The sequence below is a fragment of the Eleutherodactylus coqui genome, chromosome 2 (assembly GCF_035609145.1).
Source record: "Eleutherodactylus coqui strain aEleCoq1 chromosome 2, aEleCoq1.hap1, whole genome shotgun sequence".
NCBI lineage: Eukaryota > Metazoa > Chordata > Amphibia > Anura > Eleutherodactylidae > Eleutherodactylus > Eleutherodactylus coqui.
In genome coordinates this window covers 9,765,355-9,837,178 of record NC_089838.1, presented here as the reverse complement: position 1 = coordinate 9,837,178, position 71,824 = coordinate 9,765,355, and the positions used below count along the sequence as shown (strand labels likewise).

At 48.9% G+C, this 71,824-nt stretch overlaps 1 protein-coding gene and 2 pseudogenes across 1 annotated transcript; all 3 read right to left on the bottom strand.

Moving 5' to 3' along the window:
- Positions 1–11,569: 11,569 nt before the first annotated feature.
- Positions 11,570–13,780, bottom strand: LOC136610147 (E3 ubiquitin/ISG15 ligase TRIM25-like; annotated as a pseudogene).
- Positions 13,781–37,289: 23,509 nt separating this feature from the next.
- On the bottom strand, positions 37,290–42,826 carry LOC136611068 (E3 ubiquitin/ISG15 ligase TRIM25-like). The gene has a single exon (XM_066590314.1). The coding sequence runs from the start codon at positions 42,805–42,807 to the stop codon at positions 41,101–41,103; it is 1,707 nt and encodes a 568-aa protein (XP_066446411.1). The 5' UTR covers positions 42,808–42,826; the 3' UTR covers positions 37,290–41,100.
- A 13,115-nt stretch (positions 42,827–55,941) lies between these two features.
- On the bottom strand, positions 55,942–71,088 carry LOC136609896 (E3 ubiquitin/ISG15 ligase TRIM25-like; annotated as a pseudogene).
- Between the last annotated feature and the right edge of the window lie 736 nt (positions 71,089–71,824).

Here is a 71,824-nt window from a genome sequence, read left to right as displayed (position 1 = left end):
TTTTTTCTAATAAAGGGAGAATCAGCTGATTACACAGAATGCTGTGTGACCGAGTCTATGATCCTTCAAGCAGCTCGAACTGAACCCCGTTGGATTCGGAGCACAAGAATATAGCTGTAGCATTCCATCGCACTAACAGCGCACGCATATAATACGCGCAAAAGCTGTCAATGAAAGGACATTGCTCTCACTGTTCCGCTCACGCTTGCCTATATTTTATTGCGTATGTTATGTGCGTAATAAAGAGCGCAGCATGTTCTATTTTACCGCATATAATGCACATAACAGCCCTATTGTTCTCTATGGGTGCGTTCACAACACAGCGCTTACGCAATTACATTACATATGTATGGCGGTTTTATGTCGCCAGGAGACGGAAAGTGAAAAAAAGAAGAAACCAGCCAGCCGGCGCAGGACAGCGTGAGTAAAAAACGTGTACATGTGCAGGCATAACCGTGTAAGAACATGACAATACGCAGCGATACGCAGTCCCCTACTCCGGGAAAATGGTCAAGTGGGCCTGGCTTTGGTTATAATCACCTGCAGCCCCACCTCATTCATCCCATTGGCTGTCTGATCTACCAATCAGTTTGTCTTTCAGTCCTGTCTCTGGTCAGTTTCTATTATGGTTTCTCCCAGTTGTTGCTTCTCCCAATATTGTTATTGAATCATTAAATAGACATAATGCAGCATGAAGAGGCTCGGAGAAGGAGGCAGTGAAGGTGTGTAAGTGTCTGATGGGGTCACACAGCGCATAAAAGGACAGCCGGCCGGCCCCATAATCCAGACAGATCCTGAATCTATCACTGGATATAATGTGAGGTAACAGGATCTCTTTACTGTCATGTCTCACTGAATACTGACTATAAGACCTCCACAAACACCAGGACTTGTTATTACATCCAATGTATGACTGCTGCCCCCTCCTGTCTATACTGGGGTAACACATCCCCACCATCCACCCCCCTGATCTACTGCACTCCACATCCCAGTAATGTCGTCCTGAGGAGAATCCCCTCCTGCTCATCACCTGATGATACTTGAATCTCTCTTCTGTTTCTGGATGGTTCTGGTTCTGTACTGTGCAGGTTGCCGTTTTCAGGTCATCTGATATATGGATATTATCACCAGCAGTGTTTACATCCAGTAATATGTCTGCAGGACCCTCCACATAGATCCCCCTCCTTATATCTGTTACTATGTCACATAATGTGTGTAATGTGTCTGAGATCACCGCCACATCCGGACCATCTACATCATGAAGCGGTTCACCATGTCCCCGCGTGTCCCCATCACCTCCATCATGTCCTCCTGTGTCTTCATCACCTCCATCATGTCCCCCTGTGTCCTCAGGATCACACAAGTCCCCAGTGTCTGGTTCCTGTAAGACAGTCAGTGGATCAGTCATGTTACACAGCTCCTCCATGTGTCTCATCTTCCTGGACAGCTTGTCCTTCTGTATTTCCAGATGTTCTCCGGCCAGACTGCAGGTCACACAGATACAAGCGGCGTCCTCAGTGCAGTAATATTCCAGGATCTTCTTATGGACAGAACATTTCCTGCTCCCCAGGTTGGCTCTGGGCTCACATAAGACGTGTTCTGCTGACTTGCTGTGAACTTTCAGGTGTTTCTTGCACAGAGAAGCTTCACACATCAGACAGAATTTAGCAGCCGGTACAGGAGAGTCCACACAGTAAGTGCAGAAGATCTCGGCTTCCGTCTGTGTCGGAGGAGTAATCAGGAAGTTCTCCATGATGTTACACAGAGCTAAGCATCTCATCAGTGCCGGCCGCTCCTGAGACTCATCTCTGCATTCAGGACAGGAATAAACTCCATCCTCGTCCTGTGTATCCAGCACACGATGAATACAGACCCGGCAGAAGTTGTGTCCACATCTCAGCATTACAGGATCTGTATAAGTGCTCAGACAGATGGAGCAGAGCAGCTCGTCTCTCACAGCAGCAGACGCCATGGCTGACAAAGGAAGAGAGAAATGAAACTACTACTTCCTGACCGTCATAGACCCATGGGCGGGTTTTTTTCTGTTGACTACAGGGCGGGGCTGCACGGCACAAGATCAGTCACTATTAACCCGTTAATGGACAGTTGTCATAATGATACCTTGTTTCCCTGAAAATAAGACCCTGTATTATATTAACTTTTGTCACAAAACAGGCACTGGGTCTTATTTTCGGGGGATGTCTAATTATACTTACCTACCAGGCTCAGTCCAGGTCTTTCCCGCTGCTCTCTGGACCTACAACATGCTGAGCCGTGGCATTGATTGGCCAATTCATAAATCCCCCCTCCACAACACGATGGCTATGATTGATTCATCGAGCGCTGCGTTTATTGGCTGAACAGCAGTCGATGAACCAATCACAGCCATCGCATTAGTTCATCGAGCGCTGCATGGATTGGCTGAGCATTGCTCGAGAACCAATAGGAGCCATCGCTTCCTGGAGGTGGGATTTATGTATCCCATAACCAAGAAATGATCTTCTGTGTGTGAACGAGAACTGCAGGACGCACAGCTGAGCTATAGGCGGCAGCAGGAGGACCTGGATCGATCTTGCTAGGTAAGTATTCCATTTTTTTTAATGTAATGCAGCTGGGGTTTATTTTCAGGATATATTTCAAGTCTTCCCAAAAAATCTGGGTAGGGCTTATTTTCTTTCAAAATATGTTTATTGAATTTTCAAGTCAGCAACAAAACATTGAATTAAAAGTGTGTAGTTATTTGAACATGCGGGGGAGCATTTTCTAATGCTGTGGGCAGATGCGGGTAAGGCCCTCCCCAGGGGGATGCACCCGCGCCACAAAATTCACAGCTGTAGAGTTTCCATTCTCCCCGAAAGACTGAATACTGTGCATTGCAGACCTATTTTCTATCTAGAACAGTAGGAAAAACAGGGTACAACAAACGGAACATTAGGGGTAGAAGAAGGAGGGGGGGGGGGGAGAGTAGGCGAAGAATGGCAAGGAAAGGGGGTGGGGGGATTTGGCTATCTCCTCATCTCGTGAGGCAGCTGTTGTTAATGGGATGGGGGATATTGTGGGGCCAGCTGGGGAAGAGGCCGTGTCAGTACACAGGCGGGTTTTTCATTGTTATCTATAGGGACCCGTCAACCAGCCATTTGGGAAAGAATGGGGAGCCTTTAAAATCTATCCAGGGCGTCCAGACGTCCCGTGTGTCAGCTATTGAAGGGTTTGGTGTGGCCTCGCTATTCCGAAAATCCTCCATATACTTGATGTTTTCAACTGCTTCCACCCATGTAGTCCTCGGAATCCCTCCCCCTCGCCTTCAATGTTAGGAGATGATGTGGTGCATGGCCATGATAAAATAACTTAGTAGGCTTTTTTTGGTCCTAGAAATAGGGCCTGGGAGCATAGAAAGGAGGGCAATTTCGGGGTTCAGGGACACCGAGGACCTACAGGTCTTTTCATAGACCTTGGCGATGTCTCCCCAAAGGGGCGCAATTAGCGGGCATGACCACCAGATGTGTAGCATGTCTCCTACCTCAGAGCCGCATCTCCAGCATTCATTTGGGACTTCCGGAAAGATTCTGTGGAGTCTGTCCGGAGTTCTGTACCACTGTGTGATGATTTTGTAGTTGAGTTCCTGGGCTCTTGTTGAAATGGACAATTTGTGGGTTAGCTGGTATGATTTGCTCCAGAGCTCTCCGGGAATCTGCCTGCCCAGCGCTTCCTCCCATCTCGTCTCCCATGGCAAACGTGACGTTCCCAACCTCGCTTCGACCAGCAATCCGTACAGCAGAGATATTGCGTGAGGGGCGAGTCAGGACTGACGCAGAGCCTCTCGAATGGGGTAAGCTCTGAGCTCAGTGGTCCGGGGTCGCCAAACGCTCTTAGGTAGTCCCTCACCTGGAAGTATTGCATCCAGGCGCCCGGTTTTGCTCTGCGGGCTCCTACTAATTCGCATAGTGGGCGCATACCGCTTGGTCCTCAGACCACCCGGGCTCGTGGCTTTGATATGTCTGGTAGGATAGATAATTCTGTTGCTGTTAGAGTGGCTGGGAGTTGGGGGTTTCCGGAGAGAGGTGTTAATGGGCCCGGTACATTTATTAGCTTTCTACTCTTGACTACTCAGCTCCAAGCTCCCAGAAGGGTTAAGGCGAGGGGGAAGGCCCCCTGCCCTCTCCAGTCCACCCTTACCGGGACTCAAAATGCGCCTCTCAGGTTTAGGTTATTCTGGTGGGTTTCTAATGTCACCCATGTTTTCTTGTCCGGGTAGTGGTATAGGTCTAAGATGCATTTCCCTATTGCTGCCTTGTGGTAGAGTTCAAGGTCTGGCAAGTCTACCCCACCCGCTGACCTCGGTCGGGTAAGGGTCCTGTAGCTAATTCTCGGTGAGGAGTTTCTCCATACGAATCTCATCAGCGCCTTCTGTAGAAGGGTGAAGAAACTCTTAGGGATATCTAGTGGTACAGTCTGAAAGACGTAGAGGATTCTGGGCAGGATATTCATTTTAAGGGAGTTGATCCGACCGAACCATGAAAGTTGGAGGTTGGATCATCTTGTCAATTCTGATTCGAATATGGAGAGTAGGGGTTTGAAGTTAAGGTCGAAGCTGTCGCCCGGGTTTGCTGGGATATTTATACCTAAATATTTTAAGGAGTCCTTTCTCCATATAAAGGGGAGGGTCTTGCTTAACAAGTTGGCCTCCGTTGTTGGTATAGAAACGTTGAGTATTTCGGATTTTTGGGGGTTTATCTTGAAATTGTTGAGTCTCCCATAGCTAGTTAATCCCTCTAAGATTGCCGGGAGGGACGTGTTGGGGTTCGTGACATAGAGCAGTAGGTCGTCTGCAAAGATAGAATTTTTTTGTTCTCCTCCTCTGCCCGGCAACCCCCGGATGTCGGGGTTTCCCCTCAGGGCTGCTGCCAGCGGTTCCATCGCTAGGATATATAATAGCGAGGAGCGCGGGCAGCCCTGTCTAGTCCCATTCCGTATCTGGAAGGGCTCTGATAGGAGGCCATTCACTCTAATATGCACAGAGGGGTTGCTATACAGGGCCATGATCCAAGAAAGGGCTCTCGAGCCTAGACCTACCTCCCTCATCATCTGCTCTAGGAAAGACCATCTCACCCTGTCCAAGGCCTTCTCGGCGTCGACTGCGAGAAGGCATAGGGGAGTGTGTGTGCTACGAGCTTTGTTGATCAGTGATATTGTTTTGATCGTATTTTCTCTGGCCTCCCTCCCCGGGACAAACCCAACTTGGTCGATGTGGATAAGAGATGGGATAAGGGGGTTTAGTCTGTTGGCCAGCATTTTTGAGAATATTTTCAGGTCGCTATTGATGAGGGAGATAGATCTATAGCTTTTGCATCAGAGAGGGTCCCCTCCGGGCTTCAGGATCACCGCTATGTTGGCCTGCAGTGCCTGGGGAGGAAATGGGCATCCCTTAGTGACGGCGTTAAAGGCGGCCAGCATAGGCTCTGATAACTGATCACCGAGCAATTTATAGAACCTTGGTGTGAACCCATCTGGGCCGGGACTTTTCCCCAGTTTCAGGTCCCGCAAAACCTGGGAGAATTCCGAGGGCGATAAATCGTTCTCTAGGGCTTCAGAGTCAGCTCCCGAGATGGTGTTGTGTATATATTGTTGCAGCTACTGGGCTGTGAGCTCACTCTGGATAGGTTCTTCTGGCTTCTCCCGGCAGGGTATATTATAGAGTTTGGAATAGTAAGCCCTAAAGGCTTCTAGGATCTCGTTTGGAGCGTGAACCTCAGCCCCAGATTGGTCGCAGATGGACATGATGTTCGTTTGTGAGGTTTGGGGGCGTAGTGCCCTAGCCAGCCACCTTCCGCTCTTATTGCCGTACTCGTAGTACCCCGCTCAGAATCTATCCCTTATATTCAGGGTTTTCTGGTCAAGTATGGCCAGAATCTCGTGTCTAATGTTGGTGATTTCCATTAGTAGGGCCTCTGATCTCTGAGCCTTGTTGGCTGTCTCACGTGACTCCAGATCCTGGAACAGCTGTTTAAGCCTACATGTACGTTCCTTTTTAAGTCTGGAGCCATGTGAGATGAACACTCCTCTCAGGATGCATTTTAATGCCTCCCATTTGAGTGGCGCTGGGGTTGTGTCGGCTGTGTGGGCCTCCAGGAAGGTGGTTATCGTCTTAGTTATCTCAGCCATGCAGGTGGGGTCTTTAAGTAAATTGTCGTTTAATTTCCAGTTAAATCCTCTATAGTCCTGCTTTATCGGGTTGAGCTCTCCTAGTACTGGGGCATGGTCGGACCATAGGAAGTTCCCCATACTACATTTAGGGTCCTCATCTAACAACTTGTGGGAGATGAAAATATAGTCGATTCTGCTGTACGCATTGTGTGGTCTTGAGTGGCAGCTATAGTCCTTGACGTCCGGATGGAGTGATCTTCACAGGTCGACCAAGTGTAGACTCACCAGTAATTTCTTGAGTTTGTGTATGGCCGAGAACGAGATCGAGGAGCGCCCCAAGGAAGCGTCCAGGTATGGGTCCATAACCATGTTGAAGTCGCCGACGACGATGATGGTCGTGTTGCCAGCGAACTCTGATAGTTTCCGGAGAGCTCTGGAGCCAAATAGGACCTGGCCCTTGTTAGGGAAATAAAAGTTAACCAGGGTATATGTTTCATTTAACAGCTTAAGTTTCAGGAATAGATATCTCCCCTCCTCCTCTTTTTCTGCCGCTAAAATCTGTGGTTTAAGAGATTTGTGGAAGGCTATGGAGACTCCTCCAGCTTTGCGGTTGGGGTGGGGAGCATGAAACCAATACGGGTAGTATCTATTCTGGCATGCAGGTATGCTTGAGGTAGTGTAATGGGTTTCTTGGAAGAAGGCAATCATGATTTTCTTTTTGTGGAGGCTATATAAAATCTGATTCCTTTTTCCAGGGCTGTTAAGGCCCCTCGCATTATATGAGCTTATTGTCACGGTTGCCATTGCTTGCCTCCTTGGGGACATGGCCTGTAATGGTTAGGTGGTAGCCTCGTGGTTGTTTGGTGCAGGACCTTTGGGAGTGAATGTTTAAGAGAGGGGAGAAGCCAGGGAAGGGAGGGAAAAGGAGGGAGGGAGGAAACAAATTGAACAGTAAACATATTGAGATGAGGTCTTAGGCCAGGGAAGACCCCGCCCCCAGGCAATGGTTGCACGCAGCTGGTAGGGCTGCAGAAAGAGTTTTTAACTAAGTTGCAGCAACTCGTGCTGCTGGCCTAGAGTGGGGGAAGTTAAGCCCAGACACCAAGCTTCGGTTCCCCCCACACCCCGGCGTCCAACGTTGAATCCACATGGGGGTGTGTTTCAGGACATCCACAGACTTTAACAAGGTGTTCTCCGACTATAGCCTACAAGCCCAGGCAGCAGGAGTAAGGGGGCAAGAAAGGGGGTGTCTTGCTTCTTCAAGCTAGCGCTTCCGGTTTGAGCTAACCAAATGCCACTCTTCTCTCGGAGGTAGCGGGTCTGGCGCGTCAACTTTAGGCCATTTGGGGATAGCAATCATCGGAAGTTCGAGTTTGGCCAGGAATCTCGGAAGGTCGCCTAGGCCCCTGAATGTAGCTGAACGCCCATCTCTTCCGGCATGCAGCTGGAAGGGAAATCCCCAGCGATAAGGGATGTTTCTTTCTTTTAACGCCGTCAGGATGGGCTTCAGGGCTCTACAGAGCTGGAGGGTTCTCCTTGATAGGTCCGGCAACACTAGCAGGTTAATGTCCTTGTAAGTTAGGGGACCTGTTTCCCGGATTCTTCTGAGTAGCTCTTCTTTTTCTCTGTAGAAGTGAATTCTGCAGATGACATCTCAGGGTCTTGCTGGGTCAGTGCTTTTAGGCCCCAAGGCTCTGTGAATCCTGTCGATCTCTATTGGGTTATCTTCGGGTCTGTTGAGGATGTCGCCGATGCTCTTTAATGCCCAGTTCTCCAGTTGAGCTGGTTCTACCTCCTCTCTTAAGCCTCTAATACGGATGTTATTTCTTATGTTGCGGTTCTCCATATCGTCGAGGTGGGTTAGGATGTTGGTGATTTGCAAGGAGTGGTCTTGCAAGATTCTGTGGTGTTCGGTGAGTTGTGACTGCAGCTGGATTTGCGCCTCTTCTGATTCGGCAACTCTGTGGCCAATATGTTTTATGTCGGCTTGCAGAGCTTTATTGGCTTGCATTTGTGAGCTAGTCGCCATTTTCAGTAGGGCATCCACTTCATTTCTTGTGCGGATGCTTTTTAGGTGGGCTTTCCAGTCCCATTCATTGTCGCTGGCAGCGTCGTCGTCATCCGTGTCTGTCTGCAGGGTGGGTTTAGGGTGTACCCGATGCCTGGTTCCATCATTTACTGGTGATGCGGAGGCTGAAGGGGGGAGCTTCCCGGGTCTCCATAGGGCTGCTTGTCTGGGACGCCGCGTTCTGGGGGGGGGGTTGCAGGGCTTGCTCTTATTGAGGTCAGGGATGTGCTGGTTCTACCCTCCCCCCTATGGGAGCCTGGGCTCCTACTCACTCTGCTCTGTGTGTCTCTGGTCAGCGTTTGCATTCCCTGGGACCGGCGTGCTGCGGAAGAGCTTCTTTTCTCCCCCTTTCCGGGGTCTCTGCATGCTGGAGGGTCTGGGGAATCAGCCTCTATGGGCCCGGGCTGCTGACCCCTTCTTTGGGATGGCGCCGGACATAGTGGGCGGAGCCTGCCACGGAAGGCTCTTGGCCTGTCTGGGCTGCCTCTGGGGCTGTGGGGAAGCAGTCTTCTGCACTTTGGTGTCTGGGGGGCTTATGTGACTGCTCAGCGCCACTGGTGAGTACCTGGGAGCGGTCTGTGTGGATCCGGCTGCGAGCGGTGGTGTGGCTCCCCCCCCTTCTCTGGGCGGCGGCGCCATCTTGGATTCCTCCGTGCAGGGCGGCCGTCTCGCCAGGTGAGCCAAATATGCGTCCAGCGGTCCCGTGTCTTCGTTTTCGGGAGTCCCCCGGTCTCCCTGCTTCTTTATACGGCCCATGGGATCTTTGCTGCATCCGTGGAAGCGATGTGAGTGTCTTTTTAGCCGGGGTCCAGCGGGAGCTCTGTGCAGGCAAGTCCTACTGCTCCATGTCCTAGGCCTAGGTAGGGCTTATTTTCAGAGTAGGCCTTATTTTTGGGAAAACGAGGTAGATCCTTTCTGCTGTATATTTGGGGCCTACATTGTGGTCACATATAAAGCGTTGGGTTGTTACTTGCAGTAAATTCCTCTGTTATTCCTCTTTTTTAAAAAGAAATTCAATAGAAATCTACTGAAAATAAAGAGTTTACAGCAGAGATAAGAGAAGAGATTCACCAAGATCCAAATTCATGAAGAAATCAGACATCTGAGAGGTTCATGAATTAAAGGGGTTGTCCGTATGGGCCTTACAATGCACTTTGAATCATACTTTGTGCATTGAATATGAGCCATACAAAAGCTATATACTTACCTACAGGAGTGCCCCCCCCCATGTTGATGATCTCACCGTCCCTAGATCCAACTAATTCCTGCAGCCGGCTCCTCCCCTCATCGGGCATGTGCAGTAGAGATTGTAAGCCTGTGGACGAGCCTGGTACAGTTTGCAAATGCACAGTAGCTGCTGTCAGGCTGTGATCGTGCTTCTTTCCTGGACAGCCGCGGTGAGGATCAGAAGCGTCCAGCGGGGACTATCAAGCAGCAGATGGTAACTGATACTGGGAGGGAGGGGGGAAGGTGTGCTGACAGTGTATTTGCCGGAGGGGGGGGGGGAAGAGTGCTGTCGTTGTACTTATCGCACCATGGGGGAGGGTACTGTCAATGTACTTGTCGGGGGGGGGGGGGGGAAGTCTGTCAGTGTACTTGTCGTGCCAGGGGGGGGAGGGAGGTAAGGGGTGCTTTTGGTGATCTTGTCGGGTGAGTTGGGGGTGCTGTCAGTCTACTTGTGGGGGGGAAGGGGTGCTGTCAGTGTACTTATCGCACCATGGGGGAGGGTACTATCAATATACTTGTCGGGGGGGGGGGAGTCTGTCAGTGTACTTGTCGTGCCAGGGGGGGGAGGGAGGTAAGGGGTGCTGTTGGTGAACTTGTCGGGTGAGTTGGGGGTGCTGTCAGTCTACTTGTGGGGGGGAAGGGGTGCTGTCAGGTCAGAGTACTTGTGGATGGGGGCTGCTGTTACTGTACTTGTGGGGAGGTTGATGGGAGTGTTGCTAGTGTACTTGTTGCACCGTGTGGGGTGCTGTCAGTGTACTTGTCAGGGGGGGAGCTGTTAGTGTACTTGTCAGGGGGGGAGTTATTAGTGTACTTGTCAGAGGGGGGGCTGTTAGTGTACTTGTCGGGGGGGGGGCTGTCATGGCACTTGTGGCGCTGGGGGGGTTGGGGCTGCTGTCAGTGTACTTATCCTGGAAGGGCTAGGTTGAGGGTGCTACCGTAATTGTCAGGGGGTGGGGAGGGATGGGGGTGCTGTCATTGTACTTGTCGTGCAGGGAAAGGGGTGTCATTATCACGACTGGGGGCAGTGTCAAGGGGAGGGGAGGGTGGCGGCTGGTGTCACTATTACCACTGGGGAAACTATTGGGGGTTACTAGTACTGCTGGGACAGAAAACCCCTCCAAAAAACTAGTAGTCCCGTGCTCCTTATAGGGATGAAGTGTAAAATATATATATGTAGATATTTTCAATTTTCTATATAAGCACTTACTTCTTTTGGAGGTCCCCTCCTAGGAGACCCCACTTTGTCGAAAGATGAGCCTTAAGAAGTCTCCACCGGTGGGATATCAGAGCCACAGATCCTCAAGATGGCAGTCACTGTGTCATCTGGAGGAGCCGAAGCGGTGAGGAAGATGCGACTACGGCTGATGGTTGGAGTCTCCTCTGTTCTCTTGTGTAATCATGGTGACTCTTGGTTTCCCTGCAGCTGGATGGAGTCCTGCCTCAATGAGGAGATGTGGCCCCATATGGAGCTGGAGGAGAGTCTGCACAACGGTGTCACCCTTGCCAAGCTGGGGCATTTCTTTGCCCCAGAGATTGTACGAGGACCACTGAGGAAAATCTTGTCACAAATCCAACGTTGTTTTATGTTGCTTTGAGGATATGGATGTTCCACGATTGAACCGGCTGCACAGAGTCCGACCTGAACCCGACCAAACTGGAACGTCAGTGTCCATCTTCTTTAAGAGAATTCGCCAAACATCTTTCTCGTCTGTGTCATAGCTAATGGGGGCACTATTTCTACTGCGGCAATTGTAGAGGGTAACTGCCCCAGCAGTGATAGTGATTCCCAATATTTATCACTGCTGGGGCAATTATTGAGGGTTCCTACCACTGCTGGGGCAATTACTGGGGGTCACTATTTCTGCTGTGACTATAATTGTGGGGGGCACTATCACTGCTGTGGCACTATTACTGCTGTAGCTATAATTGTTGGGGCACTGATGCTGCTGAGGCTACTATTGTGGGGGGCACTATTACTGCTGTGACTATAATTGTGGGGGGCACTATCACTGCTGTGGCACTATTACTGCTGTAGCTATAATTGTTGGGGCACTGATGCTGCTGAGGCTACTATTGTGGGGGGCACTATTACTGCTGGGGATACTATTGTGGGGCACTATTGCTTGATTACGCAGAATGCTGTGTGACCGAGTCTATGATCCTTCAAGCAGCTCGAACTGAACCCCGTTGGATTCGGAGCACAAGAATATAGCTGTAGCATTCCATCGCACTAACAGCGCACGCATATAATACGCGCAAAAGGTGTCAATGAAAGGACATTGCTCTCACTGTTCCGCTCACGCTTGCCTGTATTTTATTGCGTATGTTATGTGCGTAATAAAGAGCGCAGCATGTTCTATTTTACCGCATATAATGCACATAACAGCCCTATTGTTCTCTATGGGTGCGTTCACAACACAGAGCTTACACAATTACATTACATATGTATGGCGGTTTTATGTTGCCAGGAGACAGGAGAAGGAAAGTGAAAAAAAGAAGAAACCAGCCAGCCGGCGCAGGACAGCGTGAGTAAAACACGTGTACATGTGCAGGCATAACCGTGTAAGAACATGACAATACGCAGGGATACGCAGTCCCCTACTCCGGGAAAATGGTCAAGTGGGCCTGGCTTTGGTTATAATCACCTGCAGCCCCACCTCATTCATCCCATTGGCTGTCTGATCTACCAATCAGGTTGTCTTTCAGTCCTGTCTCTGGTCAGTTTCTATTATGGTTTCTCCCAGTTGTTGCTTCTCCCAATGTTGTAATTGAACCATCATATACACGTAATACAGCATGAAGCGGCTCGGTGAAGGAGGCAGTGAAGGTGTGTAAGTGTCTGATGGGGTCACACAGCTCATAAAAGGACAGCCGCCCGGCCCCATAATCCAGACAGATCCTGAATCTATCACTGGATATAATGTGAGGTAACAGGATCTCTTTACTATCATGTATCACTGAATACTGATTATTATACTTCCTCAAACACCAGGACTTGTTATCATTTCCAATGAATGACTGCTGCCCCCTCCTGTCTATACTGGGGTAACACATCCCCACCCTCCACCCCCATGATCTACTTATCTCCACATCCCAGTAATGTCCTCCTGAGGAGAATCCCCTCCTGCTCATCACCTGATAATACAGGAATCTCTCTGTTGTTTCTGGACGGTTCTGGTTCTGTTGTGTCCCGGTTGCAGTTTTCCGGTTGTCTGATATATGGATATTATTAGCAGCTGTGTTTACATCCAGTAATATATCTGCAGGATCCCCCACATAGATCCCCCTCCTTATACCTCTTATTATGTCACATAATGTGTGTAATGTGTCTGAGATCACAGCCACATCCGGACCATCTACATCTTGGAGCGGTTCACCATGTCCCCCCATGTCCCCATCACCTCCATCATGTCCCCCTGTGTCCTCAGGATCACACAAGTCCCCGGTGTCTGGTTCCTGTAAGACAGTCAGTGGATCAGTCATGTTACACAGCTCCTCCATGTGTCTCATCTTCCTGGACAGCTCGTCCTTCTGTATTTCCAGCTTCTTCATCAGAGCTGAGACTAAGAGTGACTCTTCCTTCTCCTGCCTGGAGATCTCGCTCAGGGCCCTCTTCTCCAGGTCGTCCAGCCGTCTCTTGATGTCTCTACACAGGGCAGTCACTCTCTCTGCTTCTCCAGATGCTTTTTCTTGAGCTTTCCTCCTGCGCTCCTCCAGACTCCGGACTCTTTCCTCAGTCTCCTCCCTCCTTGTGATCAGTTTCTGGAGAACATTTCTCAGTCTCTCCTTCTTCTTCTCAGAGGCCTCATCCAGCATCTCCACCCGATGACCCCGATGTTCTCCAGCCAAACTGCAGGATACACAGATACAGATGGCGTCCTTAGTACAGAAGTATTTTAAAAGTTCCTAATGGACAGAACATTTCCTGCTCCCCAGGTTGGCGCTGGGCTCACATAAGACGTGTTCTGCTGACTTGCTGTGAACTCTCAGGTGTTTCTCGCACAGAGAAGCTTCACAGTGCAGACAGGATTTATCAGCCGGTACAGGAGAGTCCACACAGTAAGTGCAGAAGATCTCGGCTTCCGTCTGTGTCGGAGGAGTAATCAGGAAGTTCTCCACGATGTTACACAGAGCTAAGCATCTCATCAGTGCCGGCCGCTCCTGAGACTCCTCTCTGCATTCAGGACAGGAATAAACTCCAGCCTCGTCCTGTGTATCCAGCACACGATGAATACAGACCCGGCAGAAGTTGTGTCCACATCTCAGCATTACAGGATCTGTATAAGTGCTCAGACAGATGGAGCAGAGCAGCTCGTCTCTCACAGCAGCAGACGCCATGGCTGACAGAGGAAGAGAGAAACGAAACTACTACTTCCTGACCGTCATAGACCTATGAGCAAGTTTTTTTCTGTTGACTGCAGGGCAGGGCTGCACGGCACAAGATCACTATTAACCTGTTAATGGACAGTTGTCAAAATGATACCATGTTTCCCTGAAAATAAGACCCTGTCTTATATTAATTTTTGTCACAAAACAGGCACTGGGTCTTATTTTCGGGGGATGTCTTATTATACTTACCTACCAGGGTCAGTCCAGGTCCCTCCCGCTGCTCTCTGGACCTACGACACACTGAGCCATGGCATTGTTTGGCCAATTTATGAATCCTGCCTCCACAACGCGATGGCTGTGATTGGTTTATCGAGCGCTGCGTTTATTGGCTGAGCAGCAGTCGATGAACCAATCACAGCCATCGCATTAGTTCATCGAGCGCTGCATGGATTGGCTGAGCAGTGCTCAAGAACCAATAGGAGCCATCGCTTCCTGGAGGTGGGATTTATGAATCCCATAACCAAGAAGTGATCTTCTGTGTGTGAACGAGAACTGCAGGATGCACAGCGGAGCTCCATGTGGCAGCAGGAGCACCTGGAACAATCCTGCTAGGTAAGTATTCAATTTTTTAAAAATGTAATGCAGCTAGGGCTTATTTTCAGGGTGGGCCTTATTTTCAGGAAAACGAGGTAGATTCTTTCTGCTGTATATTTAGGGCCTACATTGTGGTCACATATAAAGTGTTGGGTTGTTACTTGCAGTAAATTCCTCTGATATTCCTCTCTTTTAAAAAGAAATTCAATAGAAATCTACTGAAAATAAAGAATTTACAGCAGAGATAAGAGAAGAGATTCACCAAGATCCAAATTCATGAAGAAATCAGACATCTGAGAGGTTCATGAATTATCTTGTTTGTAGAATGCAGCAGGTTTATGTCTATTGGATGGCTGAAGCCATGAAAGGGTTAATGTCTGGAAAGTGTATCATTTTGTCTGGTGTGGTATAAAAGTATAGTCATGTGATGCGTGGTAAGGCTGCCCCTGTCTAGCTTTCTGTTTGGGCAGTCATGGTCAGTCTGTCGGTCTGCTGCGGCTGTTGCTGTTGTCCAGGCCAGAGAGAAAAAGAGAGCGAGTCGATGTAGGACTCAGTCTGCCTGAGTAAGAGAACCGGATGATTAGAAAATGGAAGACTCCATGAGAGAGGGGGTCCGTTGTTCCCGCCTGGGCCTAGCCTTGTAGTGGAACTCCCGTTAGCTTCTATCTCTAGAAAGAAGCGAATGTACCCGGACTGGAAGAAACGAGTAGAAACCGCATGAGTCTGGAGAGGGAGAGAGGAACAAGCGAGAGAAATATAAGTGACTGGCAGGAGACAGAGAGAGAGTTGCCGGGAGAGACAGAACTGACAGATCATTGGGACTGTGGTTGAGTAATGCCCGAGGGTCCTCCCTGATCCAGCACTGTTCTCACAGAGTGTTTACTAGTTAAGTCTGTTGTATTGTTGTTTGTCTAAAAATACTTAAGTCAACGAGCAGAACTGAATGTTACTGGTTCCTGTTCAGAAAAGTGTAGCTTGTGCGTGGACTACTTTATTTCCCGGAATTGACATCGGTGGGATCCACCAAAAAGCATGGAATGTTGGCATCACGAGTGACAAGTTAGATTACAGGTAACCTTGGTTACTATCCCTGTGATCTCCCCCTAGTAGCAACAGGTCAGGTTCTGAGCTACTCTTAGGGAGGAGACGGTAGCCTTGCCCCTTGACAAGATTAAGACTCTAGCCCGCTGTTTCCTCAGCTGAGGGCCTGCTCCTCGGATGCTGCACATACTTTGCAAACTTCTCCAGATGCAGTGCAATGCCATGGCAGGCAGCAGATGGCGTACGCTATTGCTTTATGGACACCGATTGTGCCCTGGTTTCAGCTGAACTGCGGCTGGGGGTATATTCTGAGCGAGTCCTGGTGGATTATCTTCCGCCCATACCCCTGATATTTTCATTATTTGGTTCAGGGTGGGGCCTGAGTGATCTGGCTCATGAATGACAGGAACTGTGAGTGAGAAGATGCGGGCAGGAATTGGAACATCTTCTCCAAGTTGTAAAGTCATCTGTCCATCCGGTTGAAAGGACACTTGTGCCTGTAGTTTTGTCAACACATCCTGTTCCCACAGTGGTTTTGGACAGTCTGGTAGAAACAAAAACTAATGAGTGTCTCCCGAGGTGCATTGCGGTGGTACAATAATACTTATGTCAGGGAGTTATGTGTGTTTAACCCCTTAACGACCAAGGACATGCGAGTACGTCCTGGAGCGTTGAGTATGTCTGAAGAGAGGTCACAGGGCAACCTCTCTTCATACAGCGCGGGCGATTGCGGCTATCAACCGTTTAAATGCCGCTGTCAATTCTGACAGCAGCATTTAAATCCCCATACCCCCACCCCTCCGCGCGGTGAGATCGGGGGAGCCATGCATGGCTGCCTTAGCAGACTGCCTATCATTACATCATACTGCAGGAGCCATCAAAGCATCGCATGTTGTCGTCCCCAGGGGGGCTTGAAAGAAAAGTGAAAATAAGAGCAATAAAGTTTTATTAATTGTGCAAAAAAAAAGTTATAAAAAAGTTTAAATTTCCCCCCCCCCTCCTTTTGCCATATCTATAATTAAAAAATCTAAATCATAAAATAAAAATACATATTTGGTATCGCCGCGTCCGTAAAAGTCCGATCAAAGTAATGCATTATTTTCCCCACACGGTGAACGTCGTCCAAGTGCCAGCGCATCCTCCACCATGTGTGGCACGCTGGGGTACACCTGCCTGCGGACCACCGACCTTTCTAGCCTGAGTGACAGCCACACGCAAAGAGACAGCTCAGGAGCGGTGCATTTCTTTATCTGGCTCCTGCCAGCCTTTATTTACAGTACAAGCAATGTAAACAGAGTCCATATACACACCCCACCTGGTGTTGAGGTTAGGGTAGTCAGGTCACCCCTATCAACCTCTGGCCTTTGCTAGGCCACCAGCCTGCAGCACCTCAGCTCTGCTGCACTGGTCCTTTCTGCCTCTCTCAGCCAACATCTCCCTGGGTGTAGCAGGAATGTACCCTTATATCCAACTTCCTGACCACACCTATGGGCGTTTTCCCTTTTCTCAGGCACCAGAATGCCTGTCTGTTGCCCCCTACAGGCCGTTCTCTGTAGTGCACCTCTACAGTGCAAAGATACTGTACAAAGTTTAGATAAGATATATATTTCCATCTGTTCACTTTATTCTGGATGCACATTGGGGAAATTGTAGGGTTTTTCAACCATTTAGGAGACGTACAAATTTAACATTGATTATTAATAGAGATGAGTGAGTATACTCGCTAAGGCACATTACTCGAGCGAGTAGTGCCTTAGCCAAGTATCTCCCCGCTCGTCTCTAAAGATTCAAGCTCTACCAACCATTCCCGTGGTGACAAGTGTATGTATGCACTTCTGTATGGGCCTTACAATGCACTTTGTAATATACTTTGTGCATTGAATATGAGCCATACAGAAGTTATATACTTACCTACAGGAGTGCCCCCCCCCCCCCCATGTTGATGCTCTCGTCGTCCCTAAGCCTGTGGACAAGCCCGGTACAGTTTGCAAATGCATAGTAGCTGCTGTCAGGCCGTGATTGTGCTTTCCCGTGGGGACTATCAAGCAGCAGATGGTAACTGTTACTTGGAGAGAGGGGGGAAGGTGTGCTGACAGTGTACTTGTCATGGGGGGGAGTGCTGTCGATGTACTTGTCGGGGGGTGGGTCTGTAAGTGTACCTGTCGTGACGGGGGGGAGGGAAGGGGTACTGGTAGTGAACTTGTCGGGTGAGTTGGGGGTGCTGTCAGGTCAGAGTACTTGTGGATTGGGGCTGCTGTTACTGTACTTGTGGGGGGTGGATGGGAGTGCTGCTAGTGTACTTGTCGCACCGTGGGGGGTACTGTCAGTGTACTTGTCAGAGGGTGGGGGGGCTGTTAGTGTACTTTTCAGGGAGGGGAGCTGTTAGTGTACTTGTCAGAGGGTGCGGGGGCTGTTATTGTACTTGTCAGAGGGTGGGGGGGCTGTTAGTGTACTTGTCAGGGGGGGCTGTCATGGCACTTGTGGAGCTGGGGGGGTTGCGGGTGCTGTCAGTGTACTTGTTGGGGGGTGCTGTCAGTGTACTTATCTGGGAGTGACTAGGTGGGGGTGCTAGCGTAATTGTCAGGGGGTGGGGAGGGACGGGGGTGCTGTCATTGTACTTGTCGCGCCGTGAAGTAGGGTGCTGTCAGTGTACTTGTCGTGGGTGGGAGGGGTGTCACTATCACTACAGGGGGCAGTGTCAAGGTGGGGGAGGGTGGCGGCTGGTGTCCCTATTACCACTGAGGCAACTATTGGGGGTTACTAGTACTGCTGGGACAGAAAAAAAAAAAAAAAACTAGTAGTCCCGCGCTCCTTATAGGGATGAAGTGTAATATATATATAAGTAGATATTTTCAATTTTCTATACAAGCACTTACTTCTTTTGGAGGTCTCCTCCTAGGAGACCCCACTTTGTCGAAAAATGAGCCTTAAGAAGTCTCCACCGGTGGGATATCAAAGCCACAGATCCTCAAGATGGCAGACACTGTGTCATCTGGAGGAGACGAAGCGGTGAGGAAGATGCGACTACGGCTGATGGTTGGAGTCTCCTCTGTTCTCTTGTGTAATCATGGTGACTCTTGGTTTCCCTGCAGCTGGATGGAGTCCTGCCTCAATGAGGAGCTGTGGCCCCATACGGAGCTGGAGGAGAGTCTGCACAACGGTGCCACCCTTGTAAGGCTCGAGGGACAGTTAGGAGGGAAAGCCTCATGGGATCTGGGAGCTTTATGTACATGATGGATGGATGATATGTCACCTTCTATGGAGGAGGTTTTCTGGTTAACCAAGATATGTTACAAAGGTCATTACTGGGTCAGATGAGATGGCAGAGAGTGAGTTCTGCCCAGTGATGGACTGGTTGGCAGCAGCAAATGATTGGCTGTAGAAAAATGGCGGGAAATGCCTGTGATTGTCAGGCAGAATCTGGTGGCCTGACAGTGGCTGGTGATTGGGCCAGAGGAACAAGCTGAGAGGAGCAGCAGTGAGATATGGAGGTGCAGGGATGTGGGCCATCATCATCTGGAAAGGAAGCAGCATCCAGGTGTCGGCTCCCTGTTCCTGTCAGCTCCCCTCACAATTCCTGTCAGCTCCCGTCACAATTCCTGTCACAGCTTCAGATCCTCTATGAAGATGGAGGACTTTCTGCAGCGGCTGATCGTCAGCGAGGATTAAGTGGACAGTTAGGAATAGCTGAGGTGATGTCTGGAATCCCCTGTGCTGCAGCTTAGGACTTGTCAGCAGTGCCGGCCAGGAGGAGCTGCAGAGGACATTGTGTGAACACTTGTATCAGATGAGGACTTGTCAGTAGAATACCACCAGCGAAGCGAACGCAGGGGCTGCCTTTACCTTCATCCGATCGTGACTGAAACCTGGCAGCGGGAACAGTGCCCAGCAGATGCCAACACCAGCAGGAACAGTGCCCAGCAGATGCCAACACCAGCAGGAACAGTGCCCAGCAGATGCCAACACCAGCAGGAACAGTGCCCAGCAGATGCCAACACCAGCAGGAACAGTGCCCAGCAGATGCCAACACCAGCAGGAACAGTGCCCAGCAGATGCCAACATCAGCAGGAACAGTGCCAGCAGATGCCAACATCAGCAGGAACAGTGCCACCAGATGCCAACACCAAGTCCTGTACTGCTGTGCGTGCAGGGTACGGGTGAAGCTCTACAAGATGGCGACGGCCCCTCTGCCAAGTCCTGTGCTGCTGTAATGACAGGGTACAGGTGAAGCTCTACAAGTGGTGAGACCCCCGGTAACCAGGTGGTACCCCTGGTTACTGGCAACTGTGTATAGAAGGATTTAGCTTGTGTACCAGTTGGGGGCGATTTCGCACGGCGGTTTTTGTGTTCGGTCTTTTGGCGGGCCGGAGCCAGGAGCGGGTCCATTATGGGGAAGACATGCAAATCTTTCCATTGTACTTTCTGCTCCTGGCTTTGGCTCACAGGGTGCTGGGCATCGGGGCCGTCGTGTGAGCGCCCCCTAAGGTAGATTGGTCAGTTTTAAATGTATTAGTGTTAACTAGAGATGAGCGAGCGTACTCGGATAAGCACTACTCGCTCGAGTAATTGGCTTTATCCGAGTATCGCTGTGCTCGGGTCTAAAGATTCGGGTGCCGGCACGGAGCGGGGAGCTGCAGGGGAGAGCGGGGAGGAACGGAGGTAAGATCTTTCTCTCCTTCTCTCCCGCCCGCTCTCCCCTGCTCCCCGCTGCGACTCACCTGTCAGCCGCAGCGGCACCCGAATCTTTAGCCCCGAGCACAGCGATACTCGGATAAAGCCAATTACTCGAGCGAGTAGTGATTATCCGAGTACGCTCGCTCATCTCTAGTGTTAACCCTTACTAGGCTGTAAAGAAAGGGCGAGTCAGGAAATGAGGGGGAAGGTATGTCTGCTTAACAGTTGTGTTTTATTAATGGTATCATCTCTGAGCTGAGGTAACTGAGCTCTGAGGTAACTGAGCTCTGAGGTAACTAAGCTCTGAGGCAACAAAGCTCTGAGGTAACTGAGCTCTGAGGTGACTGAGCGCTGAGGTAACTGAGCTCTGAGGTAGCTGGGTGCTGCGCTGAAGTAACTAAGCTCTGAGGTAACTAAGCTCTGAGGTAACTAAGCTCTGAGGTAACTGAGCGCTGAGGTAACTGAGCGCTGAGGTAACTGAGCTCTGAGGTAGCTGGGTGCTGCGCTGAGGTAACTAAGCTTTGAGGTAACTAAGCTCTGAGGTAACTGAGCTCTGAGGTAACTGAGCTCTGAGGTAACTGAGCTCTGAGGTAACTGAGCTCTGAGGTAACTAAGCTCTGAGGTAGCTGGGTGCTGAGGTAACTAAGCTCTGAGGCAACTAAGCTCTGAGGTAACTAAGCTCTGAGGTAGCGGGGTGCTGAGGTAACAGCTCTGAGGTGACTGAGCACTGCGCTGAGGTAACTGAGCTCTGAGGTAACTGAGCTCTGAGGTAACTGAGCTCTGAGGTAACTGAGCTCTGAGGTAACTGAGCGCTGAGGTAGCTGGGTGCTGCGCTGAGGTAACTGAGCTCTGAGGTGACTGTTCTGAGGTAACTGTCCACTGTCAGCTCTGAGGTAACCACTGCTTGGTATCTGTCAGCTGTGAGGTAACCACTGTATGCAGACTGTCGGCTGTGGGGTAACCACTGCTTGGTATCTGTCAGCTGCGAGATAACTGACCACTGTATGCAGGCAGTCAGCTGTGAGGTAACCACTGTATGCAGACTGTTGGCTGTGGGGTAATCGGAGGAACAGAGAGGGTTAATAATGGTTACCGGGAGGTTGGTGTTTCCTCAGTGTAACTAGTTAGGTGGTCTTAGACATCCTTGGGGCGCCTCTCTACCCGGATGTGTGGTTACATTTTTGGGATCTAGGTAATAGAGCGGTGTGGGTACGGAGGTAAGAGCTGTGGGTACTGAGGTAATAGAGCGGTGTGGGTACGGAGGTAAGAGCTGTGGGTACTGAGGTAAAAGCTGTGGGTACGGAGGTAAGAGCTGTGGGTACTGAGGTAAGAGCTGTGGGTACTGAGGTAATGGAGCGGTGTGGGTACTGAGGTAAGAGCTGTGGGTACTGAGGTAAGAGCTGTGGGTACGGAGGTAAGAGCTGTGGGTACTGAGGTAAGAGCTGTGGGTACTGAGGTAAGAGCTGTGGGTACTGAGGTAAGAGCTGTGGGTACTGAGGTAAGAGCTGTGGGTACTGAGGTAAGAGCTGTGGGTACGGAGGTAAGAGCTGTGGGTACTGAGGTAATGGAGCGGTGTGGGTACTGAGGTAAGAGCTGTGGGTACGGAGGTAAGAGCTGTGGGTACTGAGGTAAGAGCTGTGGGTACTGAGGTAAGAGCTGTGGGTACTGAGGTAAGAGCTGTGGGTACTGAGGTAATGGAGCGGTGTGGGTACTGAGGTAAGAGCTGTGAGTACTGAGGTAAGAGCTGTGAGTACTGAGGTAAGAGCTGTGGGTACGGAGGTAAGAGCTGTGGGTACGGAGGTAAGAGCTGTGGGTACTGAGGTAAGAGCTGTGGGTACTGAGGTAATGGAGCGGTGTGGGTACTGAGGTAAGAGCTGTGGGTACTGAGGTAAGAGCTGTGGGTACTGAGGTAATGGAGCGGTGTGGGTACTGAGGTAAGAGCTGTGGGTACTGAGGTAATGGAGCGGTGTGGGTACTGAGGTAAGAGCTGTGGGTACTGAGGTAAGAGCTGTGGGTACTGAGGTAATGGAGCGGTGTGGGTACTGAGGTAAGAGCTGTGGGTACTGAGGTAAGAGCTGTGGGTACTGAGGTAAGAGCTGTGGGTACTGAGGTAATGGAGCGGTGTGGGTACTGAGGTAAGAGCTGTGGGTACTGAGGTAAGAGCTGTGGGTACGGAGGTAAGAGCTGTGGGTACTGAGGTAAGAGCTGTGGGTACGGAGGTAAGAGCTGTGGGTACGGAGGTAAGAGCTGTGGGTACTGAGGTAATGGAGCAGTGTGGGTACTGAGGTAAGAGCTGTGGGTACTGAGGTAAGAGCTGTGGGTGCTGAGGTAAGAGCTGTGGGTGCTGAGGTAAGAGCTGTGGGTACTGAGGTAAGAGCTGTGGGTGCTGAGGTAAGAGCTGTGGGTACTGAGGTAATGGAGCGGTGTGGGTACTGAGGTAAGAGCTGTGGGTACGGAGGTAAGAGCTGTGGGTACGGAGGTAAGAGCTGTGGGTACTGAGGTAAGAGCTGTGGGTACTGAGGTAAGAGCTGTGGGTGCTGAGGTAAGAGCTGTGGGTGCTGAGGTAAGAGCTGTGGGTACTGAGGTAAGAGCTGTGGGTACTGAGGTAAGAGCTGTGGGTACGGAGGTAAGAGCTGTAGGTACTGAGGTAAGAGCTGTGGGTGCTGAGGTAAGAGCTGTGGGTACTGAGGTAATGGAGCGGTGTGGGTACTGAGGTAAGAGCTGTGGGTACGGAGGTAAGAGCTGTGGGTACTGAGGTAAGAGCTGTGGGTACTGAGGTAAGAGCTGTGGGTACGGAGGTAAGAGCTGTAGGTACTGAGGTAAGAGCTGTGGGTGCTGAGGTAAGAGCTGTGGGTACTGAGGTAATGGAGCGGTGTGGGTACTGAGGTAAGAGCTGTGGGTACTGAGGTAAGAGCTGTGGGTACTGCCATGAGGGCTCATATTGTGCCGCTCTCATCCATTTATGGTTGTTTTAGTCAGAAATCAGTACAAATTCCTTGCATCCAGGAAATAGAGAGTTTCCTGCAATAGGGCAAGATGCCAGTGAGGCCACCATATTGGAAGCAGGCCCGGCTCATTAAAGAAGGCCCCTGGTACGGCTTATATGTGCATGAGTTAAAGGGCTTCAGCTGTGAAGGGGTTAATAAGTTAATTTCAGTTATTTATGATCCTGAGGTAGTTAAATTGCCAATCACATAGCTGAGGGCAGAGTTGCCGGTCATTTTGATCCCCCCCTTTTTTCAATTTGAAGTTGTCCCCTTTAAGGGTGATACCAGAGAATGAGTCCGTCTCCTCTCAGTGATTTATCATCTATCCTACCCAAGCAGTTGTCTCTGAATGCTGAGGCTCCTGAGCTGCTGGCAGTAAGATATGCATCATGTGACTACATTGGCTTTATTATGGCCCTTCGGTCACGTGATGCATTATTCGGATAACTTCTTATTGATTGGGGTGTTAATCCTTTGGTTTCCGGTTTGGCGTTACCGATGGGATCTAAGGCATCCTACTATTATTTAGGACTATCCTCATTGTTAGAGGAGGTGGGAGGAAGGAATCCCCTGATGTTGGTGTAATACACTACTTAGATGATTGTTGTTTATGGGGCATCAGGGTAAGGAGGGGTGCACAAGTTTTAGAGGGCATGTGGTCAGGATGGAGGATTTTGCGGTGCCGCTGGCGAACGGAAAAAATGGTATGGCCCTGTACTCGGTTGGAATTTTTAGGTATTCAATTGATAGCATTGCGATGGTTTTTCTAATTGCCAATGTCAGGGGTGTATAGTTTATGGGTTTAATTAGTCAGACATTACGTATGAAGGACGATTACATGGAGGGAGCTGCAGCCGTTAGCAGGTCAGTTCTTCTTTGCTTCACAGGTGATTATTATTGGTCGCAGGTATTCCGGCAGGTCATGTGCGCTTGGAAGGCCCATACATCGCATGCGCAGATGTCAGGGGAGCTAAAGCAGGATTTAGTGCTAGGGTTGGTATCTGTGACTGTAATGGTCAGTCAGCCTGGTGATGGGAGTTTGTGGAAGCGGAGGAGTTATCATGAGGTGCTGACATCAGTGGATAATGGTTATGGAGTGATTGTTGGTAAGAGCCGGTCGGCAGGAGTTAGTTCGTGTGGTAGTCAGATTATGTCTAACATATAACCTCTTACTAAGGGTGCATTCACACGAACGTATATCGGCTCTGTTTTCACGCCGAGCCGATATACGTTGTCCTCATGTGCAGGAGCGGGAGGCTGGAAGAGCCCAGGAGCAGGAACTGAGCTCCCGCCCCCTCTCTGCCTCCTGTCCACCCCTCTGCACTATTTGCAATGAAGAGACGCGGGGCGGGGGCAGGGCTAATTCGCGGGCCTTAGCCCCGCCCTCGTCCCGCCTCCTCTCATTGAAAATAGTGCAGAGGGGCGGAGAGGAGGCAGAGAGGGGGCGGGAGCCTCAGTTCCTGCTTCTGGCTCTTCCAGGCTCATCCCCCTGCAGATGAGGAGGACGTATATATCGGCTCGGCATGAAAACCGAGCCGATATACGCTCTTGTGAACGCACCCTAAGGGTTAGAGATGGTCAGTGTGAGATTAATGCGGCTGCTATCTTATAGTCTTGTTTGCGGATGCAGCAATTCAAGGAAGAAGAGTCCAGCATTTAGGATGCAGCTCATATAGTCAGTTTGGAAGGTAATGTTGGGTATGGCTTTCTTTCAAAGATGGTATAACCTTGTACCTATTAATTCTGTTTTTCAGGTAGAGCGATTGATCAGGGGCTGTAGGGCAGTAGTGTATGCCGCTGATCAGGGGCTGTAGGGCAGTAGTGTATGCCGCTGATCAGGGGCTGTAGGGCAGTAGTGTATGCCGCTGATCAGGGGCTGTAGGGCAGTAGTGTATGCCGCTGATCAGGGGCTGTAGGGCAGTAGTGTATGCCGCTGATCAGGAGCTGTAGGGCAGTAGTGTATACCGCTGATCAGGGGCTGTAGGGCAGTAGCTGATGCCCCTGATCAACGCTCTGCTATCACATTTAGCTTACTAGAGAAGTTGGTAAAAGTATTGCCTGAAGATCAGCATATGAGGTACGGCTGTTTAGATGTGACTTTGGGGTCTTAAGGATGTGTCCAACCATGGGAGCTTTATAATAATTAAAGACAAAATGGGTAAAGCGGAGTGGATTCGCTTGTTTGCTCATTTTCATGAGAATATATGCCTGGTTAGGAATTTGCAGGCGTTTATGTGTCTATGCCCGCAAGCACCAGGTTCTTTGTTGATCCATGTACCCTGTTTCCCTGGAGATAAAACATACCCCGGAAATAAACCCTAGCAGGATTTTTCAGGATTTTTGAGGATGCTTGAACTTTAAGCCCTATTCCAAAAATTAGCCCTAGTTGCAGTTAATAAAAAAAAAAAAAAAGTCAATGTAAATAGTGTCCAGGCAGCTATACATGGCAAAAGTAAGATCTTATGGAGCAATTAGTAGAAGACCCTGTCTTGTTTTCAGGGAGACAGGGATGATGGACAATTATTATCTTGCTTTTAATGTATAATGGGGCTTAAAACTGTTTACAGGTGTTGTTTTATTGAAGAAAAAGGTAGACAGATGGGGTTCATCTCGGTTTAAGTTGTACAGGCGCCTGAATAATATGGTGTACTAATTCTTCTTTCATTCTAGGAATTAAGAAAAGTATGGTGTGGATTGTTGGACACTCCTTTGTGTACTGGGCTTGGAGAAGGGCAGCGGATCACTGCTATTCCAAAAATTTGGGATTGTACAGATCACAGTTTGACATTTTTGGTGCGGTAATAGATGTATGAGGTGGAGTGGATTAATGGCTGAACTGATCTATAAAGAGTCACGTGGGCTTAGAGAGTCACGTGGGCTTAGAGAGTCACGTGGGCCCTGTCCAGATGTTTTAATTTTACACTAAGGGGTTAATGACATAGAAGAGAACACATTGATATGTCATGGGACATTGAAAGGGAGATGTGGAGCATTAGAACAAGGTTCCAGATACAGTGATAGTTTTTTCAGATATTGTTCCTCAATTATTATGGTCATTGCCGAGGTCTGTATATAGCGAGAGAATTCGGAGAAGGGTTACCCCGGTGGTAGAGCTCATGCCAGGAGTGGATGTTTTCTTCTTAGACATGCTGATTTGGAAGGTTTGGTTCCAGGCTTCCATAGGAATGATCTAGTAGACTTGTCAGAGATTGAGTTGGATATTTTTATTATGGAGTTGTGTAGATGATTGAGGAGGCTGCGGGTATTGGGGGGGGGGGCATGTCATTAGTGGATGCCATGGCCTGGTGGGGGATTGTCGCCCGCATTAGGCGGGTGGGCAGGTAAACTTGGAGAGAGTTTGGTGGTGGTAAACTCGTGTCTGTAATGAACTGTTATGGTTATTGATTGGTTAATAAACTTGGGTCTGTAAAACAGAGTTTACAGCAAGTGTTATGGTTATTATTGGTTACATTTCTCCCCAAATGTTTGTAACCCCGTTAATAAACACCGCGGCCTTATTTATCCAATATTGGTGTCTGTGTCGGTTATTTATAAGAGTTTGGTAAGGTTTTAATAAAGCGTAAGATCCCATGCTGTGTGACCGAGTCTATGATCCTTCAAGCAGCTCGAACTGAACCCCGCTGGATTCGGAGCACAAGAATATAGCTGTAGCATTCCATCGCACTAACAGCGCACGCATATAATACGCGCAAAAGGTGTCAATGAAAGGACATTGCTTTTCACTGTTCCGCTCACGCTTGCCTATATTTTATTGCGTATGTTATGTGCGTAATAAAGAGCGCAGCATGTTCTATTTTACCGCATATAATGCACATAACAGCCCTATTGTTCTCTATTGGTGCGTTCACAACACAGCGCTTACACAATTACATTCCATATGTATGGCGGTTTTATGTTGCCAGGAGACAGGAGAAGAAAATTGAAAAAAAGAAGAAACCAGCCAGCCGGCGCAGGACAGCGTGAGTAAAATACGTGTACATGTGCAGGCATAACCGTGTAAGAACATGACAATACGCAGGGATACGCAGTCCCCTACTCCGGGAAAATGGTCAAGTGGGCCTGGCTTTGGTTATAATCACCTGCAGCCCCACCTCATTCATCCCATTGGCTGTCTGATCTACCAATCAGTTTGTCTTTCAGTCCTGTCTCTGGTCAGTTTCTATTATGGTTTCTCCCAGTTGTTGCTTCTCCCAATGTTGTAATTGAACCATCATATACCCATAATACAGCATGAAGCGGCTCGGTGAAGGAGGCAGTGAAGGTGTGTAAGTGTCTGATGGGGTCACACAGCTCATAGAAGGACAGCCGCCCGGCCCCATAATCCAGACAGATCCTGACTCTATCACTGGATATAATGTGAGGTAACGGCATCTCTTTCCTGTCATGTATCACTGAGTACTGATTATTATAAGACTTCCTCAAACTCCAGGACTTGTTATTATCTCCAATGTATGACTGCTGCCCCCTCCTGTCTATACTGGGGTAACACATCCCCACCATCCACAACACTGATCTACTGTCCATACTGATCTACACATCCAAGTAATGTTGTCCCGAGGAGAATCTCCGGCTGCTCATCACCTGATTATCCTGGAATCTCTCTGCTGTTTCTGGACGGTTCTGGTTCTGTTGTGTCCGGGTTGCAGTTTTCCGGTCATCTGATATACGGATATAATTAGCAGCTGTGTTTACATCCAGTAATATGTCTACAGGACCCTCCACATAGATCCCCCACCTTATACCTCTTATTATGTCACATAATGTGTGTAATGTGCCTGAGATCACAGCCACATCCGGACCATCTACATCATGGAGCAGTTTATTATGTCCCCCTGTGTCCCCATCACCTCCATCATGTCCCCCCGTGTCCTGAAGATCACACAAGTCCCCGGTGTCTGGTTCCTGTAAGACAGTCAGTGGATCAGTCATGTTACACAGCTCCTCCATGTGTCTCATCTTCCTGGACAGCTCGTCCTTCTGTATTTCCAGCTTCTGAATGAGAGTAGAGGATAAGAGTGACTCTTCCTTCTCCTGCCTAGAGATCTCGCTCAGGACCCTCTTCTCCAGGTCATCCCAGCTGTCTCCTGATGTCTCTACACAGGGCAGTCACTCTCTCCGCTTCTCCAGATGCTTTTTCTTGAGCTTTCCTCCTGCTCTCCTCCTGACTCCGGACTCTTTCCTACGTCTCCCCCCTCCTTGTGATCAGTCTCTGGAGAACATTTCTCAGTCTCTCCTTCTTCTTCTCAGAGGCCTGATCCAGTATCTCCACCGGATGACCCCGATGTTCTCTGGCCAAACTGCAGGACACACAGATACAAATGGCGTCCTTAGTACAGAAGTACTTTAAAAGTTCCTTATGGACAGAACATTTCCTATCCTCCATGTTGGCTCTGGGCTCATATAAGACTTTTTTTTGCTGACTTGCTGTGAACTCTCAGGTGTTTCTCGCACAGAGAAGCTTCACAATGCAGACAGGATTTAGCAGCCGGCACAGGAGAGTCCACACAGTAAGTGCAGAAGATCCCGGCTTCCGTCTGTGTCGGAGGAGTAATCAGGAAGTTCCCCATGATGTTTGGTAGAGCCAAGTTCCTCATCAGTGCCGGCCGCTCCTGAGACTCCTCTCTGCATTCAGGACAGGAATAAACTCCAGCCTCGTCCTGTGTATCCAGCACCTGATGAATACAGACCCGGCAGAAGTTGTGTCCACATCTCAGCATTACAGGATCTGTATAAGTGCTCAGACAGATGGAGCAGAGCAGCTCGTCTCTCACAGCAGCAGACGCCATGGCTGACAGAGGAAGAGAGCCCCCTCTCTGAATACATTGATAGACACCTTCAGAGACATGTAGTTCATCTACCATCCTATATAAAAAAGACACGGGACATGTTTTATCTCTTTTAAAGGACATCACTTGGAGAGATACGTCAATATGGGTGACATTAGATGTATCTTCCCTTTATTCTAATATTTTACATCATTTAGGTCTAGAAGCAATTTCACACTTTTTAGAAAACGACCCCCTCATGCCGCTTAAACAGAAAATATTTTTAATAGAAGCCATTAGTTTTATTCTAAATAATAACTATTTTACCTATAACGAAGGGTTTTACATACAGACGAGAGGAACAGCGATGGGGACAAAATTCGCCCCCAGTTACGCTAATTTATTTATGGGTTTTTTTGAAAAAAATATTTTTAATGATGATAGAATTTCTTTTTATAGGCGTTTTATAGATGACATCCTATTTATTTGGGAGGGTACCCCGGAAGATCTTAATATGTTTATTTTAAAAATTAATGTTAATAATTTTAATTTAAAATTTGAATGCAATATCAATAAAACCGAAATAGTTTTTTTAGATTTGGTTTTAACAGCTAAGGAAGGTGAAATACAGACGCGTACTTATTTTAAACCTACTGACTGCAACAGCTTTTTACATTTTTCCAGCTGTCACAAAAAAGAGTGGAAAACGAACATCCCTTTCAGTCAGTTTAGGAGGATACGCAGGAATTGTTCCACTATCGATATGTATGCCTCCCAAGCACAGATTTTAAAAGAACGTTTTAAAAATAGAGGTTACCCTCCCGATCCTATTGAAGCCGCTTATAATAAAATGCTTATATTGGTCCTAACTTTATAGAAAAAACCCAGAAAGATAATAAGTTAGATGTTAAAAAAAAAAACACTCTATTTATTACTAAATATAATTCACAATGTAACCTTATTGAAAAAATTATGAAAAAGAATTGGGAAATTTTAATGAGAGATCCCATACTCCATAAAGCAATCCTAAATAAACCAAAAATAGTCTATCGTAGAAGCAAAACCCTACAAAATACACTAGCCCCCTCGAATCCCCCAAAAAAAATTTCAAAAAGAAATATATAATAGAGATGAGCGAACCTACTCGGCCACGCCCCTTTTTCGCCCGAGTACCGCGATTTTCGAGTACTTCCGTACTCGGGCGAAAAGATTCGGGGGGGGGGGGGCGTCGTGGGTGAGTGGGGGGTTGCAGCAGGGAGTGGGGGGGAGAGGGAGAGAGAGAGGGCTCCCCCCTGTTCCCCGCTGCTACCCCCCGCTCCACCACGCCTCCCCCGGCGCTCCCCGAATTTTTTCACCCGAGTACTGAAGTACTCGAATATCGCGGTGCTTGATCGAGTAATTACTCGAAACGAGTACGTTCGCTCATCTCTAATAATAAACCTAAGACAGTAGGAGTATATAAATGCGGAGTATATAGTTGCGACAATATTGGACAAGGAAGAAAAGAGGTCTATTGTAATAGAGAAAAGAAAAACATAAAAATAGACCAATTCCTGAATTGTTGTTCTCGTTTTATAACTTATTTAATTGACTGTCCATGTGGACTACAATATATTGGTCGCACCACAAACACGTTGAGTTCTAGATTAAACCAGCACAGATTTAATATTTCTAGAGGATATATGAAACATGGTGTTTCACGACATTTTGCGTTAAAACATCAAAAAAATCCAAAAGAGCTACGCATTACACCTCTAGAATATATCGGCACACACTCCTTCTCGAAATGAAGAACCAGAGAAATGTTCTGGATCTATAGGATGGATTCATTAGTACCTGCTGGGTTAAAGGAAGTGCTAGAAAAAATATAAAGAATAGCAATATATAGAAAAACGACATTAGAATAGAAATATCTAGAGAGCACTCTGTGGGTTATATGGTATTTATTAGAAATATGTATTAGAAGGAAATAGATATAATAGGATATATGATGTTATTTATGTCGATTTTTAGGATTGTTTTTTATATTAATTTTTAAGCACTCTCGTAGGGAAATTAGACATGGATTAGAAAAACACCCCCTTCCTTATATAAGAAATAGAAATAAGATATATATATATATATATGCATTAATAGTATTTTTTATAGTAAATGGATTTTAAAATAAGTTCTTTCCCAATTATGAGAATGATTATGCTGAAATGTTATTTGTTGCATTACATTGAAGGTAAAACCGCTGACAGCGGAGTTTTAAATGTATATCCCTCAGCCGGAGTCCGGAGCTCGACGCACAGGGACGGAGTTACGTAAACTGCGTAAGCTTCCAACGCAGCTACGTAAACGGCGTAACTTCATTCCCCCAAAGCCGTCATATTAAAACCGCCGTCGCGTGATGAAGACGTCAGCGAAGGCGAGACCGGCGTCCCATGCTGCAAGCTCCGGACTCCGTTCTCATGGAGTAAATGTAAGTAACCCTATATAAAGCGATCAGGATTGTGTCCGGCCATGCTTGAAAAAGGCGCTTATAACAGCGCCGAAACGCGTGGCAAGATTGATTTAATTTTATGTACATGTTGTACAATTAAAATATACTTTGCTGTATATTGCAGTGACCTGGCAGTTCCTTATTTGGATTGCAAAACCCCCAAAAAAGAGCGCAGAAGGAGTTTTTCTTGTTTTCTATATATTGCATTTCCCCCATTGTATGGTTTACCACCTACTGGGGCTTCTCCCACTGCTGCATCTCCTTGGACCAAGGATCATTGGGGACCTTGCATGAAGAAACACCTATAGTTCTACAGGCTAACGGGGATCATTGGTGCAAGCGGGTTCCTTCTTCACACGTGGGATCCCGCTTTGCACCAGGTGAGTAAAAATCCCCCATATTTCGGATTTCTGTGTGGTGGCGCGGATCTATATTTTGTGATGGCTGACAAGAGAGAAACAAAACTACTACTTCCTGACCCTCATAGACCTATTAGCAAGCTTTCTTCTGTTGACTACAGGGCGGGGCTGCACGGCACAAGATCAGTCGCTATTAATCTGTTAATAGACAGTTGTCATAATGATACCATGTTTCCCTGAAAATAAGACCCTGTATTATATTAATTTTTGTCACAAAACAGGCACTGAGTCTTATTTTCGGGGGATGTCTTATTATACTTACCTACCAGGCTCAGTCCAGGTTCCTCCCGCTGCTCTCTGGACCTACGACACGCTGAGCCGTGGCATTGATTGGCCAATTTATAAATCCCGCCTCCACAACGCGATGGCTGTGATTGGTTCATCGAGCGCTGCGTTCATTGGCTGAGCAGCAGTCGATGAACCAATCACAACCATCGCATTAGTTCATCGAGCGCTGCATGGATTGGCTGAGCAATGCTTAAGAACCAATAGGAGCCATCGCTTCCTGGGGGTGGGATTTATGAATCCCATAACCAAAAAGTGATCTTCTATGTGTGAACGAGAACTGCAGGACGCACAGCGGAGCTCCAGGCGGCAGCAGGAGGACCTGGATCAATCCTACTAGGTAAGTATTCAATTTTTTTAATGTAATGCAGCTAGGGCTTATTTTCAGGGTAGGGCTTATATTTTAAGCCTTCCCAAAAAAATCTGGGTAAGGCTTATTTTCAGGGTAAGTCTTATTTTCGGGAAAACGGGGTAGATTCTTTCTGCTGTATATTTAGGGCCTACATTGTGGTCACATATAAAGCGTTGGGTTGTTACTTGCAGTAAATTCCCTCTGTTATTCCTCTCTTTAGAAAGAAATTCAATAGAAATCTACTGAAAATAAAGAATTTACAGCAGAGATAAGAGAAGAGATTCACCAAGATCCAAATTCATGAAGAAATCAGACATCTAAGAAGTTTATGAATTAACCCTTTGCAATCCAATTTTGGATTCAGGGTTTCCTAGGGGGCTTTCTCTTTCTGCCATTATACAATGCCGCCATCTGCTGGCTAGAGACAGTACTGCGGTATGTGACATGCTGAATAGGCTCCCAACAACAGAGCGGCCATAATATACAGTAAGAATACCCTGCTGGACGTCTTCTGACATCGGAGCTGTACAGCCTTCAATCAGAATGACGTCAGACAGTGGATTGCAAAGGGTTAAAGGGGTTGTCCCGTCGTGACAAGTGCGTGTATGCACTTCTGTGTGGGCCTTACAATGCACTCTGTAATATACTTTGTGCATTGAATATGAGCCATACAAAAGTTATATACTTACCTACAGGAGTGCCCCCCCCCCCCATGTTGATGATCTCATCGTCCCTAAGCCTGTGGACAAGCCCGGTACAGATTGCAAATGCACAGTAGCTGCTGTCAGGCCGTGATCGTGCTTTGCCGTGGGGACTATCAAGCAGCAGATGGTAACTGTTACTTGGAGGGAGGGGGGAAGGTGTGCTGACAGTGTACTTGTCAGGGGGCGAGTGCTGTCGAAGTACTTGTCGCACCTGTGGGCGGCTGGGGTGCTGTCAGTGTACTTATAGCACAGTGTGGGAGGGTGCTGTCAATGTACTTGTTGGGAAGGGGGGTCTGTCAGTGTACCTGTCATGACGGGGGGGGGGGGGGGGAAGGGGTGCTGGGAGTGAACTTGTCGGGTGAGTTGGGGGTGCTGTCAGGTCAGAGTACTTGTGGATGGGGGCTGCTGTTACTGTACTTGTGGGGGGTGAATGGGAGTGCTGCTAATGTACTTGTCGCACCATGGGGGGTGCTGTCAGTGTACTTGTCAGGAAGGGGAGCTGTTAGTGTACTTGTCAGGGGGGCTATTAGTGTACTTGTCAGGGGGGCTATTAGTGTACTTGTCAGGGGGGCTATTAGTGTACTTGTCAGAGGGTAGGGGGGCTGTTAGTGTACTTGTCGGGGGGGGCTGTCATGGCACTTGTGGAGCTGGGGGGGGGTTGGGGGTACTGTAAGTGTACTTGTTGGTGGGTGCTGTCAGTGTACTTAACCGGGAGTTGCAAGGTGGGGGGTGCTAGCGTAATTGTCAGGGGATGGGGAGGGATGGGGGGTGCTGTCATTGTACTTGTCGCGCCGTGAAGTAGGGTGCTGTCAGTGTACTTGTCGTGGGTGGGAGGGGTGTCACTATCCCTACAGGGGGCAGTGTCAAGGGTGGCGGCTGGTGTCCCTAATACCACTGAGGCAACTATTGGGGGTTACTAGTACTGCTGGGACAGAAAAAAACTAGTAGCCCCGCGCTCCTTATAAGGATGAGGTGTAAAATATATATATGTAGATATTTTCAATTTTCTATACAAGCACTTACTTCTTTTGGAGGGCCCCTCCTAGGAGACCCCACTTTGTCAAAAGATGCAGTGAGGAAGATGTGACTACGGCTGATGGTTGGAGTCTCCTCTGTTCTCTTGTGTAATCATGGTGACTCTTGGTTTCCCTGCAGCTGGATGGAGTCCTGCCTCAATGAGGAGCTGTGGCCCCATACGGAGCTGGAGGAGAGTCTGCACAACGGTGCCACCCTTGCCAAGCTGGGGCATTTCTTTGCTCCAGAGATTGTACGAGGACCACTGAGGAAAATCTTGTCACAAATCCAACGTTGTGTTATGTTGGTTTGAGGATATGGATGTTCCACGATTGAACCGGCTGCACAGAGTCCGACCTGAACCCGACCAAACTGGAACGTCAGTGTCCATCTTCTTTAAGAGAATTCGCCAAACATCTTTCTCGTCTGTATCATAGCTAATGGGGGCACTATTTCTGCTGCGGCAATTGTTAAGGGTAACTGCCCCAGCAGTGATAGTGATTCCCAACAATTGGCCCAGCAGTGATAGTGACCCCCAATATTTATCACTGCTGGGGCAATTATTGAGGGTTCCTACCACTGCTGGGGCAATTACTGGGGGTCACTATTTCTGCTGTGACTATAATTGTGGGGGGCACTATCACTGCTGTGGCACTATTACTGCTGTAGCTATAATTGTGGTGGCACTATTACTGCTGGAGCTACTATTGTGGGGGCACTATTACTGCTGTGGCTATAATTGTTGGGGCACTGATGCTGCTGGGGCTATAATTGTGGGGGCACAATTACTGCTGTGGCTACTATTGTGGGGGCACTATGTTGCATGGGAGCACTATGTTATGTGGGGGCACACTGTCGGGGCACTATGTCAGAGCACCGTGCTATGTGGGGCACTATGTTATATGGGAACACTGTGGTAGCACCATGTGTGGGCATTATGTTATGTGGAGGCACTGTGTTATGTGGGTGTACTATGTTATGTGCTGTCACTGTGGGAGTGCCATGTGGGAGTACCATGTGGGAGCAGTCTGTGTGGGCACTATGTGTGCGCACTCAGGAGGCACTGTGGTGGCACTATGTTATATGGGGGCGCACTATGTTATGTGTGGTCGCACTGTGGGGGCAGCAAGTGGGAGCACCATGTTATGTGGGGGCAGTGTGTGTGAGCACTATGTGGGCACTGTTAGAACACCATGTGGGGGCACTATGTTGGGCACTATGTTATATGGCGGCACTGTGGGAGCACCATGTGGGGAAACTATATTATGTGGGGTCACTGTGTTATGTGGGATCACTATGTTATGTGGGGTCACTGGAGGGGGCAGTATGTGGAAGCACTATGTAGGTGCACTATGTGGGAGCACAATGTTAGGGAATGTGGGAGCACCATGTGGAGGAACTGTGTTATGTGGGAGCACTATGTTATGTGGGGGAACTGAGGGGGCACTGTGGGAGTACCATGTGGGGGCATGTTGTTATGTGGGAGCACAATGTTATGGGGAGTCACTGGGGGAGGGCATTGTGGGAGTACCATGAGGGGGCACTATGTGAGAGCACTATGTAGGAGCACTATTTGGGGCACTGTGTTTTGTGGGGTCAGTTGGGGGCACTGTGGGAGTATCATAAGGGGGCACTATGTAGATGCCCATGGGGGGGCACTGTGTAGGGGCACTATGTGTGGGCACTATGTAGGTGTATTATTTGGGGGCACTATGTGGGAGCACTATGTGAGGACACTGTGGGAGTACTATGTTATGTGTGGGCACTACGTGGGGGCACCATGGGGGGCACTGTGTGTGAGCACTATGTTATATGGGGGCACTATATGAGGGCACTGTGAGAGCACTATGTGGGGGCAATATGCCATGTGTGGGCAATGTGTGTGCGCACTATGTGGTGGCACTGTGAGTGCAATGTATGTGGGAACTGTGGGTGCACCATGTTGGGGCACTAAGTAGGTGCACCATGGGGGGGGGGGCACTGTGTGAGAGCATGTGGTGATACTTTCATATTTAATTACTTTCAATGGGAGAGGATCGCGATCTCCTGCTACTGCTGTGACAGCTGTAGCAGGAGATTCCTTCATCTTCCCAGCATCTCCCCACCTCTCTGGACACTGTGACAATGATGTGACAGCAGTGTCCAGTGATGAGGGGACATGCCGGGGAGAAAAAGGAATCTCCTGCTACAGCTGTCACAGCTCTAGCAGGAGATAGCAATGCTCTCCCATTGAAGTAATGATAAAAGATTGCTATCTTCTGCTAGAGCTGTGACAGCTGTAGAAGGAGATTCCTTCATCTCCCCGGCATGTCCCCTCATCACTGGACACTGTGACACTGTTGTCACATCATTGTCACATCATTGTCACAGTGTCCAGTGATCAGGGGACATACCGGGGAGGTGAAGGAATCTCCTGCTACAGCTGTCACAGCTCTAGCAGAAGATAGCTAGGCTCTCCCATTGCTTTGAATGAGGCTGGCGCAGCTGCCACACAAGACCATTACTACTACTACTTGCACAAAAATGTACATTTATTTAGGCCACCTTCACACAGATTTTTCCCAGCGGAGTTTGACCGGCACCCGGCTGGTGACCCCTGCGTTCTTGTCCGGTGGCTTCTGTACAGCACTGCGGTTGTGCCGGGTGGCGCTCCGTCACACATGCGCAGAAGCTGCCAGAGCTCTGCAGTGAAGCGTATCCCTCGATACTTCTGCAGGGCTCACTGCGAAGTGCCGCGGGACAGACTGCTTGCATTGCCTTCAACGGAAGCCAAACGTGCGTATCCCCCACAAAATTGCAGCATGCTACATTTTTTTTCAACCGTGAGTAGAAAATCGATTTCCGCTCATGGGCAGGAAATCGCGGATTGCCATAGCATGCTATGGGCTGGAATCCCACTCCGGATTCCGCGATGCAAACCCGCCTGTGTGAAGGAGGCCTTATGCCATAATTCTGGTATAAAAGCTTCTGTAAATACCCCCCTATGTGTTTACCAAAACATGCTCAGTGGGGCGCCATTCCTGAGGTGAGAACTGGATGAACATCCATCAATGAACCCAAGATGCCCCCGCAGGGCTGGGGGGTCACCGGACCACCATATAAAGTCAGAGCGGGGGAAGAAGGAAATACTAAATGTGACAGTGAGGTAAAAACTAAAGTAAAGACACAGGCGCCCATCAGTTATATGCAGATACATCTTTATTAACCCTTACAATGCCCAGCAGTTACCTACACAAATCTGGTGACCCCAAAATAATGCAAAGTGGGGAAAAAACAAGGCGCATTTCATGTGATTGGGTCATTATAAAAATAGTAAGCAAGAAACAAGCGGAAATTAACCAAAAACCCAAACTGCTGAAGATTAAAGTAATACATAGAATTGCATTTCCTTAGTCCGACATTAACAGGCTCTGATGCCGGATTATCAGATGTTCTGAGTTACTGAACTGACAGAAAACTTTATAAAACTTTCTGACAGAGAAGCTGAAGGAAGATGAAATGCTCATACATAATCTGCTGCTGTCACATAATGCTCCGTCTTCTGGTTCTGTGGTGGAAACAAGGGCCGGATTATCAGAATCTCTGGATTATCAGACACCAGATTACGGGTAATTCACAGAATGGGTTCTATTTACTGACATTCTGATTAGTAATATATTTATTGCCCTAATATCAAAAAATATTTAGATAATAGTAAATGGGTGAGTGAGTGCTGCCTCTGATTGGCTGAGCGCAGAGACCAATTAGAGGCAGCTCTCAGCTATTGAATGACAGCTGAGAGCTGCCCCTGATTGGTCCCTGCGCTCAGCCAATCAGAGGCAGCACTCACTCACCCATTCATGAATTCATGAATGGGTGAGTGAGAGCTGCCTCTGATTGGTGAGGGCTGTGACCAATCAGAGGCAGCCCATTCAGCAGGCGGGGATTTTAAATCCCCGCCTGCTGAATACTACACAGAGCAGTTCAGGAGAACTGCCGGCCGGCCGTGGCTGAACTCCGGCTGCAGAAAAAAGGTGAGTATACGTTTTTTTTTATTTTTATACATTTCAGGATGGTTTTCAGGGAAGGGCTTATATTTTTAAGCCCTTCCCAAAAATTCATCCCGCGCTCGCTGGCAGCTCATTGCTTTCAATGGAGCCAGCTATATTGCCGGCTCCATTGAATTCAATGGGCGAACAGCGGACAGCGCTCCTTTGATTGGGCCCGTTTCGCTGAAAACTCTGCGAGGTGCAGACTTTCCAGCCAATTGTCGGCCCCGGTCATGAGATTTGCGGATGCGCATCCATTATGTGATTCGCAAATTGCGCGAAAAAACGCCTTTCTGACCAAGGCCAGAGTCTGTACCATTGGTACAGATTTTGACCAGAAACAAGCTGGAGATACGCAGCGGTGCTCCCCCTCACCTCCTACGTAGGCTTCCCACTGTCAGCGCTCCCTAGCTTCCGATTCCCGGCCGCCTGGTCAGGTGCGGCACCACAGGTCCGCTGGGAACCGGAAGCCAGGGAGCGCTGAGAGTGGGAAGCCTTCGGAGGACGTGAGGGGGAGTCACAAATAGTGTGACATCAGCTGCGGATACGTGTCTGATTTCCAGTCAAAATCCACACAAATGGTACAGACTCTGACTGTTTTTTGGTGCAGAAATGCTGCGGACTTTGCTCCCTGTCTCTTTTTTTGAACCGGCCGTGTACATTTTATAACGATGGAGGTAAAATCATACGTTGTGATAAGCCCCGCCCCTGGCCACACCCCTGTCCCGCTTTGACCCTGGAAAAATCTGGTCACCTTACATAAGGACATGTCAAAAGTTTGGATGGCTGGAGGTACAACTGCTGAGATCCCACCGATCGCTAGGAAGTACAGTTACACTAAGTCTCCTGGTATGACGGGCCGGCAGCGTTCTAAACGGGATGGATCTGCGGTAACATTCTGGCTTTCTTGATCTTCCCCCACAGTCGGGTTAAAGGGAACCGGTCACCACCTGTCAGCCTTATAAACTACATAACGGGACTCGAAGGTGAGAGAACGGGGAGTCCGGAAGGTTGTGTTTGACACTCACCGGGCGCCTCGTTCCGGCGCTGTGTCTCCGTGAAGTCCGTGCGCACACAGTAAGGCGCGATCACATGACAGATTTTATGTTCAGCTTTTTGTGAGCCAAAACCCGGAGTGGAGAGCCAGTATAATGGGGAGAGGTGCCGTCCTTCCATATTTTGGACCCGCTCCTTGTTGTGGCTCACAAAAAACTGAACATAAAAACTGTCGTGTGAAAGCGCCCTCAGGGCTTCTACCACTGGTGGGGTTTTTTGCGCTGCGATATCGCTACATTTTTTTCAATGGAACTTTCTAATGTTAAAATCGCAAGTTTGTGCTTCTGTCCCATTGAAAAAAACGCAGCGATATCACAGCGTTAAAAAGAAAGAGCTAGTGGGTGTCAGCCGTAACTCTTTTCAGCCCGCTCTGCGCATGTTCTTCCATTCATCTCTCTGGGAGAGCGTGAGCACGGAGTCGGCTGTAAAGTCACACTATGTGTGCGGGGACGCAGCACTGGAGCGGGGCACCCGGTCAGTATTGTACACCGCTCCCCGGACTCCCCGTTCTCTCACCTTTGAGCCCAATAATGTAGTTTATGGAGCCAGCAAAGGGCAGGAGATTTACAAAAATCTCATCCATCCGCTGCGACCGAGCCGCACTGAGATTGACAAGCCACACGGAACTCAAAGACGTGGCATATCAATTATTTCCCCGCTTCCGCAGCGGTCTCTCTCCTCTTTATGGGGATAGATGGCCGCAGCGGAATGCAGGCGGTGAAGCCGCTCCTAAACCCGCAACGAAAGGCCATGGGATTTGAAGCTGCATTTCTCTCGCAGAAATCTCGCAGTATTTCCGTGCGGTCATTCCGCGAGATTTCAGTCCCGTGTGAACCCAGTCTTGAACCCGACCTGATCTACCCAGGAACCCCACAAACATACCAGGATGCCACCTTTATGCAGATTTTCATGGACTTCACCCACTTAGCGCTCTCTTTTGGGGGACAATCCTGGTAATATAGGACTGCTGGTTCATGTGATGTAGTAGATCAGACATCATTGGGATAAACAGCAATGACACACGGAGGATTATCCATAAGGAGACACAGGGATCACACCCAGAATACAATCACAGCGGATCCCCCACATGTGATCTAGTCATAAGGACAGCGGTCAGATAGGCCGGGCACCAACATATGTGCATTGGGTATAACACACACAATGTACTGTGAGAGAAGTCCCAATGGTCTCTCCTGCGCCATCCTGCCCTTCGCTCTCTATAAATAAGGGCTGTTGTTCGGCTCGTTTTCAATGTCTGAGTCTAAAAAAACGTATAAATATTTCTATTTTTTTCTAATAAAGGGAGAATCAGCTGATTACACAGAATGCTGTGTGACCGAGTCTATGATCCTTCAAGCAGATCGAACTGAACCCCGCTGGATTCGGAGCACAAGAATATAGCTGTAGCATTCCATCGCACTAACAGCGCACGCATATAATATGCGCAAAAGCTGTCAATGAAAGGACATTGCTTTCCCTGTTCCGCTCACGCTTGCCTGTATTTTATTGCGTATGTTATGTGCGTAATAAAGAGCGCAGCATGTTCTATTTTACCGCATATAATGCACATAACAGCCCTATTGTTCTCTATGGGTGCGTTCACAACACAGCGCTTACACAATTACATCACATATGTGTGGCGGTTTTATGTTGCCAGGAGACAGGAGAAGGAAAGTGAAAAAAAGAAGAAACCAGCCAGCCGGCGCAGGACAGCGTGAGTAAAATACGTGTACATGTGCAGGCATAACCGTGTAAGAACATCACAATACGCAGGGATACGCAGTCCCCTACTCCGGGAAAATGGTCAAGTGGGCCTGGCTTTGGTTATAATCCCCTGCAGCCCCACCTTATTCATCCCATTGGCTGTCTGATCTACCAATCAGGTTGTCTTTCAGTCCTGTCTCTGGTCAGTTTCTATTATGGTTTCTCCCAGTTGTTGCTTCTCCCAATATTGTTATTGAACCATTAAATACCCATAATACAGCATGAAGCGGCTCGGAGAAGGAGGCAGTGAAGGTGTGTAAGTGTCTGATGGGGTCACACAGCTCATAAAAGGACAGCCGCCCGGCCCCATAATCCAGACAGATCCTGAATCTATCACTGGATATAATGTGAGGTAACAGGATCTCTTCACTGTCATGTCTCACTGAATACTCACTATAAGACCTCCACAAACACCAGGACTTGTTATTATAGCCAATGTATGACTGCTGCCCCCTCCTGTCTATACTGGGGTAACACATCCCCACCATCCACCCCCCTGATCTACTGCCCTCCACATCCCAGTAATATCGTCCTGAGGAGAATCCCCTCCTGCTCATCACCTGATCATACTGGAATCTCTGTAATGTTTCTGGACGGTTCTGGTTCTGTTGTATGCTGGTTGCAGTTTTCAGGTCATCTGATATATGGATATCATTAGCAGCTGTGTTTACATCCAGTAATATGTCTGCAGGATCCTCCATATAGATCCCCCTCCTTATATCTGTTACTATGTCACATAATGTGTGTAATGTGTCTGAGATCACAGCCACATCTGGACCATCTACATCATGAAGCGGTTCACCATGTCCCCCCGTGTCCCCATCACCTCCATCATGTCCCCGCGTGTCCCCATCACCTCCATCATGTCCCACCGTGTCCCCATCACCTCCATCATGTCCCACCGTGTCCCCATCACCTCCATCATGTCCCCCTGTGTCCTCAGGATCATACAAGTCCCCGGTGTCTGGTTCCTGTAAGACAGTCAGTGGATCAGTCATGTTACACAGCTCCTCCATGTGTCTCATCTTCCTGGACAGCTCGTCCTTCTGTATTTCCAGCTTCTTCATCAGAGCAGACAGTGAGAGTGACTCTTCCTTCTCCTGCCTGGAGATCTCGCTCAGGACCCTCTTCTCCAGATCATCCAGCCGTCTCCTGATGTCTCTACACAGGGCAGTGACTGTCTTCGCTTCTCCAGCTGCTTTTTCTTGAGCTTTCCTCCTGCGTTCCTCCAGACTCCGGACTCTTTCCTCAGTCTCCTCTCTCCTTGTGATCAGTTTCTGGAGAACATTTCTCAGTCTCTTCTTCTTCTCAGAGGCCTCATCCAGCATCTCCACCTGATGACCCCGATGTTCTCCGGCCAGACTGCAGGTCACACAGATACAGATGGCATCCTCAGTGCAGTAATATTCCAGGATCTTCTTATGGACAGAACATTTCCTGTCCTCCAGGTTGGCGCTGGGCTCACATAAGACGTGTTCTGCTGACTTGCTGTGAACTTTCAGGTGTTTCTCGCACAGAGAAGCTTCACACAGCAGACAGGATTTAGCGGCCGCAACAGGAGAGTCCACACAGTAAGTGCAGAAGATCTCGGCTTCCGTTTGTGTCGGAGGAGTAATCAGGAAGTTCTCTATGATGTTACGCAGAGCTAAGCATCTCATCAGTGCTGGCCGCTCCTGAGACTCATCTCTGCATTCAGGACAGGAATAAACTCCATCCTCGTCCTGTGTATCCAGCACACGATGAATACAGACCCGGCAGAAGTTGTGTCCACATCTCAGCATTACAGGATCTGTATAAGTGCTCAGACAGATGGAGCAGAGCAGCTCGTCTCTCACAGCAGCAGACGCCATGGCTGACAAAGGAAGAGAGAAATGAAACTACTACTTCCTGACCGTCATAGACCCATGGGCGGGTTTTTTTCTGTAGACTACAGGGCGGGGCTGCACGGCACAAGATCAGTCACTATTAACCCGTTAATGGACAGTTGTCATAATGATACCTTGTTTCCCTGAAAATAAGACCCTGTATTATATTAACTTTTGTCACAAAACAGGCACTGGGTCTTATTTTCGGGGGATGTCTAATTATACTTACCTACCAGGCTCAGTTCAGGTCTTTCCCGCTGCTCTCTGGACCTACAACATGCTGAGCCGTGGCATTGATTGGCCAATTCATAAATCCCCCCTCCACAACACGATGGCTATGATTGGTTTATCGAGCGCTGCGTTTATTGGCTGAACAGCAGTCGATGAACCAATCACAGCCATCGCATTAGTTCATCGAGCGCTGCATGGATTGGCTGAGCAGTGCTCGAGAACCAATAGGAGCCATCGCTTCCTGGAGGTGGGATTTATGTATCCCATAACCAAGAAATGATCTTCTGTGTGTGAACGAGAACTGCAGAACGCACAGCTGAGCTATAGGCGGCAGCAGGAGGACCTGGATCGATCCTGCTAGGTAAGTATTCCATTTTTTTTTAATGTAATGCAGCTGGGGTTTATTTTCAGGATATATTTCAAGTCTTCCCAAAAAATCTGGGTAGGGCTTATTTTCTTTCAAAATATGTTTATTGAATTTTCAAGTCAGCAACACAACATTGAATTAAAAGTGTGTAGTTATTTGAACATGCGGGGGAGCATTTTCTAATGCTGTGGGCAGATGCGGGTAAGGCCCTCCCCAGGGGGATGCACCCGCGCCACAAAATTCACAGCTGTAGAGTTTCCATTCTCCCCGAAAGACTGAATACTGTGCATTGCAGACCTATTTTCTATCTAGAACAGTAGGAAAAACAGGGTACAACAAAAGGAACATTAGGGGTAGAAGAAGGAGGGGGGGAGAGTAGGCGAAGAAGGGCAAGGAAAGGGGGTGGGGGGATTTGGCTATCTCCTCATCTCGTGAGGCAGCTGTTGTTAATGGGATGGGGGATATTGTGGGGCCAGCTGGGGAAGAGGCCGTGTCAGTACACAGGTGGGTTTTTCATTGTTATCTATAGGGACCCGTCAACCAGCCATTTGGGAAAGAATGGGGAGCCTTTAAAATCTATCCAGGGCGTCCAGACGTCCCGTGTGTCAGCTATTGAAGGGTTTGGTGTGGCCTCGCTATTCCGAAAATCCTCCATATACTTGATGTTTTCAACTGCTTCCACCCATGTAGTCCTCGGAATCCCTCCCCCTCGCCTTCAATGTTAGGAGATGATGTGGCGCATGGCCATGATAAAATAACTTAGTAGGCTTTTTTTGGTCCTAGAAATAGGGCCTGGGAGCATAGAAAGGAGGGCAATTTCGGGGTTCAGGGACACCGAGGACCTACAGGTCTTTTCATAGACCTTGGCGATGTCTCCCCAAAGGGGCGCAATTAGCGGGCATGACCACCAGATGTGTAGCATGTCTCCTACCTCAGAGCCGCATCTCCAGCATTCATTTGGGACTTCCGGAAAGATTCTGTGGAGTCTGTCCGGAGTTCTGTACCACTGTGTGATGATTTTGTAGTTGAGTTCCTGGGCTCTTGTTGAAATGGACAATTTGTGGGTTAGCTGGTATGATTTGCTCCAGAGCTCTCCGGGAATCTGCCTGCCCAGCGCTTCCTCCCATCTCGTCTCCCATGGCAAACGTGACGTTCCCAACCTCGCTTCGACCAGCAATCCGTACAGCAGAGATATTGCGTGAGGGGCGAGTCAGGACTGACGCAGAGCCTCTCGAATGGGGTAAGCTCTGAGCTCAGTGGTCCGGGGTCGCCAAACGCTCTTAGGTAGTCCCTCACCTGTAAGTATTGCATCCAGGCGCTCGGTTTTGCTCTGCGGGCTCCTACTAATTCGCATAGTGGGCGCATACCGCTTGGTCCTCAGACCACCCGGGCTCGTGGCTTTGATATGTCTGGTAGGATAGATAATTCTGTTGCTGTTAGAGTGGCTGGGAGTTGGGGGTTTCCGGAGAGAGGTGTTAATGGGCCCGGTACATTTATTAGCTTTCTACTCTTGACTACTCGGCTCCAAGCTCCCAGAAGGGTTAAGGCGAGGGGGAAGGCCCCCTGCCCTCTCCAGTCCACCCTTACCGGGACTCAAAATGCGCCTCTCAGGTTTAGGTTATTCTGGTGGGTTTCTAATGTCACCCATGTTTTCTTGTCCGGGTAGTGGTATAGGTCTAAGATGCATTTCCCTATTGCTGCCTTGTGGTAGAGTTCAAGGTCTGGCAGGTCTACCCCACCCGCTGACCTCGGTCGGGTAAGGGTCCTGTAGCTAATTCTCGGTGAGGAGTTTCTCCATACGAATCTCATCAGCGCCTTCTGTAGAAGGGTGAAGAAACTCTTACGGATATCTAGTGGTACAGTCTGAAAGACGTAGAGGATTCTGGGCAGGATATTCATTTTAAGGGAGTTGATCCGACCGAACCATGAAAGTTGGAGGTTGGACCATCCTGTCAATTCTGATTCGAATATGGAGAGTAGGGGTTTGAAGTTAAGGTCGAAGGTGTCGCCCGGGTTTGCTGGGATATTTATACCTAAATATTTTAAGGAGTCCTTTCTCCATATAAAGGGGAGGGTCTTGCTTAACAAGTTGGCCTCCGTTGTTGGTATAGAAACGTTGAGTATTTCGGATTTTTGGGGGTTTATCTTGAAATTGTTGAGTCTCCCATAGCTAGTTAATCCCTCTAAGATTGCCGGGAGGGATGTGTTGGGGTTCGTGACATAGAGCAGTAGGTCGTCTGCAAAGATAGAATTTTTTTGTTCTCCTCCTCTGCCCGGCAACCCCCGGATGTCGGGGTTTCCCCTCAGGGCTGCTGCCAGAGGTTCCATCGCTAGGATATATAATAGCGAGGAGAGCGGGCAGCCCTGTCTAGTCCCATTCCGTATCTGGAAGGGCTCTGATAGGAGGCCATTCACTCTAATATGCACAGAGGGGTTGCTATACAGGGCCATGATCCAAGAAAGGGCTCTCGAGCCTAGACCTACCTTCCTCATCACCTGCTCTAGGAAAGACCATCTCACCCTGTCGAAGGCCTTCTCGGCGTCGACTGCGAGAAGGCATAGGGGAGTGTGTGTGCTACGAGCTTTGTTGATCAGTGATATTGTTTTGATCGTATTTTCTCTGGCCTCCCTCCCCGGGACAAACCCAACTTGGTCGATGTGGATAAGAGATGGGATAAGGGGGTTTAGTCTGTTGGCCAGCATTTTTGAGAATATTTTCAGGTCGCTATTGATGAGGGAGATAGATCTATAGCTTTTGCATCAGAGAGGGTCCCCTCCGGGCTTCAGGATCACCGCTATGTTGGCCTGCAGTGCCTGGGGAGGAAATGGGCATCCCTTAGTGACGGCGTTAAAGGCGGCCAGCATAGGCTCTGATAACTGATCACCGAGCAATTTATAGAACCTTGGTGTGAACCCATCTGGGCCGGGACTTTTCCCCAGTTTCAGGTTCCGCAAAACCTGGGAGAATTCCGAGGGCGATAAATCGCTCTCTAGGGCTTCAGAGTCAGCTCCCGAGATGGTGTTGTGTATATATTGTTGCAGGTACTGGGCTGTGAGCTCACTCTGGATAGGTTCTTCTGGCTTCTCCCGGCAGGGTATATTATAGAGTTTGGAATAGTAAGCCCTAAAGGCTTCTAGGATCTCGTTTGGAGCGTGAACCTCAGCCCCAGATTGGTCGCAGATGGACATGATGTTCATTTGTGAGGTTTGGGGGCGTAGTGCCCTAGCCAGCCACCTTCCGCTCTTATTGCCGTACTCGTAGTACCCCGCTCAGAATCTATCCCTTATATTCAGGGTTTTCTGGTCAAGTATGGCCAGAATCTCGTGTCTAATGTTGGTGATTTCCATTAGTAGGGCCTCTGATCTCTGAGCCTTGTTGGCTGTCTCACGTGACTCCAGATCCTGGAACAGCTGTTTAAGCCTATGTGTACGTTCCTTTTTAAGTCTGGAGCCATGTGAGATGAACACTCCTCTCAGGGTGCATTTTAATGCCTCCCATTTGAGTGGTGCTGGGGTTGTGTCGGCTGTGTGGGCCTCCAGGAAGGTGGTTATCGTCTTAGTTATCTCAGCCATGCAGGTGGAGTCTTTAAGTAAATTGTCGTTTAATTTCCAGTTAAATCCTCTATAGTCCTGCTTTATCGGGTTGAGCTCTCCTAGTACTGGGGCATGGTCGGACCATAGGAAGTTCCCCATACTACATTTAGGGTCCTCATCTAACAACTTGTGGGAGATGAAAATATAGTCGATTCTGCTGTACGCATTGTGTGGTCTTGAGTGGCAGCTATAGTCCTTGACGTCCGGATGGAGTGATCTCCACAGGTCGACCAAGTGTAGACTCACCAGTAATTTCTTGAGTTTGTGTATGGCCGAGAACGAGATCGAGGAGCGCCCCAAGGAAGCGTCCAGGTATGGGTCCATAACCATGTTGAAGTCGCCGACGACGATGATGGTCGTGTTGCCAGCGAACTCTGATAGTTTCCGGAGAGCTCTGGAGCCAAATAGGACCTGGCCCTGGTTAGGGAAATAAAAGTTAACCAGGGTATATGTTTCATTTAACAGCTTAAGTTTCAGGAATAGACATCTCCCCTCCTCCTCTTTTTCTGTCGCTAAAATCTGTGGTTTAAGAGATTTGTGGAAGGCTATGGAGACTCCTCCAGCTTTGCGGTTGGGGTGGGGAGCATGAAACCAATACAGGTAGTATCTATTCTGGCATGCAGGTATGCTTGAGGTAGTGTAATGGGTTTCTTGGAAGAAGGCAATCATGATTTTCTTTTTGTGGAGGCTATATAAAATCTGATTCCTTTTTACGGGGCTGTTAAGGCCCCTCGCATTATATGAGCTTATTGTCACGGTTGCCATTGCTTACCTCCTTGGGGACATGGCCTGTAATGGTGAGGTGGTAGCCTCGTGGTTGTTTGGTGCAGGACCTTTGGGAGTGAATGTTTAAGAGAGGGGAGAAGCCAGGGAAGGGAGGGAAAAGGAGGGAGGGAGGAAACAAATTGAACAGTAAACATATTGAGATGAGGTCTTAGGCCAGGGAAGACCCCGCCCCCAGGCAATGGTTGCACGCAGCTGGTAGGGCTGCAGAAAGAGTTTTTAACTAAGTTGCAGCAACTCGTGCTGCTGGCCTAGAGTGGGGGAAGTTAAGCCCGGACACCAAGCTTCGGTTCCCCCCACACCCCGGCGTCCAACGTTGAATCCACATGGGGGTGTGTTTCAGGACATCCACGGACTTTAACAAGGTGTTCTCCGACTATAGCCTACAAGCCCAGGCAGCAGGAGTAAGGGGGCAAGAAAGGGGGTGTCTTGCTTCTTCAAGCTAGCGCTTCCGGTTTGAGCTAACCAGATGCCACTCTTCTCTCGGAGGTAGCGGGTCTGGCGCGTCAACTTTACGCCATTCGGGGATAGCAATCATCGGAAGTTCGAGTTTGGCCAGGAATCTCGGAAGGTCGCCTAGGCCCCTGAATGTGGCTGAACGCCCATCTATTCCGGCGTGCAGCTGGAAGGGAAATCCCCAGCGGTAAGCGATGTTTCTTTCTTTTAACACCGTCAGGATGGGCTTCAGGGCTCTACAGAGCTGGAGGGTTCTCCTTGACAGGTCCGGCAACACTAGCAGGTTAATGTCCTTGTAAGTTAGGGGACCTGTTTCCCTTTTTCTCTGTAGAAGTGGATTCTGCAGATGACATCTCGGGGTCTTGCTGGGTCAGTGCTTTTAGGCCCCAAGGCTCTGTGAATCCTGTCGATCTCTATTGGGTTATCTTCGGGTCTGTTGAGGATGTCGCCGATGCTCTTTAATGCCCAGTTCTCCAGTTGAGCTGGTTCTACCTCCTCTCTTAAGCCTATAATACGGATGTTATTTCTTATGTTGCGGTTCTCCATATCGTCGAGGTGGGTTAGGATGTTGGTGATTTGCGAGGAGTGGTCTTGCAAGATTCTGTGGTGTTCGGTGAGTTGTGACTGCAGCTGGATTTGCGCCTCCTCTGATTCGGCAACTCTGTGGCCAATATGTTTTATGTCGGCTTGCAGAGCTTTATTGGCTTGCATTTGTGAGCTAGTCGCCATTTTCAGTAGGGCATCCACTTCATTTCTTGTGCGGATGCTTTTTAGGTGGGCTTTCCAGTCCCATTCATTGTCGCTGGCAGCGTCGTCGTCATCCGTGTCTGTCTGCAGGGTGGGTTTAGGGTGTACCCGATGCCTGGTTCCATTTACTGGTGATGCGGAGGCTGAAGGGGGGAGCTTCCCGGGTCTCCATAGGGCTGTCCGTATGGGCCTTATGTGAGAGGGTGAGACAGCCTCCAATATGTTTACATTGTTCTTGTTACTGTAAATAGTCCACTACTGTGTGTTTATTATTTATCCACAAGAGGTCGCTGTTCTGCAGAAAAGATTATGGTCAAGCTGTGAGGTGACAGGACCATGGTAGCCTGTGATTGGAGCACCCGTTGCTTGGTTACAGCATGCGCACGGGAAGAGAAAAAAATTAAAGCGTGCGTACACTGTGAGGGGACAGTTGGTCGAGGGAGAGATCTGAGTCGCGCTACCGCAGAGGGAAGGAGGTCGTATCCTGAAGGGACCGGAGCTGCAGCGAATTCAGATTTTGACCAGATGCCAGCTGGATGGGAGAAGACTTGCTGCCGGGGATGTTGCTGAACAACCGGAGCGAGACTGGCTATTGTGTGTCCAATACTGGATGCCGCTGAGGAAGTGAGTAACGGCTCTCTGCAGTACCGCACACTCTTCTGGAGGAGCCCCTCATCCGTCTAGACTTTTTGGCTAATCATACATCAGACCGGTCTACAGGCACGCAAGACCCCATATTTTGGCGCCAAGTTACTTGGGACTGTGTCTTGGCCTGTAGTTAGATTAGGTAGGGTTATGGACCGTGTCAGGCCCCATTTCAGCGGGATGAGCATAGTGGCTGGCAGGCCACATCCAGCCGTCAGTAAGAAGCTTCTGGAGAACCTTCACCAGGCTATATGGCCGCTGTTCTTTATACACGTCCCTTATTGTATTGGGTCTGGGGGGATAGAGTCAGTGTGGGTAAGTCTGTAAGCTGTTGTGCTGCACCGCCGGTACTCAGATCGCTCTCCCTTTCCTTTGTTCCTTAGTAGCGGTATTAATAGGTAACAAGGGGCTGGTTTATTTAGGCCTGCCCGCTAGGTAAAAGCATAGTCTATTATAGTAGCGCCCTTTGGGGAGTACAGCGCTGTACAGCACAAGGGCCTCCGCCATCTGGCTGAGTGTATGTGAGTTTTGTTGGGTTACCCATTGTTTGTGGTCAATTGGGCCACAGGGCTTTAGTAAAATTCGGTTTGCACCTGAACTGGTGTCAGAGTCGTTTTTCTTGTTTGTGACTTCGCTGTATCCTGGGGAGCCCACCCCGGCACACGGCTTACACTTACAATGCACTTTGAATCATACTTTGTGCATTGAATATGAGCCATACAGAAGTTATATTCTTACCTACAAGAGTGTTGCTTGCGTAGGATTTAGTTACTGTGTATGTCCAAGGGCGCTGGACAGCTGGATTTTGTAATTAGTAATACTTCTTTCAAAGACATTTCAAACAAGAACAATACATCAACGCTCGGTGACAACTGTATCAAAGCATAATATGTCCTTGGATAAGCTTCTCAGAAATAAGTTTCTCGTCAGGAAGACATGGGAAAGAACTGATAAGATACACGGGAACAAACTCAGGGTCATATACATAGAGAAAGTCCGATTAAAGTACCAGTTGCAATTACAAATTAAGCTTATTCTCTTCTATTTAATTTGTTCTAGGAGAAAGGCTAGAATTAACCCCTCACAGTACCATGTGGGGGCACGTTGTTATGTGGGAGCACAATGTTATGGGGAGTCACTGGGGGAGGGCATTGTGGGAGTACCATGAGGGGGCACTATGTGAGAGCACTATGTAGGTGCACTATGTGGGGGCACTGTGTTATGTGGGGTCAGTTGGGGGCACTGTGGGAGTATCATGTGGGGGCACTATGTAGATGCCCCATGGGGGGGCACTATGTTATGCGGGGGCACTGTGGGAGCACTATGTGTGGGCACTATGTAGGTGTATTATTTGGGGGCACTATGTGGGAGCACTATGTGAGGACAGTGTGGGAGCAGTTACCTACACAGATCTGGTGACCCCAAAATAATGCAAAGTGGGGAAAAAATAAGGCGCATTTCATGTGATTGGGTCATTATAACAATAGTAAGCAAGGAACAAGCGGAAATTAACCTAAAACCCAAACTGCTGAAGATTAAAGTAATACATAGAATTACATTTCCTTAGTCCGACATTAACAGGCTCTGATGCCGGATTATCAGATGTTCTGAGTTACTGAACTGGCAAAAAACTTTATAAAACTTTCTGTCAGAGAAGCTGAAGGAAGATGAAATGCTCATACATAATCTGCTGCTGTCACATAATGCTCCGTCTTCTGGTTCTGTGCTGGAAACAAGGGCCGGATTATCAGAATCTCTGGATTATCGGACACCAGATTACAGGTAATTCACAGAATGGGTTCTATTCACTGACATTCTGATTAGTAATATATTTATTGCCCTAATATCAAAAAATATTTAGATAATAGTAAATGGGTGAGTGAGTGCTGCCTCTGATTGGCTGAGCGCAGGGACCAATTAGAGGCAGCTCTCAGCTATTGAATGACAGCTGAGAGCTGCCCCTGATTGGTCCCTGCGCTCAGCCAATCAGAGGCAGCACTCACTCACCCATTCATGAATTCATGAATGGGTGAGTGAGAGCTGCCTCTGATTGGTGAGGGCTGTCACCAATCAGAGGTAGCCCATTCAGCAGGCGGGGATTTTAAATCCCCGCCTGCTGAATACTACACAGAGCAGTTCAGGAGAGCTGCCAGCCGGCCGCGGCTGAACTCCGGCTGCAGAAAAAAGGGGAGTATACTTTTTTTTTTATTTCTATACATTTCAGGTTTGTTTTTCAGGGAAGGGCTTATATTTTTAAGCCCTTCCCGAAAATTCATCCCGCGCTCGCCAGCAGCCCATTGCTTTCAATGGAGTCAGCTGTATTGCCGGCTCCATTGAATTCAATGGGCGAATAGCGGACAGTGCTCCTTTGATTGGGCCCGTTTTGCTGAAAACGCTGCTAGGTGTAGATTTTTCAGCGAATTGTCGGCCCCGGTCACGAGATTTGCAGATGCGCATCCGTTATGCGATTCGCAAATTGCGCAAAAAAACGCCTGTCTGACCGAGGCCAGAGTCTGTACCATTGGTACAGATTTTGACCAGAAATCAGCTGGAGATACGCAGCGGCACTCCCCCTCACCTCCTACGTAGGCTTCCCACTGTCAGCCCCCCCTAGCTTCCGGTTCCCGGCGGCCTGGTTAGGTGTGACACCACAGGTCCGCTGGGAACCGGAAGCCGGGGAGCGCTGACAGTGGGAAGCCTTCGGAGGACGTGAGGGGGAGCGCCAAATAGTGTGACATCAGCTGTGGATGCGCAGCTGATTTCCTGTCAAAATCCACACAAATGATACAGACTCTGACTGGTTTTTGGTGCAGAAATGCTGCGGACTTTGCTCCCTGTCTCTTTTTTTGAACCGGCCCTGTACATTTTATAACGATGGAGTTAAATCATACGTTGTGATAAGCCCCGCCCCTGACCACACCCCTGTCCCGCTTTGACCCTGGAAAAATCTGGTCACCTTACATAAGGACATGTCAAAAGTTTGGATGGCTGGAGGTACAACTGCTGAGATCCCCACCGATCACTAGAAAGTACAGTTACACTAATCTCCTGGTATGACGGGCCGGCAGCGTTCTAAACGGGATGGATCTGCGGTAATATTCTGGCTTTCTTGATCTTCCCCCACAGTGGGGTTAAAGGGAAGCGGTCACCACCTGTCAGCCTTATAAACTACATAACGGGGCTCGAAGGTGAGAGAACGGGGAGTCCGGGAAGTTGTGTTTGACACTCACCGGGCGCCTCGTTCCGGCGCTGTGTCTCCGTGAAGTCCATGCGCACACAGTAAGGCGCGATCACGTGACAGTTTTTATGTTCAGTTTTTTGTGAGCCAAAACCAGGAGTGGAGAGCCAGTATAATGGGGAGAGGTGCCGTCCTTCCATATTTTGGACCCGCTGCTGGTTTTGGCTCACAAAAAACTGAACATAAAAACTGTCATGTGATCGCGCCTTTAGGACTTCTACCACTAGTGGTTTCTTTAGCGCTGCGATATCGCTGCGTTTTTTCCAATGTGACTTTCTAATGTTAAAATCGCATCGCACAAAAATCGCAAGTTTTTGCTTCTGTCATTTTTGTGTGATGCGATTTTAACATTAGAAAGTCATATTTAAAAAAAACGCAGCGTAAAAAAAAAAAAAAAGCTAGTGGGTGTCAGCCGTAACCCTTTTCAGCCCGCTCTGCGCATGTTCTTCCATTCATCTCTCTGGGAGAGCGTGAGCACGGAGTCGGCTGTAGAGTCACACTATGTGTGCGGGGACGCAGCGCTGGAGCGGGGCACCCGGTGATTATTGTACACCGCTCCCCGGACTCCCCGTTCTCTCACCTTTGAGCCCAATAATGTAGTTTATGGAGCTGGTGACGGGTCCCTATAAAGTGGCTGCGAACATCTGGGATGATGTAATTCAGTAGGGATCGGGGTCCACAGTCACAAGACGTTACATGTGATGAGCAGTAAGACTGTGGTAAATCATCCGCGTGACTTCAGCGTTCCCCTTTGGTTAGAATGTCACCAAAACAAATACATCTGATGTGTCCATAAGACAAGATCCCAGGGCCGGGTGCTACACAGGAAGTGTCCGGCGCTCTACACACGCTCATCCATAGGACGGCTCCACGGACGAGCTGCGCACAGCGATCTCCGAGTATGTGGAGCGTTATTTGTATTTAACCCTAATGAAGCGTTATTCACAACACTTAGGCTGCGTTCACACGGGGCGCAATTGCCGCAAAATTTCCCTGCAGACTTTAATCCTGGGATTAGCCAGCAAAGTGCAGGAGATTTGCAAAAATCTCATCCATACGCTGCGACCGAGCCGCACTGAGATTGACAAGCCACACGGAACTCAAAGACGTGGCATATCAATTATTTCCCCGCTTCTGCAGTGGATTCTCTCCTCTCTATGGGGATAGATGGCCGCAGCGGAATGCAGGCGGTGAAGCCGCTCCTAAACCCGCGACGAAAGGCCATGGGTTTTGAAGCTGCATTTCTCTCGCAGAAATCTCGCAGTATTTCCGTGCGGTCATTCCGCGAGATTTCAGTCCCGACCGGATCTACCCGGGAACCCCACAAACATATCAGGATGCCACCTTTATGCAGATTTTCATGGACTTCACCCACTTAGCGCTCTCTTTTGGGGGACAATCCTGGTATAATGGGACTGCTGGTTCATGTGATGTAGTAGATCAGACATCATTGGGATAAACAGCAATGACACACGGAGGATTATCCATAAGGAGACACAGGGATCACACCCAGAATACAATCACAGCGGATCCCCCACATGTGATCTAGTCATAAGGACAGCGGTCAGATAGGCCGGGCACCAACATATGTGCATTGGGTATAACACCCACAATGTACTGTGAGAGAAGTCCCAATGGTCTCTCCTGCGCCATCCTGCCCTTCTCTCTGTTGTTCGGCTCGTTTTCAATGTCTGAGTCTAAAAAAACGTATAAATATTTCTATTTTTTTCTAATAAAGGGAGAATCAGTTGATTACGCAGAATGCTGTGTGACCGAGTCTATGATCCTTCAAGCAGATCGAACTGAACCCCGTTGGATTCGGAGCACAAGAATATAGCTGTAGCATTCCATCGCACTAACAGCGCACGCATATAATACGCGCAAAAGGTGTCAATGAAAGGACATTGCTTTCACTGCTCCGCTCACGCTTGCCTATATGTTATTGTGTATGTTATGTGCGTAATAAAGAGCGCAGCATGTTCTATTTTACAGCATATAATGCGCATAACAGCCCTATTGTACGGCAGAAATACACTAGGGGACTGAGGCCTCATGGAATCTGGGGGCGGAAAGGGTTCATAGCTTTAATAAAAGGTAGATGGAAATGGTTTGTACTGGATTTAATATATTTTATTTGATGTTATTGGGGGGGGGGGGGTCTAACCTGTTTTTATTATGTCACTCTAGAGTCAGCTATAATATGAGGAGTCTGCTATGGAAGCTGGGAAGTCTGGCGACAGAGAATGATTGGCCAAGAAGATAATGGCAGTGACCTATCAGGAGAGAACGTCTCTGTGAGGCAAAGGCCTAGCAACAGGCTGTGATTGGTGGAGGTTTGAGCGGGAAGAAGAGAGGAGATATGATTAAGTCAAGCTGCAGAATCCTGTCACAGTTTTCCTCACAGCATTCAAGGTTGCCCCGCCCACCCGCCCAGTGTTTTGACGTGATGTGAATGCTTTGTCGAGTCAATTTAAATGGGGGATGTCGCCCGCCTCCTGCGGGTGGACAGAAAGGTTATTAAAAGGACTTTGGTGCTGTAGACTGGAGTATGCAAGTCTACAGGTTATATTATATTTGATTTTATTATATTTGGTAGACTTGAGGTGGAGTCTACATTTTATATATTTTATGATATTTAATATGTTTTAACCCAGTTTAAATAAATGCCGCGGACTTTTAATCCAGATTCAGATTTTGTGTATGTTATTTTCTTGGTAAGATAAAAGATATTTGTAGCCTAAGATTCCAAGTTCTCTATGGGTGCGATCAAAACACAGCGCTTACACAATTACATTCCATATGTATGGCGGTTTTATGTTGCCAGGAGACAGGAGAAGGAAAGTGAAAAAAAGAAGAAACCAGCCAGCCGGCGCAGGACAGCGTGAGTAAAATACGTGTACATGTGCAGGCATAACCGTGTAAGAACATGACAATACGCAGGGATACGCAGTCCCCTACTCCGGGAAAATGGTCAAGTGGGCCTGGCTTTGGTTATAATCACCTGCAGCCCCACCTCATTCATCCCATTGGCTGTCTGATCTACCAATCAGTTTGTCTTTCAGTCCTGTCTCTGGTCAGTTTCTATTATGGTTTCTCCCAATATTGTTATTGAACCATTAAATACCCATAATACAGCATGAAGCGGCTCGGAGAAGGAGGCAGTGAAGGTGTGTAAGTGTCTGATGGGGTCACACAGCTCATAAAAGGACAGCCGCCCGGCCCCATAATCCAGACAGATCCTGACTCTATTACTGGATATAATGTGAGGGAACAGGATCTCTTTACTATCATGTATCACTGAGTACTGATTATTATAAGACCTCCACAAACACCAGGACTTGTTATTATCGCCAATGTATGACTGCTGCCCCCTCCTGCCTATACTGGGGTAACACATCCCCACCATCCACCCCCTGATCTACTGTCCTCCACATCCCAGTAATGTCGTCCTGAGGAGAATCCCCTCCTGCTCATCACCTGATCATGCTGGAATCTCTCTGCTGTTTCTGGACGGTTCTGGTTCTCTTGTGTCCAGGTTGCAGTTTTCCGGTCATCTGATATATGGATATTATTAGCAGCTGTGTTTACATCCAGTAATATGTCTGCAGGACCCTCCACATAGATCCCCCTCCTTATATCTGTTATTATGTCACATAATGTGTGTAATGTGTCTGAGATCACAGCCACATCCAGACCATCTACATCAGGGAGCGGCTCATCATGTCCCGCCGTGTCCCCATCACCTCCATCATGTCCCCTCATGTCCTGAAGATCACACAAGTCCCCAGTGTCTGGTTCCTGTAAGACAGTCAGTGGATCAGTCATGTTACACAGCTCCTCCATGTGTCTCATCTTCCTGGACAGCTCGGCCTTCTGTATTTCCAGCTTCTTCATCATAGCAGAGAGTGAGAGTGACTCTTCCTTCTCCTGCCTGGAGATCTTGCTCAGGACCCTCTTCTCCAGGTGGTCCAGCCATCTCCTTATGTCTCTACACAGGGCAGAGACTCTCTCTGCTTCTCCAGCTGCTTTTTCTTGAGCTTTCCTCCCGCGCTCCTCCAGACTCCGGACTCTTTCCTCAGTCTCCTCCCTCCTTGTGGTCAGTTGCTGGAGAACATTTCTCAGTCTCTCCTTCTTCTTCTCAGAGGCCTCATCCACCATCTCCACCCGATGACCCCGATGTTCTCCGGCCAAACTACAGGACACACAGATACAAGCGGCGTCCTCAGTGCAGTAATATTCTAGGATCTTCTTATGGACAGAACATTTCCTGTTCCCCAGGTTGGCGCTGGGCTCACATAAGACGTGTTCTGCTGACTTGCTGTGAACTCTCAGGTGTTTCTCGCACAGAGAAGTTTCACACAGCAGACAGGATTTGGCAGCCGGTACAGGAGAGTCTCTTATGCAGCACAGTGCATAACGAGGCTGCATGGGACTAGGGGCGGGGCTTAAAGTAATAGCGAGCTAGATAGGGGGGAGGAGCTAAGTAGGGAAGCAGGAAGGAGAAGACAGGAAGAAAACCAGAAAGAGAAGAAGCGTGGAAGAGAGAGGACGGAGTCGGGCAAGACGCCAGAAAGGACAAGAGGACTGAAATCTGAAGGCAAGAAAGAAGAGAGGAAGAGGAGAGAAGGAGCAGACGTTTGGACAGCAGAGGTCGGGAGACTTTGCAAGAAGCCAAAGAAATCGGGAGACGGCGGGAAAGTGAGGAAGAAAGCCAACATGGAGGACCTGAGGGCACAGATACAAGCGGCGGTCATGCAGGACGGCTCCGGCTGGTTAGAAGAGCTGCTGTCGAACTGCAGAACGGCCGCAGGAGCGGCGGAGCCAGAGGAATCCGGAGCGCAACAAAGCGAAGCCAGCGGCGCCCAGCCGGAGCCAGAGGAGCAGTTGCGGGGACGACCGCAACGAAGAAAGCAGCCGCCAGCGAGGCTCAGCCCGAGCCCAGCGACCAAGCGCCGAGGACAGAGGAACAGTCGGGGAGAAGAGAGAGCGGCGGGAGCCGCGAACATCGGAGACAAGATGGCGCCGAGTTCAAATCGGGCGGCGGGAAAGCGGCCCGCCACGAGGCAGCGCTTACCGCCGGCGAGCGGGTGCAGTAAAGAGGCGATGCAGCAGCCGGAAGCAGCAGCAGGCTCCACAGCGAGAGAGCGGCGCGCGTCTGGGCGCAGGACTGCGCAGAGAGGGAGAGGTGAGCCGGGATTAGAGCCACAAGAAAGAGGGAACACGCGGGAAGGGCGCGTACCCCATCATGGCGGCAGCTCACCACTACTAGAGCGCGGCGCAGCACAGAATAGGCGGGAGAGGGAGCAGAGAGGGGGGGGGGAGGTAGAAAGGGGAAAACAACACAGGCATCGGCCCCCTTTAGCACCCCCACCAGCAGCGCTGCAAGCAGCCCTGGCCCCGCTGCTTTAACCCCGCAAAGGAGCCAAAGGGAGGGGGTTAGTTCAGTTTCGGGGTCACGTAGCCCGACCCCTGTGCCCCATACATCTAGACGCCCGGACCATCGGCATAACAAGTCCGCTTACTACAGCGGGAATAGAGTGGAGGCTTCCCTATATAGGGGGCAGCGGGAGGCGGAATATTACACCCAAAGGCCAAAGGTACACGCTCCACAGTTACCACTAGCAGCTTCGGCCATACAGCGCCGTTGTTATGTCAACCCACGGTACCTAGACCCGCTGCTTCAGGAAACACTGGGTTACTCTTCCCAAACGTCCGATAATCGTGCCAGCAGTAGCCGCCAAGGGCAGGGCGCTAGGCGTAGGCAAAGGGATAGAACCAGAGCGCTAAGACAGGAGGCCAGGCGTTCCAGGCAATTAGAGCAGGCAAGCAGAGCTTCCAGTAGCAGCAGCTGCAGGGCGCGAGGAGTCAGTAGGACAGATAGAGGCAGTTCAGAAGAGGAGACACGGCACTCAGAAGATCAACGCCAGCTGCTTCACTCACAATCAAGGCAACATGGGAAAGACCACAGTAACAACAGGAGTCAAGGCCACTTGCAAGGACGGTCAAGCAGACACCAGCCTGGAGTGGCGCCACAGCAAAGGGCGCAGGAGGCTACGCGCACAGGTAGTCGGCAGCCCACGCCTGACCACAGGATTCGTAGGAGGGAGACAGCTGGGACATCACCCTTGGCATCGCCGGAGGTCGGTCGAGCTGGTGAGTTATCATTGCATAATGCTTGGTGTAATGTTATGGATCCCGCAAAAGGTGCGGATAAGCAGGATTTGGTCACGGTGTTAAAGTCATTGTTGAGCAAGGTTGATTCGCAAGAAGGGCTTTTAGTGTCCTGTGGTTCACCAGGGGGCAGAGGCCCGCCTGTGAGTAATGTTTCTGGAAGCTCAACATGGTGTACGGATGGTGACCCAACGGACGGTTTAAGTTACGCTGATTCGATGTTTTGTGGTGTTGCCCCGCTAGGGGTAGGTTTGGCTGACGATATGGTGGAAAAGATTGCAAAAGGTTTATATGTGGATATCTGGTCCTTACTGTCAGCGGACCATGTTATGGTAGATAAGGAACGGTTGTCAGAACGTGGTGCGGAGAAAAAGCCTAAAATCGCCAAGATGTTTGGGAATTGGCTTCAAGCATATTTGGTGTTGGCTCACGTAGCGTGTCAGCATCAGCCGAGTAAAGGACCGGAGTTGATGGTCTATTTAAATACTATTTACAGCGCCTACAAGCTGCACGGTGGGTCAGCTTGGTGGCGCTATGATGAGGATTACAGACGGCGGGTATCAGGAATGAGCCACATAAGCTGGGCCACAAAAGCAACTGATGTGTGGATACAGCTTATTCTGGCGCAAAGGCCCGCCAGGGCGTCCTTTCCTACGGGAGCCGCGGGAGGCGGGCAACAGCCCTCCGCGGCTGCTCAGAGACCCAATGGCTCATGTTGGCTCTACAACGAGGGCCATTGCAGGTTTTACGCCACCTGCAAATTCCGACACGAGTGCTCGGTTTGCGGGGGCCAGCATGCAGCAGTTCGCTGCTTCAAAAAACAGAGAGCGTCTGCCGCAGTGGGTAGTGCCGGTGGAGCACCGAACCCCGGTGAAAAGCCGGGTCCTGGATCAGTGGTTAGACAGATACCACATGAAACAGGCGGCAAGAATTCTTAAAGACGGTTTTTCGGTTGGTTTTGTTATTCCGTTTGCGTTTTCCCCCGCGTCGATGTTTGCCCCTAACCTGAAATCGGCGTTAGATAATATCCAATTAGTCAAAGAAAAGTTGATTAAAGAAGTGGAGCTGGGCCGTATGGCCGGCCCTTTCGAAGTGCCGCCTTTTACGAATTTGCGAGTGTCCCCCTTGGGTTTGGTACCCAAGAAGGAAACCGGGAAATTTCGTTTAATACATCACCTTTCCTTTCCAGCCGGAGATTCAGTTAACGACGGAATATCTAAAGGCAACAGTTTCGTATACGTCGTTCGATTCGGCGGTCCGCTTGGTAAGGGCGGCGGGTAAAGGAGCTCTTTTAGCAAAGACGGACATTGAGTCCGCCTTTCGATTGTTACCAGTCCATCCCGATTGCTTCCACCTCCTGGGATGTCGGGTGGACAGTCAATTTTTTATAGACATGTGTCTGCCGATGGGATGCTCTATTTCATGCTATTATTTCGAACTGTTTAGTTCCTTTTTGGAGTGGTTACTTAGGTATGAGACGGGCATCTCATCGGTGATACATTACTTAGATGATTTTTTGTTCGTCGGCTCTGAGAACTCGGGTGATTGTGTATTTTTGCTTAAAACTTTCCAGTCCCTTATGCTGCGGGTGGGGGTCCCGTTGTCAGAAGAGAAAACGGTGGGCCCCGTAACCCGGATCACATTCCTGGGAATCGAGATCGACTCTGAGGACATGATGTTTAGGTTACCAGCGGAAAAAGTAGCGAGGTTACACCAGACAGTCAATGAAATTGCCAGCTGCAAGAAAGTCACGCTGCGGCAGATTCAGAGGCTGGCAGGTTTGCTTAATTTCGCGTGTAAAGTCATCCCTATGGGGCGGGTTTTCTCAAGAAGATTGACGTTAGCTATGGCGGGGGTTCGGGAACCTCACCATTTCGTGCGAGTAACACAAGGGATGAGAGCGGATTTACACATATGGAAAGTGTTTTTGCAATCCTTCAATGGGCAAGTGATGTGCCCAAAGGAGGAGGTTACGGGTAGCGATATATGTGTGTTTGCGGACGCGGCCGGGTCGGGAGGTTTTGGCGTCATCCTTAATAACCATTGGTGCAAGGAAACCTGGCCGCTGAGTTGGGTGCTTAGAAAATGGACCATGAACGTGACACTATTGGAATTTTTTCCACTGGTGGTAGCGTTGGAATTGTGGAATGCAGAGCTTCAGGACCGCAAGGTCTGTTTTTGGTCAGATAATGTGGCTGTGGTACAGGTGATCAACAGGCAGACCTCGGCTTCTCCACCTGTGTTGGCGTTGTTGAGACATGCGGTTTTGAGATGCCTCATTCACAGATGGAGGCGTTCAGGGAACGGCACCCACAGGCGGAGGCCGAGGGGGTCCGATGCCCTCCTCACTTATGGAATCTGGTCGAGCAGAGTTGTTGAAGCTGGTGGAGGCATCGGTCACGGGCGCGACTTGGAAGAGTTACAATTCCATATGGTCAGATTGGATAGCGTTGGCAGGTGGTTGCGTGGTCGGCGGTGAAAGGGCGCGGGCGGCCACGCTAGATATGTTGTTAGCTTTGCGGAACAAGCGGCGGTCGGTCGGAGCAGCTAAAAAATATTTAGCGGGTGGCGTGGCCAAGCGGATGGCGGGATAAGCCGCACTTTGGACGGGCTCCCGCGTCGCCTACCTTTCCTGCAGCCCTGAGGCACCGGTGAGCGGCAGTAAAGAAGAGCAGCGTAGCCCATGGGGAAGAGAAGACCCACCCGATCGCAGTCCGGTACTCCGGTCAGCAGAAGCGGCGGAATGGAGCGTTATCTCGGCGGAGCGGGGGAGGCGACTGTGAGGAGCAAGATGGCGCCGGCACCAGCAGAAGCGCGGGAGGCAGATCACCTCCTGCACTCATCAGCGGCTCGGCATGCCAGAGAAGGCGCCCTGCAGATGCCAGACAAGGGGGAACTAGCAGAAGGCAGAGCAGCAAGAGGAGCAAGCAAAACGGACTTCTCCCCACAAGAACAGCTGGAGCAGAGAGGAGGCACACAGACCGAGGGTGCAGTGAGTACTCCGGGCAGCAGCCCCTGCACACAGCACAGCACACCCTCCCCTACAGCACAGGCATACATGGCTGATAGGAGTGATAGCCCCTCATGGACACCCTCACATATGCCTAATACCATGGCTAGCCCACCCCCTGAAGAGAATAGAAGCTCTCCACATGATGTAGGAGATGAGGAGTGGAAACGCCATATAATGGCGATACCGACAAAAAATGAACTGACTGAACTGTTTCATAAGTTTGAATCTTCCAACAAACAAGTATTAGACAGCATTCGTTCAGATATGCAGCACCTTGGCCACAGAATAGTGCAAATAGAAGACACTCAGGAGGGCACGGCAGCTATACTAGAAACCCACAGACAGGCTATACAAGCCCAGGCCGATCAGATTACAGGTCTTATCATGCATATTGACGACCTGGAAAATCGGAACCGCCGAAATAATATACGAATACGGGGCCTGCCAGAGGAGGTTGAGAGCCAGCAGCTTGAGGAGTGGGCACAGACTTTTTTTCAACAACTACTAAAACGGTCAACGGAGAATCCAGTGGAGATAGACCGAATTCACAGAGCCTTGGGGCCCAGGGCCACAGACCCCAATAGGCCAAGAGATATCATATGCAGAGTGCATTTCTATAAAGACAAAGATGCAATCATTAAAAAAGCCAGAGAAAGAGGAGACCTGTACCATAATGGAAAGCCCATCATATTCCTCCAAGATCTGGCACGCCACACCCTGCGAATGAGAGGAGCCCTCAGACCTCTTTTAACAGCCCTGAAAGCACAGGGGACCCCATATAGATGGGGATTCCCCTTTTCACTGTCCGCCACAAAAGATGGGAAAACAGCTGTTTTCCGCAACATGGATGACCTACTGAACTTTCTAGGAACTTTGCAGCTACCAATGGTCGCCCTTCCTGATTGGCCCATGGTTCCAACGGCCCTAGCACCCACAGCGCAAGAACAGTGGCAGACCATGCAACCAAAAGCACAGAGAGATAAAAGAACCCGCACAGACAGGAACACCTGAACCTATGGGAGCAAACTTTAGGATGACATACTGCCTCCCTTTTGACCCCTCGTAACATCAGTCCAGAACATCCAAGAGACACTAACCCTTTCATCTGTACCTCGGTTGCTCCACGAACAGAAGCAGAGACAAAACGAACATATATCCCATAAGCCACTGAAGTTGGGCCCTGGGAAAAACGGAGCGGGAGTCCACACACCGAGGCGGAAAGGATATGGGACTCTAGGGACTGACTCTGAGTTAAAGAGATCAGACTTATGAGACGCTTATTAAGTTAATAGTTACTAATTGAGGATGCAGATTGTTCTTTTCTCACCTCCCTTTTTTTTTTTTTTCTTTTCTCTCCGCTCTCTAATGATACGTCTCACTAACCCCGACCTTAACTTCCTTCTCCATTTTCAGACTCTTAAATATAGAACGCCACCATACGCTCCCTGGTGCCTCGGGGAATATCCTTTAAGGCCTCAAATAGGGGCCAGCAACAACAAACATATGTTAGATACATGGGTGGGGGACACGGGGGTTCGGAACACCTCCTTCCGGTACCTCCTTGCTCCCCACACACAGGGTGACCATTCGCACTGTTGCGAAAGCTGGCAAGCTCAAGCTAGCAATTCACCCAGCAAGCATGCGCAACTGCTATGCGCTGCGCAAGGCTTCAACAAACAAGCCTTTCTCACCTTTCTCTTTTCTCTCCCTCTCTACGGGCTTTTTCAAGCCTAACACAACGCCGCCTTCCCGCACACCCGTTTTACACCCACCTATCCACTCCCGACCTCAGCTGAGACACCTCATATCCCAATCAGATGGCTGACATCACCTTTAGCACTTTTAACGCCAGGGGGTTAAACAAACCGGCCAAGAGGGGGCAGATCATGGACCATTTCCACCGTCGAAAGACAATGATAATCTTCCTACAGGAAACACACTTCCAGGAATCCAAAGTACCGAAATGTAGGTACCGTCATTACACATCGTGGTACCATAGCACACATCCGACGAAAAAAACAGGAGGCACTTCTATAGCAATACATAAAAGTTTACCACATAAGCTGCTGGCCTCCGAGATAGACAAGAACGGGAGATATCTATTCTTAAAAATCCAAGTAAATGCTGAAATCTTTACATTGGCTAACGTTTATTTCCCTAACCTAGGCCAGAAAAGCTTTGAAACCCGAACGCTGAAGGCTCTGGCGACCTTTGCGAACGGGTCCAATATCATCATGGGAGGCGACTTTAACCTCTGCATGGATCCGGCTCGTGACTCCTCGGGGGGTAAGTCGGAGGCTTCCCCCACAACAACGCACAGACTCAAAACAGATCTAGCTAGCCTTAGATTGGTAGACTTGTGGAGGACACTCCACCCTAGAGATAGGGACTATAGCTTTCACTCACTAGCACACAACAGTTATCACAGACTAGACTACCTTTATATATCACATAGCCTACTAGACAGAAAACCTTCCTCATCCATAGGCTCCTTTGTGTGGTCGGACCATGCTCCAGTCTGGGGATCATTGGGGACAGGACAGAGGAATAAATAGAGCCCAGAATGGCGCTTAAATGACAACCTACTGGACGACGTGGTATGTCTACAAGAAATACAGCTGGCAATAGACTCCTTTATAGCCAACCATGCTACAGATACAACCGCAGCCCCTGTGAAGTGGGAAGCCCTCAAGTGCGTATTACGGGGAATCTTTATATCGCACGGATCCAGAATTAAAAAGCTGAGGTCCACCAAACTAGAGGTCCTATTGACCCACTTAAACACACTTGAGTCAACAAATAAAGCGACACCCGCTGCAGACACTGCAGCAGAGATCTCGGCGACTAGAACAAACATCCTTAATATATTGGAGCAAACCTCTCTCTGCCAACGTGACAGAGCTAGAGAAAGGTTCTATGAATATGGGGACAAGTGCGGTAAGGGACTGGCTAGAGCATTAAATCCTAGACCACCTCAAACCTACGTCTTCACTATAGATAAACCAGGAGAGGGATTGGTCCACGACAATACCAGGATCCTCGAGAGCTTTCACGCATATTATCAGAAATTGTATAATTTAGATAAAGAACAGAACAACACTGAAGGGGATCATAGGAAGGAGAGAGAGACATACATAGCAACCCATGCCCCTAAGAAAATATCCCACGAAGACACGATGGCATTAGAGACTGATTTTACAATGCAGGACTTGGAAGAGGCGGTCGGGTCATTGAAAATCGGTAAAAGCCCAGGCCCAGACGGGTTTACACCCCGCTTTTATAAGACATGTATAGGACGCCTGGCCCCCCTAATGTTGGAAGCATTCAACACAGTTTCTAGAGCATCCCCCTTTCCGGCGCAGGCGCTGCAGGCGGTTATAACAGTCCTTCCAAAGCCTGGGAAAGACCCGACTAATTGTGGGAGTTACAGGCCAATATCGCTTCTAAATGTTGATACTAAATTGTTTGCTAAAATGTTAGCGAGCCGCCTGGAGCGCCACATACCAACCCTGATACACGGGGACCAAGTGGGATTTGTCCCCGGAAGGGAGGCAGGGGACAGTACAATCCGTACATTGGCACTCATATCGAGGGCCGCAAAGGCGGATACCCCACTCTGCCTTCTTTCGGTCGATGCCGAGAAGGCCTTTGACAGAGTGGACTGGGGTTTTCTGGAGGCAACGTTAAAACAGATAGGGCTGGGCACAAGGTTCCTAGAGTGGATAATGGCACTTTATAATAATCCGTCAGCAAGAATACGAGTTAATGGGAAATTATCCAATCAGGTCCAGATTAGGAACGGCACGAGGCAGGGCTGTCCCCTGTCTCCCTTTCTTTACATCATTGTGATGGAGACCCTGGCCAACGCTCTTAGAACCAATTCCGACATTCGGGGAATGCAGGTGGTCACAAGCGAGCAGAAAGTCGCCCTTTATGCTGACGATCTGCTACTCTACATATCAAACCCAAGGATAGCCTTACCCAATATTTTAGAAGAGTTTCGGAGATTCGGCCGCCTCTCCAATTTTAAGGTAAATTTAAGTAAATCGGAAATTTTGAATATTAACATACCTGACAATGAGGAGAGGGATTTGGGAAGTGCCTTCCCGTTCAGATGGAAAAAAAACGGGATCAAATACTTAGGCATAACAATTACGCCAGACATAAAGGATCTATTCCAAACAAATTATAAACCACTCCTAGTAAAGCTCGAAAAGGATCTAGAGGGGTGGCGGGCAGTATCCCTCTCCTGGTTTGGCAGGATTAGTTCCATAAAAATGAATGTCCTCTCTAGGCTATTATACGTCCTCCAAACCATTCCCATCAGACTCCCAGGGGCCTACTTAAAGGGGTTGTCCCGAGGCAGCAAGTGGGTCTATACACTTCTGCATGGCCATAATAATGCACTTTGTAATGTACATTGTGCATTAATTATGAGCCATACAGAAGTTATAAAAAGTTTTATACTTACCTGCTCCATTGCTGGCGTCCTCGTCTCCATGGTGCCGACTAATTTTCGCCCTCCGATGGCCAAATTAGCCGCGCTTGCGCAGTCCGGGTCTTCTCCTCTTCTCTATGGGGCTCCGTGTAGCTCCGTGTAGCTCCGCCCCGTCACGTGCCGATTCCAGCCAATCAGGAGGCTGGAATCGGCTATGGACCGCACAGAAGCCCTGCGGTCCATGAAGACAGAGGATCCCGGCGGCCATCTTCAGCAGGTGAGTATGAAGACGCCGGACCGCCGGGATTCAGGTAAGCGCTGTGCGGGTGGTTTTTTTAACCCCTGCATCGGGGTTGTCTCGCGCCGAACGGGGGGGGGGTTAAAAAAAAACAAAACCCGTTTCGGCGCGGGACATCTCCTTTAAGTAAAATAAGGAAACTAATAATGAGATTTATCTGGGGCGACAAAAGACCGAGACGTAGTTGGAGGGCCCTGACCGGCCCCAGGGAGAGTGGAGGAATGGGGATTCCCAATATCGCACTCTACTACAAAGCATCACTGACTAGAAGGGTACTGGAAATAGTGCGGAGTAGATCCCAGAAACGTTGGGCGTCAGCAGAACAAGACTCAGTCCCATACAGGGGACACGGCCTAATCTGGATACCAGGAAATGGGAAACATAAAAGTATGGGACTGTCCCCATTTATGGAAGAAATACTGACAGCATGGGTGGGACCCGCAACAAAGGCAGGTTTGATAAAGAGACCAGGACCACTGACCCCACTGGTGGGAAATATAGACCTCCCAACATTTTACAACGGCTCCCCGGTAGCAAACCTCTTGGTGAGTGACCAGACAGAGGAAATCCCTAGAATCAAAAACATGCTTGGGGGAAACGGAATAAAAACACTAGGAGAGATTCTGGAAGGCAGGGACGCACCAGCTGGAGCATGGTTCCAATACTTCCAAATATGCCACTACATTAGGACACTAGGGGGACCGACATTGCTGGGAACAGGCACGACATCCTTCGAAAACAAATTTATACTTAACAAAACAGTAAAGGGTAGGGTATCAGAGCTATATCAATTCTTACTAGCAGAGAATAGCCAAAGAAATGGAGCTGTGCTGGAAAGAGAATGGGAAAAGGAGCTCGGACGCTCTTCCCCCGAGGAGTCATGGAGGAGAGCCTACACGCTAACACATAAAATTATCATTTCAAGCAAGCTACAGGAGCTAAATTATAAGATTCTGACAAGGTGGTACAGGACCCCCGCTGGGCTTGCCAGAGCCTTCCCACAATATCCAGACGCCTGCTGAAGATGCTTAAAAGAAAAAGGTACCTTCATCCATATCTGGTGGTCGTGCTCATTGATCTGCCCCCTCTGGCAAGAGGTTGGTGAACTCTACTCATGGGTGAGTAGACAAAATATAAAACTGACACCTGAAGTAGCGCTATTGTCGATGTTCCCTGGTCCCCTGACACGAGTCAAAAAATCGCTATTACGATTTTTTGTCATAGCCATGCGCCAAATAATTCCCAGGAGATGGAAATCCCCATCACCCCCCACAAGAGTGATGTGGATTGAAGCATTAGATAACATCCAACACATGGAAGAAACATGTGCAAGGGATGAGATGAGGCATAGCAAATATCTGTCAACCTGGTCCATGTGGATCACTCTCCGTAACACACCAGAGATGTCGACGTGGGTCACAAATGGCAATACACCCCCCCACTCCCCCACTGATAAACCCAATCAGCTAACCAAAATTAAGTCTCAAAATCTGTGATGGTTATCTCAAGGGTAAATAGGTCGGACTCCTCCCCCCCCCCCCCATCCTTCCTTATCCTTTCTTCTTCCCCTCTTCTCTATCCTTCTCATTTCTAGAATTCTAAATAATAAATGTTGTTATTTTTTATAGATAGTTAATGCCAAGGAAGTTATACTAAGACAAGTTTATTCATCTATCCGGTTTAAGGTCTTGGTATACAAAGTTGACATAAAATAGTAATGTGATGTTATCGGATAATATTTGGTGTCATCAAATGTTGAATGAACAGTTTTCAAAAAATAAAAAACACATTTTGAACCATAAAAAATATTTAGCGGGAGTAGCATTTTTGCTTAAACTAAATGGTAAGACGGACGTTACAAAAGAGTTTATTTTTCGCCAGATAATTCGCGGTTGGAGAAAAGATAAGACGCAGATTGACAGACGTCGGCCCATTACGTTTTCCATTTTAATTAAGTTATTAGAGTTGTTAGAAAGCGTGTGCGTTAATAGTTCGGAAGCGTTGTTGTTTAGAGCGGCTTTTTCGGTGGCGTTTTTCGCGGCTCTACGGATTGGAGAGCTTGTACCGGCGAGTAAAAATAAGCCTGGCGGCTTGCGACATAACGACGTTATTTGCTCGGGTGAGTCGTTACGAATATGTATCAGGAAGTCCAAGACGGACATTTATGGAAGAGGCGAGTGGATAGCTATTAACAGCCTTGGATCCAAGTGGTGCCCGGTAAGCACGGTACGGGATTACATGAGCTCGCGTAATATCGGCGGCCAATTTTTCGTGCACGAAGCGGGCGCCTCCCTCACCCGGTTCCAGTTTACGGCGGTTTTTCGTTCAGCTTTACGTACAGCAGGTTTGGAGGTGGCTGAGTTCGGTACGCATTCGTTTAGGATAGGTACGGCAACCATGGCAGAAGCACATGGTATGCAGGAAGATGATTTAAAACGGTTGGGTAGATGGAAGTCGCAGGCATATAAATCATACATTAGACCGGACTTAGTATTATAAGAACGCGAAGATGGTATGATTTGGCCAGAAATGGCGTTTTTTCGGTTAGTTGGTATGGTGGTTTTTGTTTCTTTGTTTTTTATGTGTTGCAGCTGCAGAGCCGTGGAGAGTTTGGGTCATTGGACATTCATTTGTGTATTGGGCCGAAAGGAGGGCAGCAACTCAGCCATTTGGAAGGAATTAAGGAATGATGGACACAGTGGTAAATTGGCACGGGATTCGAGGCCTACAATGGCCAAGGTTGCTGCAGATCGTGACGGAGATCAGCAGTGGACCCCCCGGCGAGTTATTTTGGTCGTGCACGCCGGGGGGAACGACCTAGGAAAAGTGAAAATGGGCGATCTTCTCGTCCTAATAAAACAGGACTTGCTCCGCTTTCGGGAGTGTTTCCAAGAATCCGTACTGGTGTGGTCGGATATTATCGCTAGGAGATGCTGGAGGGGAGCAAAGAACCCCGAGGCGATCAAAAATGTGAGGAAAGTAATCAACCAGAGGATTTCGAGATTCGTGCAATCCCTGGGAGGGATTGCTATACGCCATTGGGAGTTGGAGGACAGAGAGAGAGGCGCGCTGAGGGATGATGGAGTACACTTGAATGACGTGGGATTGGACACGTTTTTGTCGGGACTGCAGGACGGCGTGGAAGCTGCTTTGGCTCGGGTCCGTGGGGTGGGGCGGAATGCGCCGTAGGAGATACGGCGCATGCCGCGTGGCCTGAACTTTCCATGCTGGATAGGAGGAAGGTTTACAAGCCCAAGGAAAGCGGGCTTACAAACGTCCTGTGGAACAGTGAAAGTTAAAATCAGTTAAATTAAGCGGGTTGTAGCATGGGAAGGGTTATGGAGTTAAAATAGTTAAAATAGTAGAGGTTAATTCTTTAATAAAAGCTGTGGCCTACCCCACATTTTACACACAAGAAGTCTCTGGGTAAGTTTTTGTTAGATGGTTAAGGGAGCGTCAGTCAGGTTGATGCCCCCAGTCTCTTATGCAGCACAGTGCATAACGAGGCTGCATGGGACTGGGGGCGGGGCTTAAAGTAATAGCGAGCTAGATAGGGGGGAGGAGCTAAGTAGGGAAGCAGGAAGGAGAAGACAGGAAGAAAACCAGAAAGAGAAGAAGCGTGGAAGAGAGAGGACGGAGCCGGGCAAGACGCCCACCCACCCGCCCATGAGATGGGTGAAGAAAGATTTTTTAGGACTTTATGCGTTCGGAAGTCGTCACAGCTGTGGTTGGCCTGAACTTTCCATGCTGGATAGGAGGAAGATTTACAAGCCCAAGGAAAGCGGACTTACAAACGTCCTGTGGAACAGTGAAAGTTAAAATCAGTTAAATTAAGCGGGTTGTAGCATGGGAAGGGTTATGGAGTTAAAATAGTTAAAATAGTAGAGGTTAATTCTTTAATAAAAGCTGTGGCCTACCCCACATTTTACACACAAGAAGTCTCTGGGTAAGTTTTTGTTAGATGGTTAAGGGAGCGTCAGTCAGGTTGATGCCCCCAGTCCACACAGTAAGTGCAGAAGATCTCGGCTTCCGTCTGTGTCGGAGGAGTAATCAGGAAGTTCTCCATGATGTTACGCAGAGCTAAGCATCTCATCAGTGCTGGCCGCTCCTGAGACTCCTCTCTGCATTCAGGACAGGAATAAACTCCTGACTCCTCCTGTGTATCCAGCACAAGATGAATACAGACCCGGCAGAAGTTGTGTCCACATCTCAGCATTACAGGATCTGTATAAGTGCTCAGACAGATGGAGCAGAGCAGCTCGTCTCTCACAGCAGCAGACGCCATGGCTGACAGAGGAAGAGAGAAACGAAACTACTACTTCCTGATGCACATAGACCTATGAGCAAGTTTTTTTTTGTTGACTACAGGGCGGGGCTGCACGGCACAAGATCACTATTAACCTGTTAATGATCTTCTGTGTGTGAACGAGAACTACAGGACGCACGGCGTAGGTAAGTATTCAATTTTTTATTTACATTTTTTAAATGTAATGCAGCTAGCGCTTATTTTCAGGGTATGGCTTATATTTAAAGCCTTCCCGAAAAATCTGGGTAGGGCTTATTTTCTGAGTAGGTCTTATCTTCAGGAAAACGAGGTAGATTCTTTCTGCTGTATATTTAGGGCCTACATTGTGGTTACATATAAAGCACTGGGTTGTTACTTGCAGTAAATTCCTCTGTTATTCCTCTCTTTTAAAAAGAAATTCAATAGAAATCTACTGAAAATAAAGAATTTACAGCAGAGATAAGAGAAGAGATTCACCAAGATCCAAATTCATGAAGAAATCAGACCTCTGAGAGGTTCATGAATTATCTTGTTTGTAGAATGCAGCAGGTTTATGTGTATTGGATGGCTGCAGCCATGAAAGGGTTAATGTCTGGAAAGTGTATCATTTTGTCTGGTGTGGTATAAAAGTATAGTCATGTGATGCGTGGTAAGGCTGCCCCTGTTTAGCTTTCTGTTTGGGCAGTCATGTTCAGTCTGTCGGTCTGCTGCGGCTGTTGCTGTTGTCCAGGCCAGA

Excerpts from the sequence above, each read along its gene's own strand:
- LOC136611068 (XM_066590314.1), bottom strand. The coding sequence starts at position 42,807 with ATGGCGTCTGCTGCTGTGAGAGACGAGCTGCTCTGCTCCATCTGTCTG.